Source organism: Mauremys mutica, chromosome 13, assembly GCF_020497125.1.
Source record: "Mauremys mutica isolate MM-2020 ecotype Southern chromosome 13, ASM2049712v1, whole genome shotgun sequence".
In the NCBI taxonomy this organism is placed as follows: Eukaryota; Metazoa; Chordata; order Testudines; family Geoemydidae; genus Mauremys; species Mauremys mutica.
The window spans coordinates 58,093,398-58,164,921 of NC_059084.1; the positions used below are offsets into that span (position 1 = coordinate 58,093,398).

A 71,524-nucleotide genomic window follows, 5' to 3' on the forward strand; every position below is an offset into this window, starting at 1 on the left:
ACTGTACTGTATCCCATTGTGCTGAACCCCACTTACTGTACCCCACTGTTAGAACTCCCTACACTGTTCAATAAGAAGAACCCCCCATCATTGTCTATTGTAAACACCCTATGCACCCCATCCCATCGTATTTCATTGTTAAATTCCCACCACTTCCTTTTTCCTTTAATAAAGAAATTAATTGGCACCCCACCTGTGTGGTAATTGCTCCCCAAGATCCCATATACCTGCGGGCAGGGACACAGACCAGATGCATTTCTAAGTTACATGAAGAGATAACAATGTGAAAAAATGTAACATAGATACACAGAGCGTTGTTTGATTTATTTTTAAATCACTCTTAGAGTGGCATACACCACTGTTGGGAGTGGCATAAAATTTAGAGAGAGAGATGAGTACAAATGGGAACTGAAAGTTTAGATAGATAGATAGATAGATAGATAGATAGATAGATAGAAATTTTGACTGTGACTGTACTGGTCTTACCAGAACCCAAGGATTATCTAGATTAATGTTCATTGAGAAGGTTCATTTTAAAAACACTGAGCTGATGATTCTTCCCAAAGCTTCTTTCACATCCTTGTTCCTCAGGCTGTAGATGAGGGGATTCAACATAGGGATGACCAGGGTATAAAACACAGACACCACTTTGTTCTGAGCTGGAGCAGATAGTGAACTGGGCTGAGCATACATGAACGTAAGAGTACCATAAAATAAACTCACAGACATCATGTGGGAGGTGCAGGTGGAGAAGGCTCTGTGTCTGCCCTCAGCAGAGCGAATCCTGAGAATGGCAGAGATGATGTAGGCATAGGAGATGAGAATGACCATGGAGGTGCTCACGATGATGAGGCTGGATAAACTGAACAGCACCAGTTCATTGATGTTTGTGTTGGTGCATGAGAGGCTTAGCAGGGGTGGAATGTCACAGAAGAAGTGATCAATCTCATTGGAACCACAGAAACACAGTGTAAAGGTGAAGACTGTTTGCACCATGGAATTTACACCACCACAAACATAGGAACCCACCAGTAGTTGAACGCAAACCTGTTTGGACATGGCGATGGGATACAGGAGTGGGTTGCAGATGGCGGTGTATCGATCATATGCCATGGCTGCCAGGATGAATGTCTCAGTGGTGACAAAGACAACAAAGAAGAAGAATTGGGTGGCACATCCAATGAAGGAAATGGTTTTGCCGCCTGCTAGGAAGCTCGCCATGGCTTTCGGGGCGATGGTCGAGGAGTAGCAGAGGTCTAAGAGTGACAGGTTCATGAGGAAGAAATACATGGGGGTGTGCAGGGCGGAGCTCGCTCTAATGAGGAAGACCATGATGGTGTTCCCCAGCACAGTTGTCATGTAAATTGCTAGAAACACCACAAAGGGGCCCACCTTGAGCCCCGGACCAGTTCCAAACCCCAGCAGGATGAATTCTGTCAGTGCTGTGTGGTTTCTCTCTTTCATTGTCTCCATTTCCTTCGGAAAAGGAATGAAATAAGCATTAAAAAAGAACCAGAGGGCTAAAGAGACTGCATCAGGCTACAGGCCCCATTTGTAGCTCACTCTCATTGAAAATAAAGTCACGTCTCCCGTTGGCTTTGATAAAAGTGGACTTAACCCGTAGAAATTTCATAGAGCATCAATTTGTTAACTTTCCCCTTGATAATTATTTACAAGAGAGGAATTTGCCCATAGAGGGCAAGATTCTGCTACTCTTACTCACTCACTCTTACTCTCAGCCCTTACTCACTGAGATCCACGGGACTCCCCGTAGAGTGAAGGAGTACTTGACATGAGCTAGTGTGGTGAAATGTGGCCCTCAGTCCACACAGTCCTTTATTTTAAGGCTAGAAGGGAGCAAGATGAGGACTTAGTATGCATCAAGCCCAAGAGTTTGTGACTGAACAAGAGCATAACTCTACGTCTCTCAAAGTTAGGAAATGCCAGGACTAAAGTTGCCCGTGCAACTTTCATTCACCTCCCTGTACTTGCACATTATGATTAGACGTGGACTGACTGGATTTTTAGAGGTACTTGACAGCAAACACACACATTGGTGAAAAAAACATTTCCATCAATAACCATTGAAATTTACAGACAGGCAAAGTTAGAAAAACGCTGCTTGAGAACTTACTAGAGTTTCATTTAAGGATATTTAATTTGTACATGATGACATGTGACACTCACAATTTGTATTTAGCAGTTATAAAGCTTTAACTTTTATATCTCAATGTGTACTGTCATTAAATAATTGGCATCTAACACCCTTTCTTTAAGCTCCCCGTAGTTTACCATAATTGTGAAAATTTCAATTGATAACAATTGAAAAAGGCTTAAAAATACACATTGATATTCTCTGTTGAAATTATATTAAAATATTGAATTATGCCAAGCTTAATTATGATAGAGTCTTTAATTACCTGATCACACATTATTATTTTCACAGTACTCCTGCCTCATCCAGTGCACAGGATAGATGGGACTCAAGTACTGAACATCTATTGAATATTTTGTTTTGTCTTCATTGTTCTATGGGTGACCCCAAGGCTTACATATTGCACACTATTCAAACCCAGCTCTGGAGAGATAATGATTAATTCCTCCAGGGGCTTTCCCATAGTATCTGAGTGCTTCATAAACATCAATGAATTTGTTTTCACAGCACTGGAGATGAGAGATTTTTATTCTGCCCCAACCTTTCCCTTTCCCAGTCCTGGCTCTTCCTCAAGCCTGGCTCCTTGTCTCATCCTAGTATCCTTACCGAGCTAATCCAAGTCCCCTCTCCTCAGGGTTCTCATATCAGTCACAGTCTCCTTCAACATCCAGAGTCACTGACCACTTTGTCTAAGTTCCTCTTTCCCACTGACTCCCAGACCCAGTTTCCCTCTCCAGGCTTCTCATCCAATCTCACAATCTTCCCCCTGTCCCCAACTCAGTTCCTTTTCCTAGTGTCTTTGTCCAGCCAGTGCTGGTTCTGCCCCTTCACCCTGGATCCTCACTGGATTTGTCTACCATACCTCCTCGCCTTCTCCACCCTGTTCTACTAGTTCTCAGCCCCTGCTCAGCCAGTCCCAATATCCCACCTCCACCCCCAGCTCATCATTTGATCTCAGCCTCCCCCTCACCTACTGGCTATCAACACTCCCCCCGTTCAATGTCCTTCCCTGGCCTCCAGTCCTTGGTTGGGTTTGTTTGCCCATATAGTCTCCCTCCCAACTCTCAGCACTAGTTTTATTGCCCAGTCAGTCCTAGCTTACCTCCCAGCTTCCAGTTTCATTATCCAATCTCCGCTCCATGCCAGCTTCCAGATTTTATCCCATCATCTTAGTTTAAAAAAAAAATCCCCCTAGACTTAATCTAGAGACCTTTCTTTCTCATTTTATGCAGAGTGTAGCACAATGTGACCCTGAGCCTTGGTTCCAGTGCTACTGTAACAATAGTAAGAATGATGGCCAGTCAAGATTTTCAGTGGAATAGTGGAGTTTCAATAGTGGAGTTTCAATTAAATGAAAATGTTTACATAAAGCATCCACTTTCCTCAAAACAATTCAGCTTTTTTTATTGGAAAATCATTCTCCCTTCCCCATTTTGCAATTAAGTTTTCAACTGAACATTTTCAATATTTCAGTGAAAACTGAAAACTTTCGGTTGGGGAAAAATGTTCAGAGCAGCTCTTATAATGACAAACACAATAAAAAATTAGGTTTAGTGATACTTCAGGTTGCATCAGGGCACTTTCCACCAACCAGAACCTAAAAGCATTGAAATCAGAATTGAAAGAAAAGTCTTCTGTATTCCTTGCCACCATCATATTATAGGCAACACGAGTGATAATTCACCATGACATTCCATAAGCCTTTCAGATTGATCTCCAACAGAAGCCTGAAATCAATACATACCCCAGCTTCATTCAACTTGCAGAAACTTAACAGTGACCTCATGCTCTCTTCTCTCAATGGATCGGCACATCTGCCTATCACACAGCTCAAGTAATTTCAGTGTCCGTCTGCTTTAACGTTCCTAAGAGCCGGAATTTGAAAATGTTGCCCCAGACTCAAGGTCAAGAATATTGCGGCTGTTAGGGTTCTATCAACAGCCTGAAAAGTCACTTTTATCACCAGCAATATCTCCTCCTCGCTGATGTCTCAGTAATCAGCACTGACCTCACTGATGAGTCTTTCTGCTTCGTTCAAGGACCCACTGGGACATGGTCCCCGGGTGCTTCATAAAGTTCAAACTTCACGCAAGATTAGGTTTTTTTAATGTTGCTTTGTTTTGGGACTAAAGTGATTTCCCAGACTAAAATATTTGGCTCACATGAACTAAGTGTGTTTTTAGTCTTCTTTCCATAAAGATGCTGGTTACCCTCCTCAAATTAACACGCCCAGTGAAAACAACTGTGTGACCAGTTCCACAACCCTTAGGGTATGTTTACACTACCCACCGTAGTGATTGATCTATCGGGGATCGATTTATTGTGTCTAGTGTAGATCGGATAAATCGATCCCCAATCGCTCTGCCGTCAACTCCGGAACTCCACCATGGTGAGAGGTGGAAACGGAGTCGACGGGGGAGCAGTGGCTGTTGATCCCGCACCACGAGGATGCAAAGTAAGTGAGTCTAAGATGATCTAAGATACGCTCTAGGGGTGATCCCGGCAATTACAGACCGGTAATTCTAACGTCGGTACCGGGCAAATTAGTTGAAACAATAGTAAAGAATAAAATTGTCAGACACATAGAAAAACATAAACTCTTGAGCAATAGTCAACATGGTTTCTGTAAAGGGAAATCATGTCTTACTAATCTATTAGAATTCTTTGAAGGGGTCAACAAACATGTGGACAAGGGAGATCCGGTGGACATAGTGTACTTGGATTTCCAGAAAGCCTTTGACAAGGTCCCTCACCAAAGGCTCTTACGTAAATTAAGCTGTCATGGGATAAAAGGGAAGGTCCTTTCATGGATTGAGAACTGGTTAAAGGACAGGGAACAAAGGGTAGGAATTAATGGTAAATTCTCAGAATGGAGAGGGGTAACTAGTGGTGTTCCCCAAGGGTCAGTCCTCGGACCAATCCTATTCAATTTATTCATAAATGATCTGGAGAAAGGGGTAAACAGTGAGATGGCCAAGTTTGCAGATGATACTAAACTTCTCAAGATAGTTAAGACCAAAGCAGATTGTGAAGAACTTCAAAAAGATCTCACAAAAGTAAGTGATTGGGCAACAAAATGGCAAATGAAATTTAATGTGGATAAATGTAAAGTAATGCACATTGGAAAAAATAACCCCAACTATACATACAACATGATGGGGGCTAACTTAGCTACAACGAGTCAGGAAAAAGATCTTGGCGTCATCATGGATAGTTCTCTGAAGATGTCCACGCAGTGTGCAGAGGCGGTCAAAAAAGCAAATAGGATGTTAGGAATCATTAAAAAGGGGATAGAGAATAAGACTGAGAATATATTATTGCCCTTATATAAATCCATGGTACGCCCACATCTCGAATACTGTGTACAGATGTGGTCTCCTCACCTCAAAAAAGATATTCTAGCACTAGAAAAGGTTCAGAAAAGGGCAACTAAAATGATTAGGGGTTTAGAGAGGGTCCCATACGAGGAAAGATTAAAGAAGCTAGGACTCTTCAGCTTGGAAAAGAGAAGACTAAGGGGGGACATGATAGAGGTTTATAAAATCATGAGTGATGTTGAGAAAGTGGATAAGGAAAAGTTATTTACTTATTCCCATAATACAAGAACTAGGGGTCACCAAATGAAATTAATAGGCAGCAGGTTTAAAACAAATAAAAGGAAGTTCTTCTTCACGCAGCGCACAGTCAACTTGTGGAACTCCTTACCTGAGGAGGTTGTGAAGGCTAGGACTATAACAATGTTTAAAAGGGGACTGGATAAATTCATGGTGGCTAAGTCCATAAATGGCTATTAGCCAGAATGGGTAAGAATGGTGTCCCTAGCCTCTGTTCGTCAGAGGATGGAGATGGATGGCAGGAGAGAGATCACTTGATCATTGCCTGTTAGATTCACTCCCTCTGGGGCACCTGGCATTGGCCACTGTTGGTAGACAGATACTGGGCTAGATGGACCTTTGGTCTGACCCGGTACGGCCTCTCTTATGTTCTTATGTTCTTATATGTTGACTTCAGCTATGCTAATCTCATAACTGAGGTTGTGTATCTTAGATCGATTCCCCCCCCCCAGTGTAGAGCAGGCCTTACTCTCATTGAGTAGCACTTACTGATGCAAGTACTTCTGCTGAATAAGGGGTGTGGAATTAGATCCAATCTGAATAACAATTCCTTTTTCTCTGTTCTTTTTTTTTTTTTTTTAATTTAAGAATTTCCCCTGGAATGGAAATTTGAGTTCTAAACCAGCTCTACCATGGACAAAACTAATTCAACAGAATGAATTCATATTCTGTGAACTGTAGTACTGCCTTGTATCCACACAGCACCAGGTTGTATCGGGAAGAGATGTGTTGTACTCTGGGTAGGAATTTCAGTGTCCAGTGGAACCTTCTAGCATGTTACCTAGTGGGAGATTTTCATAGTGAATTGTGGAATACCCTTATGTCTCTCAGAGACTTTAGGGAATCCAGGGGCAAATGTTAACAATTCCCTCCATGCCATCCAAAAGCCTGCTATTCTCATTCCTTGTGTATGAATTGTCCACTGCAAAGATGCATGCAGTGGTGAGAAACACAGCAATCTTCTCCGTTTTATGTATAGACCAAAGAATTCTGGTTTATTTCCAAGGCCCCAGTGTTCAGATAGAGTAACCTGAGGTTGAGCGAACTGAAACTCCTGCAGATACACCCGTACAACTTCCAAGACCAGGTGCACCCAGTGAGGTGGTTTAGGGCCCATTCAATGATCATCAAGTGGAGGGACTGGGTTACGATGCAAACCTGGGATGACCAGCAGTGGCTCCAGGACTTTCAGATGTAGAAAGCCACATTCCTGGAGTTGAGGGCCAAGCAGGGCCAGCTCTAGGCACCAGCGCTCCAAGCATGTGCTTGGGGCGGAACTTTCCAAGGGGCGGCACTCCCCCCCCCCTTTTTTTTTTTCCTTGGGGAGCAAAAAGATGGGAGCCGGCCCTGAACCAACATGTTCCCTGTCAACTGAGGCTTTCAGGCTGAGCTGGAACTGAGACTGCAGTTCTGGCTTCAGCGGCTAGATGGCGCTCATGGCAGCCTGAGTCGCACACGCTGGACTGCAGTTCAGGCTGCCCTCATGCTGGGGAGCCCCAGCATCGTCCCCCGGAGCAGAGCCCGGGCTGCTGTGCACCCGCCTCAGCCCCACGCTGCCTGCCCTGGGTGGGGAGAGGCAGAGCCCAGTTCCGAGTGGGGCAGCGGGGGGTACTGCCCTGCTGGGGGACCCCCACAGCTCGGGCACCTGGGGGGTCAGTGTCTGTCCTCTCGGCTTTGCCTGCACAGGGCTGGGGAAGCGGCTGTCAGCGCCTGCCCCTCTCAGCCCTTTCACCCCCCATCCCACTCGCAGCCCCTCCATTTGTACCTCCCCCCATCGCTCCTTCGCCGCACCCCTTCCCCTTGTACTCTCCCTTCACCCACACCTCTCCCCTTGTACCGTCCCCCAGCCCTCTCCTCCCGCACCTCCCCCCTTCCCCTGCACCTCTTCTCCCGCAACCCTCCTGATACCCCCTCTCCTCCTCCGCGAGCACATCACACCCCGCTTCTCTGCCAGTGTAGAGCCCCCAAGCGCCCCCACACCCGCTCCGCTGCCTGAACCCTCTTTACTAGATCCCCATCCCTTTTGGGGTACAAGGTTTGAGGGTTAGTCCCTATGCCTTCCATGTGCATTTGGAGCTCTAAAGATGGGGTTGCAGGGGATGGGGGGGTGAGATTTATACTAAAGTGAAATAAAAATAGGAGAAACAGTTTGATCCCCACTGCAAGTGTAAACGGGGATTGCTGTGGTGAACGAGGAGGTCACGTTTGTGGGGGGGAGCCCAGAGCTGGGGTGGCAGGGAGTGTGTGTGGGGGGAAGAGAGAGCCCATGGCTGGGGCGGCAGGGGGTGCGGGAGGGGGAGGGCACTGGTGGCGGGGAAGAGCCTAGGGCTGGGATGGGGAGCAGCCAAAAAACCTAGAGCCGGGCCTGGGGCCAAGCTCACCCAAACCCTGCAGTGCACAGACACCGAGATGAGCACTGTCTCGACAGTGAAGAAAGGAATTCCCATTGCCACATGGAATCATGCAACCTCATATCTCTATCGGTCAGTGAGGAATTAATTTGATGCCAGAAAATCAGTTTGGGGATGGGTCATCATGTAGGCATGCCAGGTGAGAAATAATATCTTGCTGTTCTGGTTAGAAAACCGGGGCAATGTGCAGGAAATAATAGATGAATTCAATCACTTCCCTAACAATGCTGAGTCCTTATTGTGTGCCCCTTTCCCCAGATAGGCTTTGAGTACATAAACCACAAGGGTTACTGCTCTATAGTACAGAGGCCTTGGTGAACCCTAGTGGGTGGTTTACTGACATGGATGTTGGCTGGTTGGGAAAAGTCCACACCTCTCAAAGTTTTAGGAATACAAGGCTTTTTGAAAGGTTGAAAGCTAGTGTGTTCTCCCCAGACTGTCCAGCTGACTTTAACAGGGTTTGTGTGTCAGCTCCGCCTCGCTTTTGGTGGCTCGGCCCACCCTTTCCTTCTCTGGAAGCCGTACGACAACAACCTGGAAAGAAGCAATGAGAGGTTTAGCGATCACCTGGGCAGGTTCAGGATGACTAGGAAGTGGACTTTGAAGGGCTATCCGAACAATACACAAAACACAAGCTGATAAAAGAGAGTGAGAGAGACCAATATTAGGGTAAGAAGTCCTGGGATATTAGCACCAAGACTGGGATTTTCAAAGGGGCCAAAGGGATTTTATCACCCATCTCCCATTGAATGACAGTGGGAACTGGGCACCAATAGCACATACTCCTGTCATCTGAACTGAAAGTAAAAGAGGCTGTTTTCAAAAATGCATGCACACACACAAACACACTCACACACACACAAACACACTCACACACAAACACACTCACACACACACTCTCTCACACACACACACACACACAGACACACACACACACACACTCTCACACACATATATTAAGCCACGGGACTATTCTTGAGTTCCAGTGTGCGGATCAGCATTGATAGAGCAGCGGTCAAATTCCAACACAGATCTCAAACACTCCCATAAAGTTCAGGTGTGTTTGAATCCATATTTCCAAATCAGATGCATTTCTAAGGTACATGAACAGATAACAATGTGAAAAAATGTAATATAAATACACAAAGGTTTGATAGATTTATTTTTAAATCACTCTTATAATGGCATACACCCGTGTTGGGAGTGACATACACATTTATAGAGAGAGACGAGTACAAATGGGAACTGCAAATTTAGATAGATCAATAGATAGATAGATAGATAGATAGATGGGTTGTATGGGGATAAACAGGTAGATCAATAGATAGATTGATACAGGGGTTGTAAGGAGAGAGAGAGAGAGAGAGAGATTTTGACTGTTACTGTCCTGAACCCAAAGGATTATTATCTCAATGTTCATAGAGAAGGTTCATTTTAGAAGCACTGAGCTGATGGTTCTTCCCAAAGCTTCTTTCACATCCTTGTTCCTCAGGCTATAGATGAGGGGATTCAACATAGGGATGACCAGGGTATAAAACACAGACACCATTTTGCTCTGAGCTGGAGCAGATAGAGAACTGGGCTGGGCATATATGAAGGTAATAGTGCCATAAAATAAACTCACGGACATCATGTGGGAGGTGCAAGTGGAGAAGGCTCTGCGTCTGCCCTCAGCAGAGCGAATCCTGAGGATGGCAGAGATGATGCAGGCATAGGATACAAGAATGACCATGGATGTGCTCACGATGATGAGGCTAGATAAAGTGAAGAGCACCACTTTATTGATGTCTGTGTTGGTGCATGAGAGGCTTAGTAGAGGTGGAATGTCACAGAAGAAGTGATCTATCTCACTGGACCCACAGAAACACAGTGTAAAGGTGAAGACTGTTTGCACCATTGCGTTTACACCACCACAAACATAGGAACCCACAAGCAGTTGAACATAAACTTGCTTGGACATGGCAATGGGATACAGGAGCGGGTTGCAGATGGCGGTGTATCGATCATATGCCATGGCTGCCAGGATGAACGCCTCAGTACTGGCAAAGAGACCAAAGAAGAATAATTGGGTGGCACATCCAATGAAGGAAATGGTTTTGCTGCCTGCTAGGAAGCTGATCATGGCTTTGGGAGCAATGGTGGAGGAGTAGAAGAGGTCTAAGAGTGACAGGTTCATGAGGAAGAAGTACATGGGGGTGTGCAGGGGAGAGTTGGCGCTAATGAGAAAGACCATGATGGTGTTTATCAGCACGGTTGTCATGTAAATCACCAGAAACACCACAAAGGGGGCCACCTTGAGCCCCAGACCACTTCCAAACCCCAGCAGGATGAATTCCGTCAGTGCTGTGTGGTTTCTCTCTTTCATTGTCTCTATTAACCTGGTAAAAGGAATGAGATAAACATTTTAAAAAAGAACAAAAGGGCTAAGGAGAATGCAGAGGGCTGCAGGTCCCTTTTGCATCTCACTCCCATTGAAAATAAAGGCACATCTCCTGTTCGCTCAGATAAAAGTGCACTCAACCCATAGAAATGTCATTACATTGCTTCTTAATAAATCTCCAGAAGTTCTGTTAGAAATTTTGACTTTTCTGCAGTAGAAAACCAGTTTATTAACTTTCCCATATAACTATTTACAAGAGGGAAATTTTCCCATAGAGGTCAAGATTCTGCTCCTTTTATCATGATCTTACTCAATGAGCTCCATGGGACTCCCCGTGGAGTGAAGGAGTACTTGACATGAGTTATTGTGGTGAAATGTGGCCATCAGTCCACACAGTCCTTTATTTAAAGGCTGGAAGGGAGCAAGATGAGGATTTAATATGCATCAAGCCCAAGAGTTTGTGACTGAACTAGAGCATAACTCTGTCTCTCTCAAAGTTAGGAAATGCCAGGACTAAAGTTGCCCGTGCAACTTTCATTCACTTCCCTGTACTTACACATTATGATTAGACGTGGACTGGCTGGATATTTAGAGGTACTTGACAGCAAACACACACGTTGATGAAAAAACATTTCCATCAATAACCACTAAAATCTACAGACAGGAAAAGCCATAAAAACTCGTCTTGAGAACTTACTAGAGTTTGATTTAAGGATGTTTATTTTGTACATGTTCACATGTGATACTCACAATTTGTGTTTTAGCAGTTATAAAGCTTTAACTTTTTATATCTCAATGTGTACTGTCATTAAATATTTAGCATCTAACTCCCTTTATTTGAGCCCCCCCATAATTTCCCATAATTGTGAAAATTTCAATTGATAACAATTGAAAAAAGGCTTAAAAATAAACATCGGTATGCTCTGTTGAAATTATATTAAAACACTGAATTATTCCAAGCTTAATTATGATAGAGTCCTTAATTACCTGATCACACATTATTATTTCCCCTTACTAAGCAGCTATTCAATATTTTGTTTTGTCTTCATCATTCTACGGGTGACCCTAAAGCTTAATTACTGCACACTATGCAAACCCAGCTCTGGAGAGAGAATTATTAATTCACGCAGGGGCTTTCCTATAGTGCCCCTCACTATAGTATCTGAGCGCTTCACAAACGTCAGTGAATTTGTTTCACAGCTCTGGAGATGAGGGATTATTATTCTGCCCTCAACCTTTCCCTGTCCCAGTCCTGGCTCTTTCCCAAGCCTTGCTCCTTGTCTCATTTTATTCTCCTCACCGAGTCAGTCCCCACTCCCCAGGCTTCTCATACCAGTCCCAGTATCCCCTTCCACAGCGAGTTTCACTCACCCCCTCCATCCAAAATCCCCCTTCCCACTTGCTGGCAGTCCCAATCTAACTCATAAAATCTCGCTATCTTCCCTCCGCCCCCATCTCACTTCCTTCTCCCAGTCTCTTTCCCCAGCCAGTGCTGGTTCTGCCCCTTCACCCAGATACTCATTGGATTTGTCCACCATGCCTTCTCATCTCCTCCACACTTTTCTACAGGTTCTCAGCCCCAGTCTTCCTGTTCTGATAATCCCAGTATCTCCCCCAGCTCCTCATCTGATCTCAGTCTCCCCGTCACCTCCTGGCTAGCAACACCTCTCCCCTTCATGTCCCTCTCTGACATCCAGTCCTACTCTCTTTGCCCATGTAGTCTCCCTCCCAACTCTCAGCACTAGTTTTATTGACCAGTTAGTCCCAGTCTACTTCCAAAGCTCCCAGTTTCCTTGTCCAGTCTCCTCTCCATGCCAGCTTCCAGTTTTTCTCCTTTCACCTTAGTAAAAAAAAATCCCCCTTGACTTAATCTGGAGAACTTCTTTCTATTTATATGCAGATCCTAGCACAATGTGACCCTGAGCCTTGATTCTGGTGCTACTGTAACAATTATAATAATTAAAGCCAGTCATACTATTTTTTCAGCAGAATAGCATAGTTTAAATTAAATGAAAATATTCACATAAAGTGTCTTCTTTCCTCAATTCATTTTTTCCTTGGAAAACCATTCTCCCGCCTCAGTTTGTAATTCATTTTCAACTGAACATTTTTACTATTTCAATTAAAACTGAAAACTTTCGGTAGGGGAAAAACGTTCAGAGCGGCTCTTATAATAACAAACACAATCAAAACTTAGGTTTAGTGACACTTAAGGTAGCATTGGGGCACTCCTCACCAACCAGAATCTAAAAGCATTGAAATCAGAATTGAAAGAAAAGTCTTCTGTATTCCTTGCCACCATCATATTAGAGACAACACTGTTGATAATTCATTCTGGCATTCCATAAGGCTATCAGATCGATCTCCAACAGTAGCCTGAAATCAATACATACCCGAGCTTCATTCATCTTGCAGAACCTTAACAGAGACCTCATGCTCTCTTCTGTCAAGGGATCAGCACATCTGCCTGTCACACAGCTCACATACTTGCAGTGTTCATCTGCTTTAACATTACTGAGTGATGGAATTTGAAAATGTCACCCCAAACTAAAGGACCACAAATATTGTGGCTGTTAGGTTCTATCAACAGCCAGAAAAGTCACTTTTACCCCTGGCAATATCGCCTCCTCACTGACCTCTGAACAATGAGCATTGACGTCATTGATGAGTCTTTCTGCTTCATTACAGAACCCTCTGGGACATGGTACTCAGGTTCTTCATAAGGTTCATAAATTCAAGCAAGATATTATTTTTAATGTTGCTTTGTTATGGGATTACAGTGATTTCCCAGACTGAAATGAACTGAGTGTGTTTTTAGTCTTTTTTCCATAAAGATGTTGGTTACCTTCCTCAAAATAACATGCCCAGTGAAGCCAACTGTGTGATCAGTTCCACAACCCTTACTCTCATTGAGTAGCACTTACTGATGCAAGTAGTTCTGCTGAGCAAGGGGTGTGGAATTGGCCCACAAGCGAGTAACAATTCTTTTTTTCTTTTTTCTTCTTTTTTTAAATATCAGAATTTCTTACAAAATGGGAATTTGAGTTCAAAGCCAGCTGTACCATAGACAAAACTAATTGAACAGAGTTCATTCATATTTGATCAATTGTGCTGGTGCCTTGTGTCCACACAGCATTAGGATGTTTTGGGAAAAGATGTGTTGTAATCTGGATAGGAACCCTATTGTCCCCTAACAACACCTTTTAGCATGTTACCTTGTGGGAGATTTTCCCAGTGCATTGTGGAATACCCTTATGTCTCTCAGAGACTAGAGGGAATACAGGGGGAAATGTTGACAATTCCCTCCGTTTCATCCAATAGCCTGCTGCTTTCATGCCCAGTGTATGAATTGTCCACTGCAAAGATGCATGCAGTGCAGAGGAACACAGCACTCTTACCCATTTTATGTATAGAGAAAATAATTCTGTTTTATTTGCAAGGCCCTTGTGCTCAGATAGAGTCACCTGAGGATGAGCGAACAGACAGTCCTGTGGATACACCCGTACAACTTTCCAAGATCAGGTGCACCCAGCAGAGAGGTTGTTTGGAGCCCATCCAGTGAGCACCAAGTGCAGGGACTGGGTTATGATGCACACCTGGGATGACCAGAAGTTGCTCCAGCACTTTCACTTGTAGAAAACCACATTCCTGGAGCTGAGGTCCAAGCTCACCAAAAATCTGCAGTGCACAGACACTGAGATGAGCACTATCCCAACAGTGAAGAAAGGAATTCCCATTGCCACATGGAATTGTGCAACCTCATATCTCTATCGGTCAGTGGGGAATCAATTTGATGCTAGAAAATCATTATGGGGTTGGTCATCATGCAGGTATGCAAGGTGTGAAATAATGTCTTGCTGTTCTGGGTACAAAACCGGGGCAATGTGCAGGAAATAATAGATGAATTCAATGACTTCCCTAACAATGCTGAGTCCTTATTGTGTGCCCCTTTCCCCAGTTAGACTTTGAGTACACAAACTACAAGGGTAACTGCTCCACAGTACAGAGGCTTTGATGAAACCTAGTGGATGATTTACTGACATGAATGGTGGCTTGTTGGGAAAAGTCCACACTCCTTAAAGTTTTAGAAATGCAGGGCTTTTTGAAAAGCTGAAAGCTAGGGTGTTCTCCCTAGATTGTCCAACTGACTTTAACAGGGTTTGTGTGTCAGCTCTGCCTCTCTCTTGGTGACTTGGCCCATCCTTTCCTTCTCTGGAAGCCATATGACAACAACCTAGAGAGAATCAAGGAGAGGTTTATCGATCACCTGGGCAGGTTCAGGATGACTAGGAAATGGACTTTGAAGGGCAGGTGAAAGTGTCTCATGAAAAGGATCAATCTCTGAGGAGGAAAACATTCCAGCAGCCATTGATTCATGCTGTGTGGTGCATAATATTGTGCGACCAATGGTGAGACCCAACTACTAGGCTGGATGAGTGAGGTGGACCGACTAGAACTGTACAAAATGTTTCTTCCCTGAGGCCTACAGTTGCAGTAGCATTCCCATTCTGTTCAGTGGCAAGAGAAGAGAGGGTAGAAGTTGATAAAGTACAGTCGGAGCTGAAGAGAAATGGTCAAATGAAAAAGAGCCCCATTCAATTACATCACATTAAGGCAGACAACTAAGGGTTTGGCTACACTTGCAGGTGTGCAGCGCTGGGAGTTAAAGCTGTCTTCGGACAGCTGTGTAGGGAAAGCGCTGGAGTGTGGCCACACAGACAGCTACCAGCGCTGCAGTGTGGCCACATTTTCAGCATTTGCAGCGGTGCTGGGAGTGGTGCATTATGGGCAGCTATCCCACAGAGCACCTCGTCCCATTTTGGCGCCGTGGGTTGTGGGAAGGGGGCAGAGGGGGCGGGTCATTCTGCTTCCTGTCCCAACACCCCGTGAAGCATCGCTTCACATCCCAGCAATCCCTGTTTTTCCATCCACATTTGGCACCATCTTGACTCTCTCAACGGTTTCTGTGCAGCGCGATTTCTGTGGGAAATGGAGTCTCGCCAGCAGATCAAGTTTGGCAGTTGAGCTATTCTTTAACATCCAAAGTGATGAGGAGTCCGACGATGATAGCGAGTCGCCTGACGCGTATGACACTAAATTGCTTCTGGCATTCACGGAAATGCTCAGCACCGTGGAACACCCTTTTGGGCTGGGGAAACAAGCACTAAGTGGTGGGATCACATCGTCATGGAAGTCTGGGATGACGAGCAGTGGCTGCAGAACTTTCGGATGAGAAAAGCCACTTTCATGGGACTGTGTGCTGAGCTCGCCCCCACCCTGCGGCGCAAGGACACGAGATTGAGAGCTGCCCTGCCGGTGGAGAAGCGGGTGGCTATTGCAATCTGGAAGCTGGCAACTCCAGACAGCTACCGATCGGTCGGGAACCAGTTTGGAGTGGGAAAGTCAACCATTGGAATCATGTTGATGCAAGTTTGCAGGGCCATCCTGCTAAGAAGAACCGTGACTCTGGGGAACGTGCAGGACATTGTGGATGGCTTTGCACAAATGGGTTTCCCTAACTGTGGAGGGGCGATAGATGGGACACATATACCTATTCTGGCACCACCCCACCTACCATCCAAGTACATTAATCGGAAGGGGTATTTCTCTATGGTTCTCCAGGCGCTTGTGGATCACCATGGGTGTTTCATTGACATTAACACAGGCTGGCCTGGAAAGGTGCATGATGTACGAATCTTTTGGAACACTGGCCTGTTCAGGAAGCTGCAGGCAGGGACATTTTTCCCTGACCGGAAGATCACAGTAGGGGACATCGAAATGCCCATTGTGATCCTTGGAGACCCCGCTTACCCGTTAATGCCTTGGCTCATGAAACCATATACAGGGAAGCTTGACAGGAGCAAGGACCGATTCAACTACAGGCTGAGCCGGTGCCGAATGACTGTGGAGTGTGCTTTTGGCCATTTAAAGGGGTGCTGGTGATCTCTGTATGAGAAGCTAGACTTGGGGGAAAGCAGCATCCCCACGGTTATATCCGCGTGCAGTACCCTCCATAATATTTGTGAAGGGAAGGGTGAAAGATTCAGTCAGGCATGGACCTCTGAGGTTCAACGCCTGGAGGCTGAATTTGCATAGCGAAAGAGCAGGGCTAGTAGAGAGGCCCAGCACAGGGCTGCAAGGATTAGGGATGCCTTGAGAGAGGAATTTGAGGCTGAAAACCAACAGTAATGTTTGGTGCCTTGCACGGGAGTGAAGTGCAGTGGTTACAATGTTAGTAGGAATCTGTGTTTCCTAAGCTGATTTGCAGTGCCTGTTTCTTTCCTGGGCTAAGGTATCTTTGACTTTCTGCAATAATAAAGACTGTTTTCAAAGCCAAGAATTCATTTATTGAAAAGAAAATAGCTTTATTGACAGACACACAAAATTTTGGGAACCTAAAAAGGCAGGGGGGTGGGTTGGTGAACTGTACAGTCACAGGTTTGAATATGTCCTCTCTGGAGTGCTGTGCAATGACTGCTGCACTTCAGGATGGCTATACTGCATGGTGATGGGGGTTGAGTGCAGAGGGTAAGGGTCGTAGTTCTCAGGGCTGGTTGGTGAACGTACAGGTGTTGGAGGCAGCTGGTGGAGGTAAGAACCTGGATGCTGGGGAAGGAGGTTTGGAGCTGATATTGGGGCACAAGGGAAAGAGCTTTGGGCCGGGGGGGAGGGAGGGCGGCACGGTAGTGCTCTGCCTGCATGGCTACAAGTGCCTGGATAGAGTCCGCATGGCGCACCAGGATGCTTATCAGCTGCTTTGTGTTTTTCTTCCTGGCTGCTGAGTTTTTCTGGCGGATCCTGCTTTCCCTTTCCCTCCAGTCCTGCACTTTTTGATTTTCTGTGACAGAATGATCCATAACTGCTTGCAGCAGATCTTCTTTGCTTTTTCGTGGCTTCTTCCGGAGGTTTTGGAGTCTTTGAGCTGTTGATAACACGGGCAGCCGAGATCTCAAGGTTGCTTGTGGAAAGGCAAAAAAGGCAACACTTAACAGAGGCAGCATTGTTTATGTCAGACAGTTATTCACACACAGTGAAGGAGTTTACAGTCTTCAAAATAGCATAATTTTCCCATACCAAAGAGAGCGCACATAACCCACAGGAGCCCCGAAATGGTGAGTAAGGGGGACTGATTGCTTCAGGGCTGTACTGTCCTCGGGGTTTCTGTGCATTGGGGAAAGCAAACAGCTGCAGGGGGCACCTACACTGAACACTCTCCCAACATTTTCCACAGGAGTTGATCCTGGAAGATATCTCACTGCTGCAGGTCACCTGGGAAGAGCGAGAGGGTCTTCTACATCAATGCGGATTCCTCCCTGGCCCCTATGCAGCTTGTCTGTGTGCAGCAATGGTCCCCCCCAACCCTCGCAGCACAGTGGCATGGACGCACTAGCCTGACTGGGACAAGGACCACAGTGGCTCTCCCAATAAACTTGCGCAAGCGCATTGCCCACGCTCTGGCTGAAACTTTTGAAGAGATTACCGAGGCGGATTACCGTGACGTGATAGACCACATCAATGCGCTATTCCACATCTAAGCATACATGCATGCAGCCCTAACCCTCCTTCCTCTCCCGAAAAATTTCCATCCTGAAAATAAAAGCCGCTTACCGGGAACCCGCTCCTCTGTTTGTCCTCCACCAAGTACCGGCTGCTGCAACTGGCTACCTTCCTCCTGGCTTGGGAAGAGCTCCTGGCTGCATGCCTCCAGGGACTCCGGGGTGTCTCCCCCCACCCCAGTACCCTCATTCTTGGTTTCCTCCTCTCCCTCCTCCCCCCCCACCCGCTCTGAAGTGTCCATCGTGGTCCTCGGATTGGTGGTGGGGTCACCCCCAAGTATCACGTCCAGCTCTTTGTAAAAACTGTCATGGGGGCAGCGCCGGAGTGGCGGTTTCCCTCGCGGGCTTTGCAATAGGCACTCCGCAGCTCCTTCACTTTAACCCTGCACTGCAGCGCGTCCCGGTCATGGCCCCTTTCCAGCATGGCCCTTGATAACTGCCCATAGGTATCGTAATTCCTATGGCTGGAGCGCAGCTGGGACTGCACAGCTTCCTCCCCTCAAACACTGATGAGGTCTAGCAACTCGCCATTGCTCCATGCTGGGGCTCGTTTGGCGCGTGGAGGCATGGTCACCTGGAAAGATTCACTGATTGCACTCCACACCTGGCTGAGCAAACAGGAAAGGGATTTTTAAAATTCCCAGGGCATTTAAAGGGCGGGTCACCTGAGGCCAGGGCAGTAGAGTTCGAACAGATGAGCAGAGTGGCTTAACAGGCATTCTGGGATACCTCCGAATACCTCTGGAGGCCAATAAAAGCGCTTTTGGTGGCCACACTGGCGGAGCAGCGCTGCATCACCAGCGCTGCAGTCATTATTCCCCAGGCCGAGGTGGAGTACAGCCAGTGCTGTAGCCAAGGAGATACAGCGCTGTATGTGCCTTGCAAGTGTGGACGGTGAGTGAGTTGCAGCGCTGTAAAGCCACCACCAGCGCTGCAACTCTCCAGTGTGGCCAAGGCCTAAATATTGACCCACTTTATAAGTGCTTGTACACAAATGCTAGAAGTCAAAATACTACAATGGGTGGGCTTGAGTGATTGATATTAAAGGAGCATATTGACATAATAAGCACCACAGAAACTTGGTGGAATGATGATAATTAATGTTAAGATTTAATCACGGGTATTTTTAATAAAAGTCATGTACAGGTCACGGGCAAGAAACAAAAAATCAGGGACCTGTGACCTTATCAAGATTTATATCATAAATACCCCTGTTTGAATCATGGCGGGGGGAGGTGCTGTGATGGGGGGCACTGTGGGGGGAAGGTCCTGGTACCAACTGCAGGGAGAAGCCTGGGGGGCCCGCTGCAGCTCCCACCACCACTGGGAAGGGGAGCTCTGGGGGGCTGCTGTCGCTCCAACCGCCACTGGGGGTGGAGGGGGGCAGGGAAGTCCTGGGGGACAATGGCTGTTCTGGCCATGGCTGGGGGGAAGCCCAGGGGATCAGGCACTGCTCCAACCACCCCAGGACCACTGTGCTGTGGCTGTTCCCACTGCCCCCACCACTCAGGCAGTCCCTGGGGCCCTCTGCATCGGCTGCTGCTTGGGCAGTCCTAGGGGCTAGTTGCCTGGGGATGCCAGAGCAAGGGCTGGTGTGGCTAGCTGTGGGGTCATCCGAGTTGCTAGCTGCAGAGGTGCTCTGACAGAGCCAGTGTGCCTCCCATCCAACTGTTAGCATGTCTCTTCGTCTGCAGGTGCAGACTTCAGTGAGAGCAAATGGTGTTCAGAACCACTGAGGGCGAGAAGAGAAGTTCACACTTGTACGATATCTCCTGTGTATGAAATACCCACGTATGTAGCTGTGAAAATAATCAGCTTTCCTAATCGCTGGCTTAATTAAAATGAATGTGGTTTGGGTTGACACAAAATTATGTTTTAGATGATGATGATGGCACTTTTTCTATAATAACTTTCGTTTGGCCATCCAAACAATACACACCACAAGCTGGGAAAGGAGAGAGAGAGAACAATATTAATGTAACAAGTATGGGTATTTCAGCACCAAGGTTGGGATTTTCAAAGGGACCAACAGTATTTTATCACCCATCTCCCGTTGAATGACAGTGAGAACTGGGCACCAATAGCACATACCCCTGTCATTTGAACTGAAAATAAAAGGGTGCAATTTAGAAGTGCTCATTGTTGGTTTAATACTGCCCCTTCTCCCACATTGAAACCAGAGATATAATGGCCATTGACTGCAACACTGAGTGCTTCTGAAAATACTACCTTACCTCCTTTCGGCGCGTGCGCGCACACACACACACACACACACACATTAAGCCAAGAGACTATTCTTGAGTTCCAGTGTGTGGATCAGTGCTGATAGACCAGTGGTGAAATTCCGACACAGATCTCAAACACTCCCCAAGGTTCAGGGGTGTTTGAATCTATATTTCCAAATCAGATGCATTTCTAAGGTACAGGAATAGATAACAGTGTGAAAAAATGTAACATAGAAACACAGAGGGTTGATAGATTTATTTTTTAAATCATTCTTATAATGGCATACACTAGTGTTGGGAGTGGTGTACAAATTTAGAGAGAGAGACAAATACAAATGGGAACTGCTAGTTTAGATCGATATATAGGTAAATTGATAGATAGCTAGAGGGGGTGTATGGGGCTACCTAGCTAGATAGCTAGCTAGATAGATAGATTATGACTATTACAGTACTCGTCTTTCCATAATCCAAAGGATTATTTAGCTCAGTGTTCATAGAGAAGGTTCATTTTAGAAACACTGAGCTGATGGTTCTTCCCAAAGCTTCTTTCACATCCTTGTTCCTAAGGCTGTAGATGAGAGGATTCAACATAGGGATGACCAGGGTATAAAACACAGACACCACTTTGCTCTGAGCTGGAGCAGATAGCGGACTGGGCTGGGTATACATAAAGGTAACAGTGCCATAAAATAAACTCACGGACATCATGTGGGAGGTGCAAGTGGAGAAGGCTCTGCGTCTGCCCTCAGCAGAGCGAATCCTGAGGATGGCAGAGATGATGTAGGCATAAGAGACAAGAATGACCATGGAGGTGCTCACGATGATGAGGCCAGATAAAGTGAACATCACCAGTTCATTGATGTCTGTGTTGGTGCATGAGAGGCTTAGCAGGGCTGGAATGTCACAGAAGAAGTGATTTATCTCATTGGACCCACAGAAACACAGTGTAAAGGTGAAGACTGTTTGCACCATGGAGTTTACACCACTGCAAACATAGGAACCCACAAGCAGCTGAATGCAAACCTGCTTGGACATGGCGATGGGATACAGGAGTGGGTTGCAGATGGCGGTGTATCGATCATATGCCATGGCTGCCAGGATGAAAGCCTCGGTAGCAGCAAAGAGACCGAAGAAGAAGAATTGGGTGGCACATCCAATGAAGGAAATGGTTTTGCTGCCTGCTAGGAAGCTGATCATGGCTTTGGGGGCGATGGTGGAGGAGTAGCAGAGGTCTAAGAGTGACAGATTCATGAGGAAGAAGTACATGGGGGTGTGAAGGCGAGAGTTGACTCTAATGAGGAAGACCATGATGGTGTTTATCAGCATGGTTGTCATGTAAAACACCAGAAACACCACAAAGGGGCCCACCTTGAGCCCCAGACCACTTCCAAACCCCAGCAGGATGAATTCCGTCAGTGCTGTGTGGTTTCTCTCTTTCATTGTCTCCATTTCCTTGGGGAAAGTAATGAGATACGCATTAAAATAAGAATAAAATTTCTAAGGAGTATACAACAGGCTACAAGCCCCATTTGTAGCTCACTTCCATTGAAAATGAATGCAAGTTTCCCCTTGCCTTAGACAAAAGTGGACTGAGCCACAGGAAATGTCATTAATTTCTGTTAGAAATGTTGACTTTTCTGCAATAGAACACCAATTTATTAACTTTATCATATATCAATTATTTACAAGAGGGGATTTTTCCCACAAAGGTCAAGATTCTGCTACTTTTATCATGATTTCAGTCACTGAGATCCCTGGGACTCCCCGTGGACTGAAGGGTTTTCTACCCAGAACAGTAAGACGTTAAAAGGGAGCAAGATTAGGATTTAGTATGCATCAAGCCCAAGAGTTTGTGACTGAACTAGAGCATAACTCTGTCTCATTCAACGTTACGAAATGCCAGGATTAAAGTTGCCCATGCAACTTTCATTCACCACCTTGTACTTACACATTATGATTAGACGTGGACTGACTGGATTTTTAGAGGTACTCGACAGCAAACACACACGTTGATGAAAAAACATTTCCATCAATAACCATTGCAATTTACAGACAGGAAAAGTCAGAAAAACACTGCTGGAGAACCTACTAGAGTTTGATTTAAGGATATATTTTTTGTACACGTTGACATGTGACACTCACTTTAGCGGTTATAAAGCATTAACTTTTTATATCTCAATGTGTTCTGTCATTAAATAATTAGTTTCTAATCCTCATTCTTTGAGCCTCTATAATTTCACTTAACTGTGAAAATTTAAATTGATAATTGAAAAAAGGCTTATAAATAAACATTGATAATATCCAATGAAATTATATTAAAAAAATATATTTTCTGCCAAGGCTAATTTTGATAGCGTCTTTAATAACCTGATTACATATTATTATTTCCATAGTACCTCTCCCTCATCCAGTGCACAGGATGGATGGGGCTCACTTACCGGACTGTTATTCAATATTTTATTTTGTCTTTATTGTTCAGTGAGTGGCCACAAGACTTGCTAACTGCACACGATTCTAACCTTGCTCTGGAGAGAGAATTAATTCCCCCAGGAGCTTTCCTGTAGTGCCCATCACTATAGTATCTGAGTGCTTCACAATCATCAGTGAATTTGTTTTCACAGCACTGGAGATGAGGGATTTTTATTCTGCCCCAACCTCTCACTGTCCCAATCCTGACGCTTCCCCAAGTCTGGCTCTTTGTCTCATCCTATTCTCCTCATCGAGCCAGTCTAAGTCCCCTCTCCTCAGGTTTCTCAGCCCAGTTCAGTCTCCTACCAAAACCAATTTCGCTCAACCCTTTGTCTAAGTTCCCCTTTCCCACTAGCTCCTAGTCCCAGTCTCCCTCTCCAGGCTCCTCATCCAATCTCACTATCTTCCCTCTGCCCCCCCATCTCATTTCTTCTGCCTGTCTCTTTGCCCAGCCAGTGCTGGTTCTGCCCTTTCACCCAGAATCCTCATTGGATTTCTCTACCCTGCCTCTTCCAGCCTGTTCTACTGGTTATCAGCCCCAGTCTTCCTGCTCTGCTAGTCCCAGTATCTCCCCAGCTCCTCATCTGATCCCCACACCTACCGGCTAGCAACACCTGCCCCACCCTTCCCTTCATGTCCCTCTCTGGCATCCAGTCCTACTCTCTTTGCCCATGTAGTCTCCCTCCCAACTCTCTACACTAGTTTTATTGCCCAGTTAGTCTCAGTTTACCTCTTAGCTCCCGGTTTCCTTGTCCAGTCTCCTCTCCATGCCAGCTTCCAGTTTTTCTCCTCTCACTTTAGTTAAAAAAAATCCCCCTTGAATTCATCAGGAGAATTCTTTCTTTCTTATTTTCACACAGAGCCTAGCACAATGTGACCCTGCGCCTTGATTCTGGTGCTATTGTAACAATTGTAATAATTAAGCCTAGTCATCATTTTTTATCAGCAGAATAGTGGACTTTCAATTAAATTAAAATATTCACATAAATGTCTGCTTTCCTCAAAACAATTCAATTTTTCTTTAGAAAACCATTCTCCCTTTCCCAGTTTGCAATTAAGTTTTCAACTGAACATTTTCAGTATTTCAATGAAAACTGTAAACTTTCAGTAGGTGAAAAAATTCAGAGTGGCTCTTATAATAACAAACACAATAAAAAATTAAGTTTGTGACACTTCAAGTTGTGCCAGGGCGCTCCCCACCAACCAGAACCTAAAAGCATTGAAATCAGAATTGAAAGAAAAGTCTTCTGTATTCCTTGCTATCATCACATTGCAGACAGCACTGTTGATAATTGACTATGACATTCCATAAGGCTTTTAGATTGATCTCCAACAGAAGCCTGAAATCAATACATACCCCAGCTTCATTCAACTTGCAGAACCTTAATAGTGACCTCATGCTCTCTTCTCTCAATGGATTAGCAGAGCTACATATAACACAGCTCAAGTATTTCCAAAGTTAATCTGCTTTAAAGTTGCTGAAAGCTGGAATTTAAAAATTTCACCTCAGACTCAAGGACCAAAACTATTGTGGCTGTTAGGGTTCTATCAAAACCCAGTAAAGTCACTTTTATCCCGGCAATATCTCCTCCTCACTAACCTCTGAACAATGAGCACTGACTTCAAAGATGAGTATTTCTGCTTGGTTCCTGGAACCTCTGGGACATGGTCCCCAGGTACTTCATTAGGTTCAAAACTTCAAGATAGATTTTTTTTATTGTTGCTTTGTTCTGGGATTACAATGATTCCCCAGACTGAAATATAGGGCTCATGTGAACTGAATGTGTGTTTAGTCTTCTTTCCATAAAGATGCTGGCTACTCTCCTCAAATGAACATGCCTGGTGAATCCAACTGTGTGACCAGTTCCACAACTCTTACTCCCATCGAGTAGGACTTATTGATGCAAGTAGTTCTGATGAGTAAGGGGTGTGGAATTGGCCCACAAGCAAGTAACAATTCCTTTTTTTCTTCTTTTTTTAAATTTCAGAATTTCTCACGGAATGGGAATTCAAGTTCTACACCAGATCTACCACGAACAAAACTAATTGAACGGAGTGTATTCATGTTTGGTCAATTGTGTTGATGCCTTGTGTCCACACAGCATTAGGGTGTATCGAGAAAAGATGTGCTGTACTCTGGGTAGGAACCCCAGTGTCTCCCATGCCACCTTCTAGCATGTTACCTTGTGGGAGATTTTCACAGTGAATTGTGGAATACCCTTATGTCTCTCAGAGACTTGAGTAGGGGCGTCTCCAGGCCCCAGCACGCCAAGCGCGTGCTTGGGGTGGCAAGCCAATGGGAGCGCTCTGCCGGTCGGAAGGCAGGCTGCCTTTGGCAGCTTGCCTGTGGAGGGTCCATTGGTCTCGCGGCTTCGGTGGACCTCCCCTGCAGGCAAGCCACCGAAGTCTGCCTGCCTGCCGTGCTTGGGGCGGCAAAATGCCTAGAGCTGTCCCTGGACTTGAGGAAATCCAGGGGAAATTATGACAATTCCCTCTGTGCCATAAAATAGCCTGCTGCTCTCATGCCCAGTGTATGAACTGTCCACTGCAAAGATGCAAGCAGTGCAGAGAAACACAGCACTCTTACCCATTTTATGTATAGAGAAAACAATTGTTTTATTTGCAAGGCCCTTGTGCTCAGATAGAGTCACCTGAGGATGAGCGGACAGTCCTGTGGATACACCCGTACAACTTTCCAAGACCAGGTGCACTCAGCAGAGAGTTGTTTTGGGGCCCATCCAGTGAGCACCAAGTGCAGGGACTGTGTTATGATGCACACCTGGGATGACCAGCAGTTGATCCAGGACTTTCAGATGTAGAAAGCCACATTCCTGGAGCTAAGGTCCAAGCTCACCAAAAATCTGCAGTGCACAGACATGAGATGAGCATTGTCCATACCGTGGAGAAAGGAATGCATGTTGCCACGTGAAATTGTGCAACCTCATATTTCTATCGGTCAGTGGGGAATCAGTTTGACACTGAAAAATCAGTTTTGGGTTCCATCATCATGCAGGTATGCAAGGTGAGAAATAACGTCTTACTGTTCTGGGTAGAAAACCTGGGCAATGTCCGGAAATAATAGATGAATTCTAAAACTCCATGTAGTGGAGTGGTCACCTGCACCTGCCCTGAAGGGCTTAAAACAGCCCTGGGAGAGCTGTGGCAGGGCATAGCAGCAAGCAAAGGCTGATTGAGGAAGCAGCACAGCTTGACACCACACCCCAAACAGACCACAGCTGGCCCTTATAAAAGGGCTCTAAGCCAGGCAGTCAGTTACAGTCTCCTCTAGCTGTGGAGGGAGATAGGCCTGGCTGATGGAGAGCTAAAGGAGGTACCTGGAGTGCAGCAGGGCTGAGGGAAGGTCACGGGAGCTGGGGAGCTCAGGCCTGGAATATCCCAGGCTGCGGCCTAGTGGAAGGCCAAACAGGTACTGGGGTTGCAGAGGACAACCCAAGGCTAGGCAGAGGCAGCATATCCAAACCCAACCTTGCCTGTGATGAGTGGATTATACTGCAGTCTGCCCCAGGGAGCGAGGGCTCGTTGGTGACTGGAAGTAGCCTACGACTGAGGCAAGATGGGTATAGGGGATGGGGGTGTTTCCTGGGGAGGGGAGACCCTGAAACTGAGGTCTGTGCTGCCAGGGGGCAGCACCCCAGATAACAGGGCACTGGAGTCCAGGGAGGGACACGCGGGCCAAGCAGCAGTGGGACACCGGCCAGCAGAGGGTGCTCCAAGGCTGTAAGAAGAACTAATTCCCAGGACACCAGCAGGAGGCGCCGCAGGGGTGAGCCCCCCACCCCACTACACTCCACTAAAAATGCTGAGTCGTTATTGTGTATCCCTTTCCCCAACTAGACTTTGAGTACATAAACGACAAGGGTTACTGCTCCATACTACAGAGGATGTGGTGAACCCTACTGGGTGATTTACTGACATGAACGTTAGCTGGTTGGGAAAAGTCCACACCCCTCAAAATTTTAGCAATTCAGGGCTTTTTGAGAGTCTGAAAGCTAGGGTGTTCTCCCCACATTGTCCAACTGACTTCAACAGGGTTTCTGTGCCAGCTCTGCCTCTCTGTTGATTGCTCGGCCCATCCTTTCCTTCTCTGGAAGCCGTACGACAGCAACCTGGAAAGAAGCAACAAGAGGTTTAGCGATCACCTGGGCAAGTTCAGGATGACTCGGGAGTGGACTTTGAAGAGCAAGTGAAAGTGTGTCATGAAAAGAATCAATCTCTGAGGAGGAAAACATTCCAGCAGCCACTGATGCATGCTGAGCAGTGCATAATATCGGTGAGACCCAACTACTAGGCTGGATGAGTGAGGTGGTCCAATTAGAGCTTTAAAAATGTTACTGCTCCTAAGCCTACAGTTGCCGTAGCATTCCCATTCTGTTCAGTGGCAAGAGAAGAGAGGGTAGAAGTTGATAAAGTACAGTTCAGAGCTGAAGAGAAATGGTCAAATGAAAAAAGTCCCATTCAATTACATCACATGAAGGCAGACAACTAAATATTGATCCATTTTATAAGTGCTTGTACAGAAATGCTAGAAGTCAAAATACTAAGATGTGTGAGCTTGAGCGGGTGGTATTAAAGGAGGATATTGACATAATAAGCATCACGGAAACTTGGTGGAATGATGATAATCAATGGGACATGGTAATACCAGGCACAGAATATATAGGATCGACAGAATAGGTCCTGCTGTTGGGTGAGAGGAAAGAAGGCTGTCATAAATATAAAGGGAAGGGTAACAACCTTTATGTATGCAGTAACATAAATCCCTCCTGGCCAGAGGTACAGAATCGCTTGCCTGTAAGGGGTTAATCAGTTCCAGTAACCTAGTTAGCACCTGATCAGAAGGACCAATGGGGAAAGAAGATACTTTAAAATTGGTGGGGGGGGAGGTTTTGTTTGTGCTCTTTGTTGGTTCCCTCTCGGGAAAAAGAGAGACCAAGTAGGTAACCCAGCTCCTAAAAAGATCCTGAACTAATGCATCTAAAATTTACAGAAATTGTAAGTAATGGCAAGGAAATGTGTTAGATTATCTTTTCTTTTATCTTGTGAATTTTCCCTATGCTAAGAGGGAGGTTTATTCCTGTTTTTGTAACTTTGAAGTTGAGCCTAGAGGAGAATCCTCTGTGTTTAAAATATTTTTATTTACCCTGTAAAGTTATCTTCCATCCTGATTTTACAGATTTAAGAACCTGATTGATTTCAGTGTCCTAAAAAACAGGGATTTGGTCTGTGATCACTTTGTTAACCTTTCAGTTGATATATTATTCTCAAGACCCCCTCCTCAAAAAAAGGGGTGAAGGGACTTGGGGGGATATTTGGGGGAGGGAGGGAATAGGGCTCCAAGTGGTCCCTCCCTGAATATTTGTTTAAATCACTTGGTGGTTGCAGCAATACCATCCAAGGACAAGGAAAGGAATTTGTGCCTTGGGGAAGTTTTTAACCTAAGCTGGTGGAATATAAGCTTGGGGGGGTCCTTCATGCAGGTCCCCACATCTCTACCCCAGAGTTCAGAGTGGGGAGGGAACCCTGACAAAGACATAGACTGAAATATATCTGGGAGTGGATAACAAAGAGGATGGATCACTCGATAATTGCTCTGTTCTGTTCATTTCCTCTGAAGATCTGGCACTGTCCACTGTCTGAAGACAGGACACGGGGCTACAGGGACCATTGATCTGATCCAGTATAGCCATTTTATATTCATATAGAAATGCAAATCATACTTTGAATGAAATTTGCCAAACAAGACAATCCTACACATCATATTCTCTGGACTATTAAAGCTGGACATAAAAGGTTTTCCCCTCACCCCTGAGAAAATTGGTGAATGTTCATTGAAAAACTGAGCGCCAAATTTTTCAGTTTAAGACTACTGAAAAGCAAAATGTATTTTTTAAAAAAACTTCAAATTTTCCATGAAAAATAATTATTTTTTTTAATTGTCCCCGGTTTTCAGTGAATATGTGATCATGCTCAATGGAGACAAGGAAGACAAGTTGTCAAACTCAACACCTAATTCTCAGAGTTAAATTAATCCATTCTGGGAATAGAAAAAATAATCCAATTAATCTAATTGGGCAAACACCCTCAAAGAATGTCTTAGGATTCAGACTGTGTGCCTGAGTTTCCTTTCATGGGTATAAACCACTCTACAACCCTCCTGATTTTGCTACAGATGTCTGGATCTAACCTTGTTGATTGCAAAGCCCAGTGACTCTGGGGGGAATGCTTAGTTTGGATTTGTCCTGAGGCTCCTGGGTGGAGACATGGGAGGGAGGGGAAAGCAAAGACAATGGACTTTAAGAAGCCTTGTTAGGGATGAGTCACTGCACTATGCTACTACACCTTTGTCTGCAGAAGCCACAGGACCGGATGAAAGAGCACTTCTCCTTCCCTGGCAGCCAGCCACCAATGAGACTGACAACCCAGAGACATCAGCAATAGCTAAGAATTGCCATAATCCAGCAGATCGTCACTCAGGAAATGAGCCAGCTAGTGAAAAAAGCAGCTATCGGAAACCAACACCAACATGGCAAACAATAACCATAAATACTGTAAGAGTCAAGAAGTTAGAAAGACCATCTTACATGTCAACCCTTTCTTTCATTTAGTTCTTAATTCTTCGCCCTTGGAATCTGTGAATCTAAGAAATTAAATAACCCTCCACTGTAACAAAACCACAGAGATTCACAAATTTCAAGGCCAGAATGGACCATTTGATCTTCTAACCTGATCTCCTGTATAATGACAGTCAGACAATTTCACCCCATTAACCCTGTTCTGTGCCCAAAAAGTTGTGTTTTATTAAAGTATTTTCAAGAAAGGCACTCTGTCTTTATTTAGACAGATGCCACCATTTCCCTGGGCACTTCATCCCAATGGTTAAGCACTCTCACTGTCAAAAGCATGTGCCTGATTTTTAATTTGAATTTGTCTGGTTTCTCTTCCAGACACTGGCTCTTGATATGCCTTTCTCTGCAAAAATAAAGATGCCTTTCATATCCAGAATATTCTCTGTGTTTATAGTCTGTGATCAAGTCACCCACCTCCCCTTCTCCCCATCCCCACATGATCTTCTTTTTGATAAAAAAAACAGATTGTGTTCTCTACGTCTGGCACACTCAGGCATTTTTTCCAGCTCCGACATGATTTTTGTAGCTCTTCTCTGCCATGTCTCCAGCTTTTTGACATGAGTTGAGGGTAACTGTGGGGTCACAAATTCTCAGTGTGATGTTGTCAAAAAAAAGACTAATGACCTCTGCTACCAGGCTTTTACAGACATGATTAAACCATCTCTTAACCCTCTGTCGAATAAACTAAATAAATGTACACTAAATAAACAAAATCTCCCTTATTTCACAGTGAAACATGAAATCAATCTTTTATCTCTTCTCTGCACCATTTTCTCCAGTTCCATATACAGAGATAATTAACTTCCCTATTCAGAGCTAGCCATTTAATACAACCTCGTATTTACTGTGTTCACAACAGCAAATTCATTAATAGCTCTGAGGTCTTTGAGGAGAGAGGTTGGACTGGGGAGCTTGGAGCTGAAATGGAGGAAAGACAGAATTCAAGGAGAAAACCGGAAGGTTTTGTCTCTCATAATACCTCCAGGACTCGGCAGAGTCTGCCAATTGCTAGCTCAGTCACTTCAATGGGATTTGGGCACCAGTGGAAGTCACAGCTCTGATAATATAGTCCGATACAGAATTAACTCTTATGCAGAACCAGAGAACTGCAGAAATTTCTGCCTCATCACAGAATTACCTGAATATCATTAGGTGTTGTCCGGGCTTCCAGTGACCAAACCCCATCTACCTTTCATCTGATGGAAGAGATTCGTATCTGTGGCGACAATCTGGAAATGCCCTTACAATTCTAAGCATAATACAGTCGAAACGAAAAAATCTACTGTTATCAGTGGATCCATGATGTAAGGGTGACAGAATCCGTTACTAAATGTGAATATCTAACTACTGTCAAAATAGCTTTTAGCTCAAAGAAAATACCTAGTCCTACATTTCTTATTAAGACTTTACTCCATTCTTATTCAGGCAAAAGTCCCTTTAATTTGACCTGCATTAAGACAGATAATATTCTGTATAAAGGTAAAAGCTCTCAAATGTAACCCCTGCAATCTTCCAAGAAAAGAAATTATGAAGAAATAATTCATATATATTCATCCATAGACTGATATAATTTATATTTAAGGCACTAATTCTTCCACCCTTTTTATAAATCAGTGGGATTACTCATGGAAAGAGAGATTCTGTCATTCCTGCCTTTTATTACAACCATACAAAAATTGACTAGGATCTCAAAAAATCACCTCCCAAAATAAATACATAAAACAGCTTCAATTTTATTATGAATGGGTTGAACATGGATTACGAGGAATTAATCTGCTTACAGTGAAGCCAAAGTCTGTTTTGCCATCAAGTTCATCTCTCAAGGCTGGGATTTCCACAGAACTTCAGTGAATTAAGGAGTCATCTGATTAATTCTGAAAATCTCTCCAAATGTACTTTCCTATTCCTCCCCACGAGATTTGAGCACTTCCAAAACATTCATGGATTTATCTTCTCAACCTCCTCTGGGATAGGGAAACAATGACAACTTAATTTTCAGGCAGGAGAGACAGAAATATTATAGCTGGGAGTTTTCCCAAGATCATGAGGGTTAAGTGACCAAAACCTTTCAAAATTCAATGAGAGATCCTTTGACTGCTTCAAAAATCCTCACTCAAGAGATTTGCTGCAGATCACAGCAGGAGTATATAGAAAAGCACTAAAATGACCATTGATTTGCCAGCTTTTAGGCCAGTGTCTTTTCCACAAGAGTTCAAATCTCTTTTTTTTTATAAAACCTGAAATTCACCTTGTCCATTTGGTTCTTTATAACCTTTATTTTGCTCCCTTTCCCAAAGGAAACATGAAGTGATGGAGACAACAAGAGAGGACAACTGCACAGCATTGACAGAATTCATCCTGCTGGGGCTTGGAAGTGGTCCGGCACCTCACATAGTTCCCTTTTTGGTGTTTCTGGTGATTTACATGACCACTGTGCTTGGGAACACCAGCATGATCCTCCTCATTAGAGCTAACTCTCACCTGCACACCCGCATGTACCTCTTCCTAATTAACCTGTCAATCTTAGACCTCTGCTTCACCTCCATCGTTGCCCCCAAAGCCATGGCGAGCCTCCTAGCAGGGAGCAAAGCCATTTCCTACAATGGATGTGCCACCCTATTATTCTTCTTTTCTGTCTTCCTCACTGCTGAAGGGTTCCTGCTGGCAGCCATGGCGTGGGATCGGTACATCATCATCTGCAACCCACTCTTGTACCCCATCACCATGTCCAAGTGGGTTTGTGTTCAGCTGGTGGCAGGGTCGTATTTTGGTGGCTGTGTGAACTCCATGGTGCAGACTGGCTTCATCTTTACACTACACTATTGTGGGTTGAACGAGATCGATCGTTTCTTCTGTGATGGCCCTCCCCTGGTTAGTGTCACCACCAGTGATACATATGTCAATAACCTGGTGATGTTTACCTTATGCAGCCTTATCATAGGGAGCACCTCCCTGTTTGTGCTTATCTCCTATGCTTATATCATCTCCACTATCCTCAGGATTCGCTCTGCTGAGGGCAGACACAAAGCTTTCTCCACATGCACCTCCCATATAATAGCACTGAGTTTATTTTATGGGTCCACAGCTTTCATGTATTCACAGCCCACCAGGTTAACGTCTCTGTACCCAAGGAAAGAGGTGTCTGTGTTTTACACATTGTCATCCCCATGATGAATCCCCTCATCTACAGTGTAAGGAACAAAGAGGTGAAAGAAGCTTGGGGAAGAACTATGGGGAAGAAATCTTTGAAAAGTTGAACCTTGGTTATGAACATAGAGACCAAATCTGCCTGCTTTTGTGAACTTATGAAATGGGGCAGGGGGGAGTAAGAAATACAAATTTCTGACAAAATATGTCATTGTTTTTCGTTGTCATTTTTCTCCAGCTATAAACTAATGAATATTTGGGATCAGTGTATGAATGGTTGGGGGGATGACACGGGAGAGCAGGGGACTAGCTCAACATATCTATCTAGCCATCTAAGCTGCAGAACTCATTACATATTATCCAATGGCACTCAAATAAATTTACAGAATTCTAAAATGGCTTCATTGTTTATAGGGACCTCCTGCTTTGGGCTATGATCCAACTGTTACTCTCTGGTTTAGGAAATTTTTTCTCCATAATTCAGATTACAATACAGTTGTCTTTGAAACAGCTGACACTGGGCACTACTGGAGATAGGATGATGATGCATGGCAATTCTGCTCTTATAACATTCCAGAGTACTGACTGTACAATATATTTGTGACAATAAAGTATTTCCATTTTATTGGCATATTTCCATATATTGATAATAGGAATTGCCTCAGTCCAAATCATCGGCTAATATAAATTTGGTTTACTCTATTTGACTTCAGTGAAGCTACATGGATTTAAGTATGCTCAGAATCTGGCCCTTAAAGTGTCTCTGATGTAATGGTGAGGTAGCTGTTGGAAAATGGTGAAAAATGTGACATCTGTGTCAGGTAATGGAAACAGATAGAGTCTATGTTAGACTGGTTCATATACGTGCAATACTCCTGTGTTGTGTCTGCAACACACCTCAATAAAGTCAGTGGTTTTGATTCAAATTTTATTCCTATTGATGTAAATTAGGAGCATTTACTCATCCTGGTATAAATCACTAGCTATGTTTATACCAGTGGGCTTGGTTCCACTATCACATACCCTGGTGTAAATCGTTAGTAACTCCGTTGCAGCCAGTGGTGCTCATTCTCTTCTCACTCACCCAAATGTAAGTCTGGAGGAAATCTGCTGGTGCCAAGGGTTTGGATTTTCCTTTCATCTGCTCATTGTAAAACCGTAATACCTCCACTGATACCAGTGTAGTTGCACTGTTGTAAAACTTGCATACATGAAGGAAAGGTCAAGACCATTCTCTCCACATTTAAAGTTTCATTAACTTAGTAAAAGAATCACAACAAAATCATTTTCCTGTTTCTTCTGGAAGTGAAATGGATACAACAGTGGCCCGATTCTGCAGGTGTTTTATAGGATAAAATCTCCTTGATCTCAGATGAGATTTAGGTGGACTATAGGTCGCTGTATCAGACTCACTCTGATCATTTACCATGGAAATCCCAGGATGTTAATCACTGAATATCAGTCTCCTGTAAATATGGTGAATGAGTCGTCTCAGAATGTAACAATTTTTAAAAATAAAAATCAAATTATAAAGAGACATACATTCTGTCTGTTTTCAGTGTGTGAATGCCAGCCTCTCTTCATTGCTGTGTGGACAAGCTGAAACTCTTTCTTTCTTTCTTTCTTTCTTTCTTTCTTTCTTTCTTTCTTTCTTTCTTTCTTTCTTTCTTTCTCACCACTCCTACAAAATATTTCAAGCCCTAAAGTGGAACTCCTACTCTTATACAGGAGCACATAGGGACATATTTTAAAGTTATTTTAAATTCCAATGGGAGTTAGGCACTTGAATATATTTAAAATCTAGCCCTTATTCATTTGAGTAGTCTTCTTGAGCCAGATTTATTCAGACACCTAATGAGATTCTCAAAAGCATCTCGGCACCTAACACCCATTGTAATCATTGGGTGTTAGGTGCCTATGGAATAGATGCACAAGGGGACTTTGACACCCAATTGCCAATTTAGGGGCCTAAATCCCAATCACTGGGATTCACAAAATCCCTGCTCAGCTGCTACCGAACCCCATAGCTGCCTAAATTAACTTGGCACCTACGTTTTTTGCAGAAAAAGCTCCCTGGGCACCTATGTTTCTGCTTTTAGGCATGACACCAGCACTGGACTTTCTTTTTTCCCGGTGGGTGCTCCACTGATGCTCCACCCAAGGCCCTGCCCCTGCTCCGCCTCTTCCCCCAAGACCCTGCCTTCACTCTGCCTCTTCCGGCCCCCACTCTGCCATCTCCCCCGAGACTTCCCTCCCCTGCCCTGTGAGCCCACAGCTCATGACTCTCTGCCTTCCCTGAGCACATCTCACCACCCCCTCACTGCTCCACTGGCCACCCCAGGACCTGCTGAACAGCTGATCGGAGGCCAGCCCTGGGGCCCAGAAGCATTGTGGCCAGTGGGTGCTGAGCACCCCCTATTTTTTTCTGTGGGTGCTTGAGCCCCGGAGTACCCATGAAGTCGGCACCTAAGTGGCAAGTGCACTACTGCTTCCCTCTAGATGTCTGGACACTTAAGCCCAGAGTGATGCACGAAACAAGGGAACACAGACTGAAAGTCCCCACGTGGTAAATGTGCTCAGAGGGGGAGAAGTAATTTGAACAGGGATCTGCCACCTCTCAGGTGAGTGCCCTCGCCCCTGGGTTATGGGATATTCAGATATGGGGCTCTCTCAGTCCCAGAGTTAGTCAGTGAACTCCCTGAACATCAGCATCTCCTATTGGCTGGTTTAGCAGGGAGCCACCTAGCATGCAGACTTTTGTCAGTCCCATTCTGAGGCACCTAGCTCTCCCTGTTTATTGCACAGGAAGCCTGGGCACCTAACTCAGGCTTTGTGAATCCCAATGGTTTTCTAGGCACCTAAAACTGAGCTGTGATGACACTGAGCTGTGCAAAGCCTAAATTCCTTTGTGAATATGACCCATGGTGCCATTGAAAATCCCTCTGCATGCTGTATACCTGTAAATATCTGGCCCATTGCTTCAGCGGGATTGTGAAAGTCAGTAACTGTTAAACAATGACACAGAGATATTTTTCAGGGGTATGATGTTAGGGGGTATGATGTTAAGGGGATAACAATTGGTCTCTTACTTTATGGAGGGGAATTACATGCATGTGACTTTACATTTGCTAATCAGTTTGCTGACTGTGCACAATCATGGTGCCACTGAAGTCAACGGGAGTCCTACTGCTGATTCCAATGGGAAGAAGAAGAGAACTTATTCCTGACCAAATGTTGACACTGGCTATTGTGCTCACATGTGCCAACTCCATGTCCTACTCTCTGAGTCAAGAGATAGCGGGACAGATTCTGATCTCATGGCCTGATCCAAAGGCAATTGAAATCAATGGACATCCTTCCATTGACTTCAAAGGACATGAGATCAGGCCCTCACTCTCACACAAAGGGCCCGGCTGGCGGAAACCAGAAGAGGTCAACTGACGTCAATGACTCAAAGGAGGTATGATGATCTACACTAGCTTCATATCTGGCCCACTGATGGCAAAGGGGCTGCAATGATTTACACCAGCTGGGTAGCTGGCCCCATTGACTGCAGTGGCACTACGGCTGCTTCATACCAACTGGGGTTTCAGTGAGTTGAGCTCAATTGAGCTTTGCCAATTGACACCAGCTGGGGATCTGGGCTTTTGACTGAAGTTAATGGAATGACTATCAGCTTTGCATGGAGTTGAACTGGGCTTCTTAATGAGAGGCATTTTGTGGATCTTTTCACTTAAGCATCATAATCTATTCTGTCCCATTTGATTTGATTTGGTTCTGTTTAGGTGCTTACTAAAATCACTCCAGATGCCTATCTGCCTTTTTAGGTGTCTAAATGCCTTTGAAAATATGGCTCTAAGTGATTTAGGAGCCCAAGTCCCATAGTTTATTTCTGTGAGACTTTTACATCAGCGTCCATTGAAAGGAGTATGTACAGTTTGACAATGTTCAGAGGAAAGGGTGTATGCAACCATGTAAAGTAGAATCAAGAGGCTGGTTTTCTTCACATAGGGGTGGCTGTCAGCTGTCCCTGCCAATGCATCTCCAGGGTTTAAAGTTATTGTATTAGCAATAACTACAGATTCCACTTACATTCAGTGTCCCATTTTACCAGATATTGCACAACACATGGTCAGAAAAAGTCTGTGCTCCCCCAAAAGTCACCATGTAAACAGATTGAGCTGGAAAAAGGAAGCATCAAAATCCACATTTTACAGATGGGGACCTGAGAAACAGTGGGATTAAGGTTGAGATTCTCAAAGCTGTCTAAGACTTTGGACACTAAAGTCCTATTAAAGTTAATGAGAATCGAGCACTCAAATCTTTTAGCATCTCAGCGTAAGTAGCCTGTCCAAGTTCACACGGGGAGCTAGAAATAGAGCCCAGATTTCCCAAGTCACAGTCCAACATCTTCATCATAAAACCATCCTCCACCATTTTTCCTCTTCCAAGGCACTTAGACTTAGCCTCTGATTCATCACTCTTCTATTTTGTCTGGGATTTTAAAATGAGCCAAAGGGAGTTAGATGTTAATTCCCTTAGATCACTGAAAGTCCCTGCCTTTCCCTATAATATTCACCAGCTGAGACCATTGTTCCATGGAAGCGCCTTGTAGTAATTCCGCTGTCTTTGGCACCTATTGTTGTCCATCCCAGTTACCTGCCCACTGTTGAATTGCCTTGCTGCTTCAGGGAGCTCAGTGGAAAAAGCCTTTCTTTTTTAGTTGTCTTCTCAGGGCCGCTTTCACTTCCTTGTTCCTCAGGCTGTAGATCAAAGGGTTCAGCATGGGGATGACAATGGTGTAGAACACAGAGACAACTTTGCTTTGACCTGGAGAGGTTATGGCCCCAGGCTGAGCATACATAAAGAAGACTGTTCCAAAGAACAAGCTCACAGCCACCAGGTGGGAAGTGCAGGTGGAGAAGGCTCTGCGTCTTCCCTCAGCAGAGGGTATCCGCATGACAGTGGTGATAATGTAGCTGTAGGAGATAAGGACGACCAGGCCAGTGCTCACTATGATGAACCCGCACAAGGCCAGCATCACCATTTCATTGGCAAAGGTGTCAGAGCAGGAGGCTTGCATCACTGCAGGGACGTCACAGAAGAAGTGGTCAATTTTCCCCGGCCTGCAGAAGGACAAGGTGAATGTAAAGCCTGTTTGGATACTGCAGTTGAGGCAGCCTGAGAGATAGGAGCCTGCCACCAGGCAAACACAAGTCCTCTTGGACATTGTGATTGGATAGTGCAGTGGGTTGCAGATGGCGACAAAGCGGTCATAAGCCATCACGGCTAGGAAGAATGCCTCGGTGGTCCCAAAGAGAGAGAAGAAGAACATTTGGGCAGCACAGCCATTGTAAGAGATGGTTCTGCGCCCTGTTGAGAAGCACAGCAGGGCTTTGGGGGCAATGACGGAGGAGTAGCAGAGGTCCAGGAAGGACAGGTTCTTTAGGAAGAAGTACATGGGGGTGTGGAGCCTGGAGTCAGCGCTGATGATGGTGATCATGCCAACATTCCCCACCAGGGTGACAGTGTACAGAACCAAGAAGAGGACAGAGAGGAAGACTTGCAGTTCAGGATGGCCTCCGAACCCCACCAGGTTGAACTCAGTCACCGTTGTGTGGTTTTCCATGGATCTTTTTGTATATGGAGGAAAGAAGAGACAGTTTGGGGAGAATGTTGTTTCCTCAATGAGCTCCAATCACCATGTTGATATACACTAGCTGTCAGCAGACACATGTAGTGGAATGATCCATTGCAACTCTCGGCATGGGACAGAGAAGACAATACATAAAAATCACGCTTTCTTGCAACAGGTATTGTGCTTCTTCATCATAAGCAAACATCCACATGTGTAGTTTATCATGTTGGACGTAAACTGGTCCTGAAAGTTGAAAGAAGGTTGAGAATGAGTGAGAGAACTTTTACAAGCCAGGAAAACTGTAATAAAAATGTAGACCTAAATACATATATTTCATTAAAAAATCTAGAAAAAAAGAAAGAAGTGAGGGGAAGTAGAGAAAGAGATTAGAAAGGAAAAACAGAGGGAAAATGTGTGAGATAGCTAGCTAGCTAGCTAGATAGATGTGAAACCTTAAGTATGGAAATTTTGGGGGGAAGTTAGATGGGAATCTGTTAGATAAGAACCAACCCCTACATTTTTACAAAAGCCAATCTCATGACAGTTTCTTCATTCATAGTGGCAGAAAACTCAGGCTTTCACCTCACAAGAGTTCAGCTCAATCCAATCCAAGCCAATTTGTCTTCTAGCTAGAAAACCGTTTGCCTGATTCATGTGCAAACATCACTTCCTTACTCCTCATTTGAAAGAGGAGAAAAGAGGTCCAAATTTTACTTTTGCTGAGACTGGTGTAAATCAGAAACAGATGTGAAGCCACATTGCTTTATGCTGTACTAGAAAGTGCTTGGATACTAGCATGAGAAGTGCAGTTTAAAAACCTATTTAGAATAGAATAGAATATGAAAATATATGTTAAGCTCAACGGTTTTCTCCTCTCCCCCACCCTGATGTAAATCAGGAGTACCTCCATTGGCATCAGCAGGACTGATTCTGCTCTCACTCACTCCAATGTTATTCTAGTGTATCCCCAGAATGGTCAATGTAGAGCTTTGTTGTAAAGTTGGCTTAAGAGACAACAGAATCAGATATCATGTGTCCTTATGTTTAATCGTCTGACTGCACCACAGAGCCAGTTTCTCTGTCTCCCCCACCCCCACCATTATAAACTAGTAATTATTTTAAATTAACTCTCTGCCTTTTCTAACTTAGTTGTCTTCCCACCCAAGAAGGACTAATATTTTGTCACTGAAAACAAATAAGGGTATCTACTGGAAACATGACACAGTCAAATGATACTAAAATTACTTACTTTTCAGGTATATACACTACCACAGTGATTCACAGATAATCCACTGGGTTTATTTCATTCAAAAAAAAGTGGATCTTAAGAAATATGATAAAGAAAAAAATAAAAAAATAAAAACAAAACCCTGAGCTCTGAAACATCCAGAAGTCATATGACAGGAAAGCAATGACAAAAGTGCTTCCTTGATTTCACTGATTTCTTACAGAAGAGAACAAAAATATGAGTTTTCCATCTGCATACATTTGTGATTATATTTCTGAATGTAGCTCAGCATTATATATTGTGCTCTATGGTACCTTAGGAAGCAGCAGCACCTTTCTTGGCTGACTCAGAACAAGTAACTCTGAGTGTTTCATTAACTCACCCTTGATCTGCTTTTAAAAGTGACTTTCCTTTTCCCATAGGGCACATTCTTTAAGCAGTCAATTAACTTTGTTTTCCACCTGTGGATAAGGATGTGATCTTTTTAAGAACTAAGAAACTAAGAATTGCTGGTGCTGTAGAAAGAGTAGATCCCACTGGAGAATTTGCTCACTGACTGCTAAATTTCAGAATGTTTTGTAAACAACTATTTGAGTGGCAGGATGGGTCCATGGTTAGGTCTCTTGACTTGGACTTTAGACACCTAGATTTGGGTCCCTACTCTGTCATAGACTTCCCGTGTCACTTAGGTCAGATTTTAAAAGGGATTAAAATGCCTACCAATGCAGAGAGGTGCCTTATGCACATTAAAATCAGTTTGAAGTCACCAGGAGTTAGGTATGTAAGTGCTTCTGAAAATCTCTCTAGGTTCTTGTCAGCATCTTTAGACACCTAAATACCTTTACAAATCTGACCCTACGTAACACAGGAAGCCTGTAGCAGAAGAGGGCCTTGAACCAGCCCCAGCACACACACTAACCACTGGATCATCCTTCCTTTCTTTAGTTCCAGCTCACATACGTGATCCAACAGGTTTCTTGACCATCCCCAGTCTTATCTCTTATGTTTGACTTCTCCCAAGGAGAGGCGCAGGCTTCAGTATTTTTGGTGGATGAAAAGTCCCATAACTTTGTTGATTGACTAGGGCTACAACCCACTCCCATTGTTAAAGCTTCCATTGATTGCAACAGGAATCGGACAAGGCCTATTGCTATGGAGCCTGGGGCTGGAGATGTCCCACTGTGCAATACTGTGTTGGGTGTAGTCCCCACCTCCCTGGAAAATTTTTACAAACATGATTTTTTGGTGAAATATCAAAAAAGCAAAATATTCAAAATGGGGCCATGGAGCATCATGAGCATCACAGTAGGTTCAATGCCTTATGCACCCCTCCTTCTCTTGGGGCTGCAATCTTCTGCTGAACTACATCTCCAATGATACACCAGTTCATGGAGGGGGCAGGGGGGCTAAGCTTTATTAACTAGCAGAATTGCTTGAGAAAATTTTGTTTGGTTGAAAACCCAATTTTCCATTTGCAAACAATTTAAATGGAAAATGCTTGACCAGATATTTTTCTCTAGTCTAAGTCTGAAGACTTAGGAGAAAAGAGCATGAGCTCAGATACAATGTAATAACTCCCCCTCCCTCATTATCATCAGTAAAGTTGGAACTTTGGATCATCAGACCTAAATCACAGCCATTTGACACTTGAGGAGGAAATCTATCTTGTGGCAGAGTAGTGGGCTCTTATCTTCTCTGTGGGCCAGCCCCTACAGGGGGATCCAGCAAACATTGTGCAAGTATTTTATGGGAAGTGTTTAAGCACTGATTTTAATTGTTTGTTGCATATTGATAACTGTAATTGCTGTTATAGGTCATGACAAAGGCATTTTTATTAAGTTGACAAAGAAAGATTTCTTTATTATTACAGTACCGCAACGCCAATAGGCTCAACTTGAGATTAGAGCCCCATTGCACTGGGCACTGCACAGCCACAGTGATAGGCTGTCCGTACCTCAAAGAGTTTTCATTTCTAATAAACAAAGTAGGTGAAGGAATTGTTATTATGCCTATTTGACAGATAGAGAACTGGGACAAAGAGACTTTTAGTTGGGCTCTGCGAAGGACTTGGGTGTAGATTTTAAATGAAAAAGGAAGAATTAGGTACCCAAATACTGTTGAAAACCAATGGAAATTGGGGTGAGACTTTTTTTTTTTAATGCCTAAGTGACTTAGGAGCACAAGTTCCATTGGCATTTGAAAAATCCCTCTCTGGATCCCTAATTTCCGTGAGCAATTTTGAAAAATCCCTGTTCCAGTGCATTGCCCAAGGTCACCCAGAGCTGAAAATTGACCTCCAGTATTCGGAGATCTGTTCCAGTAAATCAAGACCATCTTTCTTCTCCTAGAAAACAATATACTGGGCGTGTTACACTTGTTCATTAAATTTCTGCTCATCCTTAAGACCAACTTCCCTCATTAGCTAAGCATCCTCTGAGCATGGACTCCAAAGAAAGTAATTTAATTTATTTTCCAATAATTAATGCATAATTAAGTCATGCTTCAAAGGCTGTTTCAACAATGGAAGAACCTGCTGTCCCAACAGTGTTCAGCCATCCTGCATCTTATGGCTGGTCCTTTCTTTGATGCCATAGCTAACTGTGGGATCTTTGCCATTCTACAGATGTGAATCTGAAGAACAGAGGGGGTTAGATCAACATGTTCATAATTTGTTGGTTCCTTAGGTTGTGAGAGGATGACTTTAGACACCTTGGGCCTGATTTTTCAGAAGTTTTTGGATATTGAGTAGAACTCATCAGAAAATGGGAAATTTTCAATGACAACAATTTATTTCATCTAAGTTTTCCACAGGAAAGTTTGCCTTTTTGGCAAATATTTGAAAATCAATTTCAGTTTTGAAATGCAACCATAGTGCCACATTGCAGTTGCAGTTCAATTGCCTCATACATTCAACGCCTCTATAACCTGAGCTCCCTGATTGGACTACACCTACCATGGTATCCTGTCATGGACATGGGAGGCAGTTGCATCATGTGAGTCCCCACCTGTGCTGCATTATAGGAGATGTAGTTTGGTTGGTGAGAGCAACCTAAAGAGGACAATGAGGATGTGAGAAAACTGAACCAAACTCCTATGAGGCATTGCCAAAATATTTTCAAGAAGTTGTTTTTTCAAGCATTTGTTGTTGTTGTTTAATGAAAAACTGAAATTTTCCACAGAATGTAAGCACTTGTGAAAAAAAAATTGTTTAGTCGAAATGCCAATTTTCTGTCAGAACACACTTTCATGGAAAATCTCTGACCAGCCCGAGTGCTGAGAAGCCACAACACCCATTGATTTCAGATGATTGGGGGGGATAAGTGAGAATGAGAGGAGCAAAGGACTGGTGAACAGAGACAGCACAGGGGGTTAGAAAGAGGACAAGAATTGATGTGTATTCCAATGGGATAGGCATTTTTTGAATGGGGGAACCCAGAATAGGGATACAAAGGTGGAAAAGTCAGCAGAGGGAGGAGCAGAGAGAGACAGAACAGGTAGGATGTGTGTAAAGGTAGTAAAGCCCAGAGACAATAGGTTGGTATATATGTAGACAAGAGAGACATGGCAGTGTATTAATGATTGGTTTTCTCTCCATGCAGTACCAACATCAATATGCTTCCAACACAAATCGGGGATGGGGGGATGGTCTTGTGGTCCCAAACACCGCCCCAACACGTCCACAAACTTTTGGTAAACTTTTAAGTAAACTTGGGCTGAGATTTCCAAAGGTGACCAAAGAAGCTAGCTACCCATTGATATTCAGACGGAGCTGGGAACCTAGGTTCGGATTTTTGAGAGAGCCTGCCAGATCTCGGGACCCAAATGTCACTGAAATTCAAGGTGTGAGGCAAAGAGACGAACTGAACAGAGACCTTCTCGGCTACAGCCCACTGTCTTAACCACAAACCCATCCTTCCCCAGCAGTGTGGCTTGCTGAATTTGACCTAGATATAGGATAACACAGATTTGCTTGTTCCTAGTGTAGTATGACATCCATCCGAGACTCATCAGTAACCCCCTTCTCCAGCAGTCTTTAACTATGTTCTCCTTGTGCCAAGCTTTGCCTTCCTCAGGGCAACCTTGACTTCCTTGTTCCTGAGGCAGTAGATGAGGGGGTTCAGGAGGGGCACCACCACAGTATAGAGCACTGACACCAGCTTGTTGGAGTTGTAAGCGTACATGGCCTTGGGCCGGGCGTAGGTGAAGAGAGTGGTGGAGTAGAACAAGACTACCACGGCCAAGTGGGAGCTGCAGGTAGAGAAGGCCTTTTGTCTGCCCTGGGACGAGGGGATCCTGAGCACAGTGAACAGGATACAGCTGTACGAGGTGACTACGATGCACAGAGGCACCATGATGACCATCAGGGCCAGGATGAAGTCCACCAGCTCGGCCAGGGATGAATCAGTGCAGGAGACATTCAACAGAGGTGAGATGTCGCAGAAGTAGTGGTTGATGGTGTCAATGCTGCAGAACCTGAGCTGGGCAATGAAGCTCAGCTTGATTGCAGCGGTGATCAAGCCACAAACCCAGCAGCTTGCAGCCAGCTGGGCGCAGAACCTATTGCTCATGATGGATGGGTACCGCAAAGGGTTGCATATGGCTAAGTAACGGTCATATGCCATGGCAGCCAAAAGGATGTACTCAGTGCACACAAAGGTCACAAAGAAATACAGCTGCGCCATGCATCCTTGGAAGGAAATGCGCTTATCCTGGGTCATGAAATCTGCCAGCATCTTGGGCACAATGACTGTCACATACCAGATCTCCAGGAATGACAGGTTGCCCAGGAAGAAATACATGGGCTTGTGCAGCTGGTGGTTGGCCCGGATGACAAGGATGATGATGATGTTTTCCATCAGCGTCAGCAAATAGGCCAGGAGGAAGACAGAGAAGAGGAGCAGCTGCAGCTCAGCAGAAGTGGGGAATCCTAGTAGGATGAAGTGGCTGACATTGGTTTGGTTTCCTTCGTCCATTCCTTATATGCAGTACATTCCTCCTCCACCTGTGATGAATTTAATCATGATTAGCAAGATTCCGACCAGTCTAGATTCATGACTGCTCATTATTTGCTGGATAGTAGCAACTGGCAGCCCAACCCAAGAGCAGGGCCCCTTGTGCGTGTCTCTGTATAGATATATTGTACAAGAACAGTCCCTGCACCAAATATCTTTAGAACCTGAATAGACAAGAAGGACTCATATTGTAGATTCTTCACGCCGGAGACCATCTTTTTGTTCTGTGTTTGTACAACACCTAACACAGTGGGATTTCAATGGAAGTTAGGCACCAATGTGCTTTTGAAAACACCGCTAAGCATCTATCTGCTTCTTTAGGTACTTAAAGATCTTTGAGAAACTGTCCTATAGGACCAAAGTTTCATTGAAAGTCAAGCACCCATGGCCTAGAGTAACAAATGAATTAAGCACCTAAAGTGCATATTTAGGTGCCTAAATCTGGGTTTGGGTGCCTAAATCCCAGTTTTAGGCTCCACTGCAGTTCACAAAACTCCCACTGAACTCCGTAGGTGCCTAAATGCACTCAGCACCTAGGTTTTTGCAGTACAAGTTCCTTGGGTGCCTATGTATCTACCTTTGGCCGTGCACACTGCTGCATCATTCTAGGTGTCCAGGCACCCATAGCCCACCAAAGCCCTAAAGCGATTCACAAACCTGGGGAAGACAGGTGTTCAACTGCCTAACTCCCATGCGGGGCCCTAACCAGTAGGTATGTGCTCAGAGGCTGCCTATCAAATTGGGCCGCTCAGGCAAAGTCACACAAAACGATACGATGCAAAGAGGAGAAATCAAGCCTGACTTTCAGCTCAGTGGCTAGGGTACACACCTGGGACAGCCCCCCAGTTCATGTCCCCTCCCACCTGGTGCGGGGAAGGGATTTGAACAAGGATCTGCAAGCTCATAGTGAGTGCTCTCACCACTGGACGAAGGGATAATCTCTGTGCGACTGCCTCAATCTCTCCTGCTGAAGCGTGGATAAATAATTAAAGAGTCACTAGGCCAGATAAAGCCTATGCCTAGAGTATGCTCCTCCCCCCTCAGGCTGAGGGAGACCCAGGCTCCAATCCCTCCACTCCAATGACTCATTAATTAGTTATCCAGAGTCGAACCACTTCAATAGGTAGATCCCTGTGCAGATATAAAATGTCTATCCATGGATGCGGATATCTGCAGATATAAACCGGTATCCACAAAGCTGCAGGGCTCTATCAGGAACCACAGCAGCAAAAGCAGAAGCCTGGTGGGCCACAGCACCAGAAGCCAGTGCCCAGTAGCGGCAGCTTTTCTGGTATGGCTGTACCAGCGCCAGCCCCAACCCCAGCCCTGCCCACTGCACTAGCGTAACCAGGGACAGCTGCCGGTGAGCCTGGTGCCCACCCCGTGGGCATGGCTAGGGGTGGCACAGCCATACCAGAGGAGCTGCTGGCATGGGGTGCTGGCTCCTGGGATTGGTGGCCCACCAGGCTGCTGCTTTCACCGCTGCAGTTCCCAGTAGAGCCCTGCAGCTCTGCAGATACCGATTTATAGCCACAGATATCCACATCTACGGATAGACATTTTTTATCTGCACAGGGCTCTATCAACAGGAGAGACTGAGGGAGCTCTATATCAGAACATCCAAAGCCTGGGGATTAGGGAACTTGCCTGAGAGGCAGCAGCTTATGCTTCAAATCCCTTTGCCTAACCACTGGGCTAACAGTTATGAAGAAGGTGATTCTTCCCGCATCCTCTGGCTTCTTGCAAAAAATGCCTTAGGCACTGTGATAGATTCAGGCCAGTTGGCTACAGCAGAATAGCTGCAGGCAGATATACTGGCCACTGGATTAACAGTTTTCTGTTCCCTGACTGACCAGAGCAGGGGCTGCTCCAGGCTAATGAGAACATCTGAGTCTAATTAACCTGTAAAGAGTCAGGTGAGGCCATTCAGTTAATGTGACCACCTGACTCTAATTAAGGCCCTGCTGTTACTATAAAAAGGGCTCACTCCAGTCAGGCAGAGGAGCCAGAGGACAGGAAGTGCAGCTGAAGGGCTGGTTACTGAAGACACCCTAAAACATCGTTAAAGGAGCCCTAAGGTAAGGGTGAAGAAGGGAGAAGCAGGAGAGCTGTGGGGAAGTGGCCCAGGGAAATGTAGCAACTCTGGCAGTGAAAGGTTGGCTGTCAACAACTGCTACCATTAGGGTCCCTGGGCTGGAACCCAGAGTAGAGGGCGGGCCCGGGTTCCCCCAACCCACCACTACAGAAACAGCTCCTGGAAGGGGAAGTCAGGTCCCTGTCAGGACAGAAGGCTGAACAGAGACTGTGGGAGTTCTCTCACCAACCTCCTTGCAGCCTATGATGAAAAGGGCTCAGTAGACTGTAACCCTGGCCCTAGAGAGAGAAGGGCTACGTGGAGGGTCACAGTGAGCCACTGAGGCTAAGCATAAACCGCCTAGAAGCGCAGGACCCACAGGAGCAAGGTCAGAGCTCTGCAACAGCACCTAACTCCAGAGAGGGATCACAGCTGAGAATTGCTAAGCAGAAACAGGTGCTTCCCTGTGGCCTAGATTTAGTAACCTAGCTCAGAGAGAGGGGTGGGACTAGTATACACCCCTCTCATCAGCATCTCCCATTGGCTAGCTTAGGCTCTTCTCTGGCTAGTATGGTGGCTTTGGGAATCATAGCCTAAGACATCTGATTCTCCCCTTTCATTGCATAGGGAGCCTGGGTGCCAACCGCAGGCTTTCTGACTTGCAGTGTGTGATTTCCTAGGCACCTACCAACTAGGTGTTCATTGTCATGGTGTCTAAGTACCTTTGTCAATATACTCCTCAATGACCTTTGCTATAGGATGGTTCCTAAATCACCTAGGTTCCTAAATCACCTAGGTGGTTTTGAAGACATTCAAGTACCTAAGTCCATAAGACCCCTTTGAAAATCCCAGCGTATTGCACAAATTGCAAATAAAATAACCTTTTAGGATGAAGATCAAACAAAGTGACAAAGCGAATACAACTGTGTGTGGTGGAGTTGCAATAAAAGACTGGTATTGTTATAGGAACCTAAGGGAGTTAGGCACACAACTCCCATTGAATTGGCATCTAATCCCTATAGGCTCTCTTTATATATATAAACTTTATATATACAACGCCTTTGGGCTCCTTTCATTATCTATCTATCTATCTATCTATCTCAGAGGATCCTAAAGGAGTTAGAAAGGCTTCTCAAGGAGTTATATATAATTGATTTTTTTTCTTTGAAAAATAATGGGTGAAAAAAAGACAAAAGAACAAAAATGTAAAGAAATGGAAAGGGAGGGAAATGCTGGCCATGTTGCTAGGATGCACAGAGACCTCAGCATGCAGCACTCTCAAATTTTCCATTGATGTGCAATGGGGTGCATGCTCTGACCCTGCCTGGTACCACCCTCAGTTCTGCCCCAGAGATTCAAAAATTCATAGTATCTGGAAACTTCCCTACATGACTGCAGATAGCATGCCATCACCCCTGGTCACCTTGGTGGGTTCAGTGTGTGTGTGTGTGACAGGAGAGGAACATCTCAGTTTCCATCCACTAGGGATTAAACAAAAGTTTCTAGAAAGTTGGGCCAGTTTTTCTCAATTTTTGCTGAGGTCACTCGTTTCCAATATGTTACCCGCTCTTTAGGTTCCAGGTCAGCCAAGTCACTGGACCAGACTTCTATGCCTGGAGTGAGTCTGCTCTCCCACCTAAGCAATGTGAGTCATTTGGTTAGGTAGGACGATTGCCATGATAATGGATACCTCCTCCTTTAGATTCCTTTGAAAATTCCAGACACCCATAAGGACTGCACATACATTTCAATGAGGTGTCAATATGCAGCAAGGTGAGACATTTCTTTCAGTGGAGTTGTATCCAAAACTTGAATCTGTGAATATTTAAAGGAGAGGATTCATTAACAGAATACTTGCATATGGGAAACTGGATGGATGCACCATCCCGTGCACTAGAATCTAATCAATAAGCTAAAGATATCTGTAACCAAGTCCTTATTATAGAAAAGACCAGAGGCAATAAGTAATTCCTAATGAGCTAAAATCATCTCTTAATGGGTCATTATCTCATCGATCACTGAAGACATTTGCAATACCAAGTGTCCCTCATCAATCACAAGTAATCCCTTCCTGGACATCTGGACACATTCTCCACTGGTCAATCAGGTCAGAGAAAAATCTTATGTACATTCCATCATTTGATCACATGCTAAATTCAACCTAAGTACAGAGTGCCTAGAATTAGAGAAACAAAAACTAGAATGATAGAGACAAAATACTTTGGGCACAGAATTTCATGGGGTCTTATATACAAACAGTCATGGGGAGATTGGTTCACTTACTAACAAACTAAGCCCTCATACATCAATCTGCCCAGTCATTGTTTTCTTTTAGATACCACAGTTTAGATAGATAGATAGATCGATCTCCACATTCTTTTTTTAAAAAACAAAACACAACACTGCTTTTCTTATCTTCAGTGCTGTTCCATCTCTCTACTTGTCTATGATTTGCATCCAGTGATGTGCGAGAAATAGCTTGGTGAGCTTCCTTCTTGTTGCTAGAGGCCAGGTCTCCACATTACAAACTCAAGTTGCAAAAGTGCAATGAGTAGATTTTGGAATGGGGACCAATGGCAACTCAACTCATTTTAAACACAATTAACGACTTCTACTATGCACAGTCAGCTACTGCTAATCTTGGCCACCACTAATTGCAATAGATTTACTTCTGATTTACTTTGGGGTGAATGAGAGGCAAATAGGACACAGTAGATTTACACTCCTGATTTACACTTTGGTGGCTGAAAGGAGAATCTGGTCATTAACTACTAATTGCTGCTGCTATTAGAAACATTGGATAATATAAAAATAATTCCCTTGGGTTCCTTTAAAGATTGCAGACAAAGCCTGACACTCTTCCTCTCTTTCTCCATTTCATAGATAAGGTGGGTGAGATAATATCTTTTATTGGACCAACTTCTGTTGGTGAGAGACAGACAAGCTTTTGAGCCACACAGAGCTTTTCTTCAGGTCTGGGAAAGATACTCCCAGTATCACAGCAAAATGCAACGTGGAACAGATTGTTCTGCATAAGTAGTTAGCACAGATGGTAAGGGGCCATTCAACATTAGTGGTTTACAGATTGTTGTAATAAGCCATAAATTCCAGTGTCTCTGTCTTCAATTTTTATTTTTTTATCACATTGAGAAATAATGTCAATGTTTATTTTAAGTATTTTTCCAATGTTTATCCATTTAAATTTTATCAATTTAAATGTTCACTGTTGCACAAAATTATGGATGTTAAGCATTTCTTTATTTTATATCTATCAATTAAACTTTTCACAGTTGCAGGAAATTATGAGTGAGGTCAGACAAAAAGTGTCAGGCAATAATTATTTAATCGCAGAAGACACTGAGATTCAAAAAGTTTTATAACCATTGAAACACAAGTAGTCGACATCATATGTCAAAATATACAAAGTAAATATCTTTAAGTCACACTCTCATAAGATCGCAAGTAGCTTTTTTTTATTACTTTGCTTATCTGTAAATTTCAATTACTATCAATGGAAATATTTTTTTCGTTGTGTGTGATGGAATCTTTATTTTCCAATATTAAACAATAAAAATCTAATCCTTCCAAGTCTAAATATATATGGACTATAATCTAAAGATATCTTAATTAAGGGCATGTATAGAGATGAACATATATACATTATGTCTCTGACTTTCAAAGGAGTATGAGTGAGTTAGAAAGACAAGGTAGGTTAGGTAATATCTTTTACTGGACCAGCTTCTGTTGGTAAGAGAGACAAGCTTTTGAACTTACAGGGAGCTCGTCTTCAGGTCTGGGAAAAACAGCTAAACGCAAAGTGGAACAGGTTGTTTAGCATAAGTAGTTAACATGTATTTCAAGAGACCAGTCAAGGTGAAGTGGCCTGTGAACACCCCTCCAGTCATTGGGGGGAAGTAAGGAGGGACAAGGCAGCTGGAAAGGGGATTAGTGGGTTATAGATTGATGTAATAAGCCATAAATTTAGTGTCTTTATTCAGTCTTTTCAAAAGACAAGCCGGGAGCTTAAATTCATAACTTTGCTAGACACTAAAAATCATTGCCCGAATACAGGTACTGGATTGACAACAATCTATAACCCACTAGCAACCACCCCCAGGCGGCCTTTCCTGCTTCCACTTTCTTCTCCTCCTATGACTTGAAGGTGTTAATGGGCCACTTCACCTTGAAGGGTCCCTTGAAATACGTGTTAACTACTTATGCCCAACAATCTGTTCCACTTTGAATTTCACTGTGATGTTCAGCATACCTTTCCCAGACCTGCAGAAGAGCTCTGTGTGAACTCAAAAGCTTGTCTCTCTTCCCAATAGAAGCTGGCCTAATACAAATATTACCTCACCCACCTTGTCTCTCTAATATCCTGTGACTGACACGGCTACAACAACACTGCATGTAAGTGAGTTAAGCATCAAACTTCCATAGGCTTTCCAAGGATTGCAGACCTCTAATTCCCTAGGTCCTTTCGAGAATCCCAGCCTATTTAAAGTTCTGTATGGATAAATAGATCGGTACATAATTTCAATATAGGTCTAATCCAGATTTACATTTCAGAAACAAAATGGGGAACACTTCAGAAATACCCCTTTGCAATAGAAGGAAAACTTGCCTTAACCTTGTCTATTATCAGAGCAAAGTTCAAGCCACTTCTGTGTACGCAGCCCTAATCAAACTTGGAGTAGCTGGATAGCAGATAAGATCTGAAGAGCAGAGTTTAGTTCCGGCTACATGAAATATGCTGGTACAGGTATTTATGTGCCTCTTTATTTACCTTCAGTGTCCCTTGAGAACTGATCTGAAAATTACACCTGTGTCCCAATAGAAGCAATCACACAAAGAACAAACACATTTTTTCCATGAGTTTTCTCAGTGAGCTCAAGAATAGGGACCACTGAAGGCTTCTGAGATAAGCTAAAAATCAAATTATCAAGATCAGATTTTCCTCAAACGTTTGCAGTGTTGCTGTAACCATGTCCCAGGATATGAGAAAGACAAGGTGGGTGAGGTAATAGATTTGTTGGACCAACTTCTGTTGGTGAAAGAGACAAGAGCTTGTCTCTTTCGCCTACAGAAGTTGGTCCTATAAAACAGTGGTCTCCAAAGTGGGGTGCGCAAGACGATCCATTTGGGGGCACAGCAGGAGGAGCGCCGCCGTGGGGGTGGGGGAAGGGCGCCTGGAGGAGGGAGGGAATGAGTGAGCAGGGAAGCTGCCTCCCCCTCCCCCACAGGCAGGGACACCCGGAACGCAGGGGCTTTAGGGGCTGCAGTGATCTGGGCTAAAGGGGCCCTGGGGTCCTGGCCTGCAGCTCTAAAGCCCCTTTTGGAATGTGGCCCTGAGTCCTCTGGCCCATGGAGGAGCAGGGGCAGCTGCACAGCCAGCAGCCGGAGAGAAGCGGCGCTTTGAAGGGGAAAGTGGCGCTTCTCTCTGGCTGCTGGCTGTGAGGCTGCCCCTGCTCCTCCTGAGTCCTTTGGCCCGTGCTCGCGGGGCCACATTCCAAAAGGGGCTTTAGAGCTGCAGGCCAGGACCCTGCAGCCCCTAAAGCCCCTGCGTTCTGGGTGGCCCTGCCTGCTGGGGGGGGGGCTCCCAGAATCGTGGCCATGGGGGTGGTGCCGTGCTGCACAGAGCCACCTGCACACCCCCTGCACCAAACAGGAGCTGCCCCAGGTAAGTGTTCTGCACCTCCTGCCTGCCCCTGCCCTGAGCCTCCTCCTGCACGCCCACCCTGAGCCCCCTCCCGCACCCTAACCCTAATCCAGACCTTCGAATCGCTGCATCACAAAGTGTTAAACCAAGATTTTCAGAAATAATGAAGCATATTCAATCACATTGCTCTCACTAAAAATATTATTAATAATAATTTTCTTTGTGAAAGCAAAAAGGTTTTTTGTACTGTTAATAAATAAAATACAATAAAAATTATTTTTAAAAATATTGTTTATTTCATCTCCATCTCATCCTTTTTAATGTATATTTCTGTATGTTTTATAATGTACATAATATATTAGTATCGTAGTACATGTATATAATTTATACATAAATAAATATATTTATAGTGGGGGTGCATGCTCAAAATTTTTTTACTGATAGTGTTGCGCAATCAAAAAAGTTTGGAGACCACTGCTATAAAAGATATTACCTCACCCACCTTGTCTCTCTCCTCACTCAGTTTCACAATGCTGTACTACCCTGACTTCAAAATTTCCTCAGCTTTGCAAAAGTTACAAAGTGGTGGTGTTATCCAGTTTCAGTGTTCCTATTGCTGCTCAGTAACTTTTCCAATGTTGCAGAAGTTTTGATAAGTTACAAAGCGGAAAAAGAGAAGAAAAATAAAAGGAAAAATTAGCAAACAAACAAAACCTAAAAATGGATTTAGTACTTAAAAAATGAAAAAGGTGGGCTTTAAAAAATCCAAAATGTACAAAAAGTGAAACAAAATGAAAATGTTCAGCTCATAATTAAATGGAACAAATATTGTTACATATAGGAATATCCTGTAGAAAAACTTTTTTTTAAATATTCAGAAATGACATTTTCATTTGAAAAAGTTTATTTTTGATGAAACCCCATTTCTTGGTGGAAAAAAAATATGAAAAATGTTCAGCCAGCTCTAAGTCCACTACAGTTACTCCTGATTTACACAGAGGTGAGTGAGAGGAAAAGCAGCCCTAGTTATTTCAAAGAAGTTACTCCTGCTTTACTCTGAGGTGAGCGAGGGAAGTTTCAAACTCATTGACTCATATGGAGTTATTCCTGATTTATACCAGGGTAAGTGAGAAGGGAATCAGTGCCTAAAAAACAGGGTGACTGGGCACATTACAAATGCATACCTTGACCGATATATTGATGCTAACTAGAGATTATTAGACAGTGGACAGAAGGAGGAGCAGAAAAATGAATGGCATGGTTAGACAAATGAATAAGTAATGATATATGCAGATATACCTATTGCATAGAACTGGAGAGGACCCTGAAAAGTCATTGAGTTCAGCCCCCTGCCTTCACTAGCAGGACCAACTACTGATTTTGCCCCACATCCCTAAGTAGCCTCTTCAAGGATTGAAGTCATAGCTGTGGGTTTAGCAGGCCAATGCTCAAACCACTGAGCTATCCCTCCCCACTAAAGAATTGCTGATAGACTTCATAGATACATTAAGGAGAAGATTTTCAATCCATCATGGGCATTTAGGCACCCAATTCTTATTTAAATGAGTGAGAATAGACCAATCTAATACCTTCAGTAGCACTGAAATCTCAGCCTACATGAATAGACAGAGGGGTATATATGACAATAAGCAGCTAGACAAGCAGAGAGACAGAGTCCTGCAACTCTACATTTCCCGTTGCACTACTGGTTATGTCCTGCCCTGGTGAATAAATTCAACTGGGTATCACTGAGCTCCTCTGCTCCTATAACTGCCACAGTGCTACAGTGCGTGACACACTCACATCAAAACCCACAGAGGGCATTGAAATTCCATGCCTAAAGATGGCATTTCAAATTGCCCAACTCAGCTCCCATCAAGGCCTATGAAGGCTTTAACACTGAAACAATGTTAGGCCACCACTGAACACCTTCATAAATCCCTTCCTGATGTGGTCCAGGGAAGAAAATTGAGGCTGAATGATCTCTATCATTCCCTCAGGTACCATAGATGAAATATTGTTGCCTATCTGGTCCCAACTGAAGTAACCTGGTTCTGAAATCCACCTGTGTCTGCTTAAAGGCCCAGCCAAAATATTCTGACTGGGATTTTCTAAAAAGAGCCCAAGAGGAATAAGGTGGGTGAGGTAATATATTTTATTGCACCAACTTCTGTTGGAGATAGAAACAAGGAGTTGGTCCATTAAAAGCTATTACCTCACTCACCTTTTCTCTCTAATATCCTGGGACTGACATGGCTATAGCAAGCCTGCATCCCCAGGAGGAATAGACACTCAACTCTCATTGACTTTCCTACTCTTAGTTCAGTGCCTTATCCTGAAAACCATAATACCTCCATGAAACCTGTCATCTAGACTGATCACAGAGTCTCTCATGTGTCCAGATGGGACTTTTAAATAAATGGAATGATAAGTCCTAATATTAATTAGAGATTGTGATGAAGTGGGGGGGGGTTCTTAATGATTTGTATGAATATTGTGTGCATGCCTCAGTTTCCCTTGAGTGTTGCATGATTAACCAGGCAGTGGGATAACGGTGTTTAATCTTTGCAGAGACCCTTAGAAGATTGGGTCTGACTGTGGTCTAGCTGCCAGAACCCTAGACAATGGCCTCATATTTTGTAATTTAGCAACTGATGGCCGGGGAGAGAGGGACAACTTCTACAAGAAGCCAGCCAGGTACGACATATTGGAGAAGAAAAAAAGAGAGAGAGAGAGAGGTGGAGGCCAGGTGACAAGTTTTGCCTGGGAAACTGAACAAAGGATGGAGGAACAACTGGACATGACTGGGGATGGGCTGTTGAAAGTGAATCCATGGTTTTGGGGGCTGTAAGGGGGAGCAAGGGAGCTCTGGGTCTACCCAAGATGGGTTTTACTGTAACTTTCTGGCTTTTGTGCTAACAAAGAACTTTCCTACACTGTTTTCCAGACAACTAATAAACCTTCTGTTTTACAGCGCTGGCTGGGAGTCACTGCTGACTGCGGAAGTTGGGATGCATGGCCCCTTTGCGGGGGTGTAAGGCTTCCCCAAATGTCCTATCCAGGTGGACTGCCTGGAGGGAGCCCTCAGTATGGAACAGGGGTGCTGAACGCTCCGAGGTCTGTCCCAGGAGGCACTGAAGCCAAGGAGGCTTACCCTAGTGAAAGTGCACCTTGTGGGGTTGTCACACTGAAAAGGGTACTGACTGGAACTGATTGAGAGCTGTTCCAGAGCACCAAACCTGTGCACCCATGACAAAGATTAACATTTTTAAAAAAAAAAGTTTACTTAATATATGTTGTCAAAGAAAAACTCAGTTCTCGCTTTTTGTTTGGGTGCAGCAAAATCAAATACTTTATTATTTCTCCAGTAATTACAATGGAGGGAGAGAGTGCCATAGGACACAGGGTCGCCCCAGTCCTGGACAGGTCTCTCAACTGGTAAACAATCACAGCAAGCCTTTATACCTTTGTTACAGACAATTTCTAGCAATAATACAGACAGTAAAAAGCAACAAATACATTTTGTTTATACATAGCAGAAAGGCTTATCTTATTTGTCTCACTCCTAAGAAAAGCAAGCCTGCATTTTGGTTAGTGATTGCAAGGTCGTAATAACTTTGTACACAGTTCTTGTCCTGTCGCCTCGCACTATCTTTGCTCCTACAAGTCTCACGTCATTAGGGTTACAGTATGGCCTGACTCTTGCTAACTGACTGACACGCATTAAAATCCCCTTCAAATCCTTATTGAAGCTTTCCCTGCTTCCACACTCCCCCCTTTTGTACTTCTAGTACAACAAATATTTTCAAATCTCCATTTGCATTAATTCGTGGAGTTCAGATTCTACATCAGATGTTTCAACCTTAGGGGTTTTGATTGGATGTAATGACAAAGCATGATTAGCATGAACATGAAAGGTAGTGCTATTCTTACGTTTTTTACAACAACAACAATAATATAATCCTAAGCTAACTAACAACACTACAAACAATAACATTCCCAAAGGAATAATATAATGGGGCTGTTGTACAATTTTGGTTACAAAGCACAAAACATCATACTTAGTACATAAAGTAAACACTCTGTAAGCTGTATGAAAGGCATTCTTTTCAGCTTGATATATATTCTAAAGCATGTGAATTTGCCCTTGCAATTCAGAGATTCTTTGAACCGCTGGTAACAATGAAAGCAAATTTTGAAACCGATCAGGCACTACTCTAGTCCAATTAAAATATACCTGAAATCTAAAAGCTACTTGCAACATTCTATCTGCAGGCCATGAAATGATATAATTGCCTGCAGCAGTGGTAAGATTAATATGTATATCTTGCAATGTGGTGGCTTTAACGTACACACAGCTATCATTAGCTTGAAAAAGTGGGTGTCCCATCAGGGTAGTTCCTTGACCTCCACCCTCTCAACAAATATTGTCATAAACAGTGACAACTTCCCCTGGCTTCAGTTTATAGATACACTGAGCTGTGGTGGTTCTAATGGCCAAAATGTCCATTGACTCTCTATTCTTATCCAAAATGTCAGGTGTTATTCTAGGGGTACTGTCTAGAAAGCAGTTGGATATACCAGGTGGTCTAATTTCCCAGATGTTTCGGTAAACAATTACAGTCCCACAGGCATCCTCCCCATGGACCCAGCAGGATTCGGTATGTGGGAGCCCACACCCACCCTAACCGGTCCATATGCTTGGAAGGAGCACCGTGAATGTCCACACTTCCATTCAGAAAGTGTCCAAGTATGTCTCCATGACCACAGATCAGATGGTACTCCTGATGCGTCTGTAAGGGCAGTGGGCCAAGTCTGGTCTAGATCCCACTGCAATGCCTTCCCAGGCTCAGTGATATTCAATACCATCTCTGTCAGTAACTTCTGGGTCATAGAACTAAGGGTGGAAATGACATGTAACTCACCAACTCCAGCCTGTACTTAAGATAGCTGAGTTTCAAGAATAAGGCTAGTAGCCTTTTCCAGTTGGCCCAATTTCTTATCATGTTCTTGGCTTTTAAGATATTGGCCCTAGCCCACAGGGATCTGCTCAATTCTCTTTCTTTCCAGAGGAAATAACCCAGGCCCTCTGTTGTGCTAATCTAACGGCAGCCCCTTGTGAGCAATCTGGGTATGTAGAAGTGATTTGAAAACCTGATAAGGGCAATGTCATTTAAAATCCAATTAGGGAGGGCAATACATCCTGAAGGATTTATCCAATACACAGGGCGCAGCCTGTAGATCAAACCCCAAAATCCAATTAATACCACATCCCCAAGCATGGGTCCCATAAATTTCTTCCTGCCAGTGTACAATTCTTTGTTTCTTCACCAGGGTCAGTTCTCAATGTCCTTTTTAGTCAGGAATTCCTGGACTTTGGCAATGTCAGTGGAGTGAGTGTTTCTTCTTCTTTCCCAAAACAATTGTGGTTTAGCATCCTACAGGGGAGAGGTTGCCAGCACATATCACCCTGTAATGGCTTTGCTTCTTCTTGAAAAGTCTAAAGGCACAGTTGGTCTGTCAGTGGACAAGGGAGAGGTTGCCAGTACGTCACCTTGTCCTTTTTCCCTGCTGTCCAGAAGCACAGTAGAGCTAGAAGAAGAATAGGCTAATCATCAGTAGGAAAATTCTTCTGATGTGGAGGGGTCTTTTTGCAATGAGAATCCTGGGTCCAGGCAGTCAGTCCTTGGCACTTCACAGCGGTGTTGGTAGACAGCAGGACTTGGAAAGGGCCTTTCCAGCGTGGAGCCAAGGCAGTCTTTCGTTGATGGATCTTTATGTAGAGCCAGTCTCCTGGTTTCAAGGAGTGGCAAGGTTGCACAGGATCCTTCGGTAGTGCTTCCTTCACCTGTGTATAAAAAGACTTAACACATTTCATTAGTGCCTGACAATACTTAAGCATTATGTTATCCATCAAATGAATGTTAGTGGGGGTGCAGCTGGTAGTCACATTGGGCGTCCTGTCAAAATTGCATGAGGGCTGAGTCCAGTCTTTCGATTGGGAATGGCTCTCATACTCATCAGTGCCAAAGGAAGGGCATCTGGCCACTTTAAGTTTGTCTCAACACAAATCTTGGCCAGTTTATTTTTTTTTAAATCCCGTTCTGGCGTTCCACTGTCCCAGCAGACTGTGGGTGGTGAGGGCAGTGAGCTGCACATAACTCCTTTACAATCTGTCCAGTAAAATGAGTTCCACGATCACTGTTGATACTCACAGGGATGCCAAAACGTGGTACAAAATCTTTAAGCAAAATTTCACAACAGTCCTGACACCTGCTTTCCTGCAGGGAAAAGCTTCAACCCAATTGGTAAATACATCAACTAAAACTAATACATATTCATAACCACAACATTTAGACATTTAAATAAAATCAATCTGAATATTTACAAAAGGTCCCCAAGGAGGAGGGTGGGCTGCCCGCTGCACACCAACCTCGTTTAACTGCAGCAACCATCCCCCCTTTCCTAGACTGAGCATGTTAGCTATTCTCTTTTTTCTCCCTTCTTGGCTTTTTTTTTTTTTTCGTTAACATACAAAGGAAACTTTTACTCTTTACTTATACACCTTCTTTTATACCATGAACACATAAACATTACTGTTATACAGTACATTAGTCTTATTATTCAATGTATGCCACATATACCCTTTCACTAAAATAACCTTATTACAGAACTTTGGAATAACAAGCCAGGACAAGCACACCCACTTTGAGAAGTTCACTTAATATAACCTCTAGTCCAATAGCTATCCACCATCCCTAGCCCTCTGGCTAAAAGTCTGAGGTAGCCAGAAGGATCCCTTGTACAATATGGGGAGTGGGTTAACTTTTCATGTCCTTGCTTCCAAAGACTGTTGGTATGCAAATTTTAACAACAATTCTTAATTAAAAGATTTGGCCAATGTAGTTTATTTCTTTTACTTAAGAAAATGTATTAGACTTTAGTATATCCCATTTTTCTGATGTAACCAAACACTTTGTATTCTAAGTTGAACAAAACAAGTATCTGCATTTCAATCCAACATTTCCGCTTGATTTCAAATTAGACCATCTCATGAAAATATTAAACACAACAATTCTGGCCACGAGACAAACACCACAAGACAGAACATAGAACACACAACATAATTTTGACTGTGCCAGTAAATCATGGTACGTTGAATGCTGTGCAGCTGGCATTAGTTTTCTTTGATTATCTGAAAGACAAAAACAGGTCTACCCCTTCTGGGCAGTCAATCATTACTTAAAATATACAAATACTCTCGTTGATTTCAGGCAAAATAGAGGAATTACCCCATATTTCTCGTATGTGTTTCTTAGACAGCCCTGGTTTCAGCGGCCTCTACCTTATCAGATAGTTAATTTGCATTAACACAGATGCTTTCTGGCTTGCTTTTTCTACTTTTAACTCCTGCTTTTAAACACTGAAAGAAAACATCACCACTTATAGTGCTTGTAGAGCCTAATAAAATTTTTATTACTTAGCACTGTATACATTCTTCAACTGATTTAACAAAACTGTTCATAGCCAAGTGATTGCAATCTAATAATTTCTTTGCCCGAATTTATTTACAAACATTTCAAAGACACCAAAAAACTGTTCTCTTTAGCATTTTTACAAAGTTCAACTGCTGTTCCCTCCAGCAACTACAGAGTCAATTTTTTCACTTTCCCTTAAAAATCACTTGCTTTTCCCTTCCAACAGCCACTTTACCAATTCAAATCACCATTCCAAATATCCTTCTGAGTATTTGAAATTCTCATGCTTATATTCACTTACTCCTTCTTTCCACTACACCCTCAAAAGTTTCCAACCTGTTTTCCAATCTCTCTGTCTGTTGCCTGCCCGCCTGGGCCCGATCCTGCTTTTCTCGCTGAATCGTCCCTATCCTAGGCACAACTTGTTCCACTACCAGTTTAGCTAGGAGGGTGGGCTTCACAACTAGCCCCCACCCTTCTGGTCTTTTCCCTAAAACATTTTTACTTACAAGACTACCCGAGTCCTCCCTAGTAAGGCTTGCCACCTGGGCAAAAATACATGGCCATTGGGTAAAGGCCATTTACTTAACACATAATCCAAACCCCTTTGGGGGTCTACCCAGAGACCCACCCATTTGTCTGCTGACACTTAAACAGAAAAGAAAATTACACAGAGAGCAGAGAAAATTACAGTCTAAGCCAGATTTTTCCACTTCTATTACATTGTCCGTCACAGGGGGCGGGACAGTAGGATCTCAATACAACCTCAGAGCTTCATCGCACACATGGCTTCCACCCTGAGGAATTACGAACGAGAAGTTCAGTTCCGCCCACACACCTAACGCCCAAATGAACAGAGCAGAAAAACAACAGTAACCGGTTAAACAAAACAGAACAAAACCAGATAGCGTTTCCTTATTCTATTAGGGCTCACCTTTAATCACTCTATTCTTAACATATAACACCAACAGCACCAAACAAAAGAAACATAAAATAACAAGGGTAAAACAGATAGATGGTGTAAATTCTGCAGGGCTCCCCCATTCTGAAATGCTCACCAAACTGTGACAAATTCCTGTTACCAATTTTTTCCCTCATGTCAGGTGATCAAACTGACACTGCAGGACGGTGGGGGAAGAAAACACACCATATAACCAAATTTTAAAGCTTCATTAAAAATAATAAAACAACAATGGAGAGTGTTGGGAATGCTCCCACATCACTCAGGAAAAATATGAATGCCCCAAGCCTTAAGCCACTTTAATACTTACACACATCCAGACTGGCCACGTCTGTGTATAACGTTCAGAGAAGGGAAATAGGTGGACGGGAGATTATCCTGTATACAGCTTGTCCAGAATTTCCAACATGCTTCTGCTCTTGGGATGGCTGTTCTTTTACACCCTGGAGTCTCCTGCGGCGTCTCTTTCAGAGATTCCAGTTCAGGTCAGCTGCCTGTCCGGCTTCGGGGTTGCAAAAACTGTTGGATCTCACTGAACCGTTAAGCTTTGCAAATGCAATCTCAGTTCTGTAACTTGTATTCCCTTTGGTTTGCCTCTGTCTCTATTTTCCCACAACCAGCTGGGGCTGAAAGCAGTATTTCTTTGCACTTAGCATAGTCCGTGCTGATTCTTGACCTTGAACACAAAACAACTTCTCCTTTATCTCTGGGCTAAGATGAATTTCAAATTAACCCGTTCCTAGACAAATTGCTCACACTGTGTCAGAGGCTTTTCTTTGGTGATTAAAAGCTCCTCTGAGATATATGATCTTATCTAGATTGAAGATACCTTCTAATGGGCACTGTTTAGATGGATTTTCACGCGTGTGAAGATTCCAATTCTCTAAATACCTGCAGGTTTTAGGACCATAATGTACGTACATGTAATATGCTGGGGTACCCTTAGGGGGTGAGGAGGAATGTTTAGACTGTCCCTTACCCATTTTCCACTTACACACAGAGAGAGGGTGCCCTGTCCGCGCTAGCAGCTCAGAAACTAAGGATTCTTTCCCTACAGGGCACTCACACAGGAGAGACTCACAAGGAATACTACGACTCTCCTACACCTCCCTTCAGCAAAGAGCGTCGGCTAGTCCCTGGGAGACGGCGCCGCTTACTCTGATTGCATCCAGTGAGATGATCAGACTGTCAGTAGCCCACACGGAAGGGAAAGGGGAGGGAAGATGGGTTCACACACCCCTAGACCCAGGCAGCTTCCTCGCCGGTCTATGCCAGGCCGAGTAGCCCACCGTGGGTCGGATCTCCTAAAGATCCACTAGTTACCGGGCTAGCCCAGTAACAGCCACTCACACTGGTGTACACACACACACACACACCAAGGCCTCTTTTTTTTTTCTCTTTCCTTTTTTATCTCTTTTTTTTTTTTTCAACCACGATGCATCTTTACCTGGTCCAGACCAATACCATGAGGCGGTATTACAACCCCTCTTGAGGCGGTAAAAACCCCTCAGCACCGGTGCATTCTAATGCATTTACCTATGCATTACCTTATGCATTACCTTATGCATTACCTTGTTGGCCAACTCAGCAGTTCCCAATACTGCTATAAACTAACCTTGTTGGGGCCTTTCCCCAATACCACTCTGCATCTGATCTTCCTGCACAGTCAATAAGTTCAGATGGCGTGAGCCCAACAGAGACAGACGTCCTCACGGACAGTCCTCCTCCGATACCCCAATAGAGATTTCAAAAGGTCTCATACCTCTCATGTGGCGCCATGGGGTTCGAAGGGGAATGATCCGTAGTAGCCGTCTGTGGGTCCGTGGGCGTTGCCATCCCGGACGAGCCCCCAAATTGTCGAAGAAAAACTCAGTTCTCGCTTTTTGTTTGGGTGCAGCAAAATCAAATACTTTATTATTTCTCCAGTAATTACAATGGAGGGAGAGAGTGCCATAGGACACAGGGTTGCCCCAGTCCTGGACAGGTCTCTCAACTGGTAAACAATCACAGCAAGCCTTTATACCTTTGTTACAGACAATTTCTAGCAATAATACAGACAGTAAAAAGCAACAAATACATTTTGTTTATACATAGCAGAAAGGCTTATCTTATTTGTCTCACTCCTAAGAAAAGCAAGCCTGCATTTTGGTTAGTGATTGCAAGGTCGTAATAACTTTGTACATAGTTCTTGTCCTGTCGCCTCGCACTATCTTTGCTCCTACAAGTCTCACGTCATTAGGGTTACAGTATGGCCTGACTCTTGCTAACTGACTGACACACATTAAAATCCCCTTCAAATCCTTATTGAAGCTTTCCCTGCTTCCACAATGTATATATGGTTACAGCTTGCCATTTGCTTGTACTTATTCATGTTTCACAAAATAATTCCCATGGGTAATTTGTGGTCTGTAGACAATGTGAGAATTTTATATTGACGTACGAGATATCATTGGTAGCTTTGACTGATAGTACAGGCCACATGATGTTGCTTGCTACAGCTGGTAGAAAAATGCCAATTATTTTTCACTGGAAATTTTTTTTAACACTTTCCAGTGAAATTTTGGGGGATTTTGCTCAAGAAGAAAGACCAAAAGCAGGAAATGTTCAATTTTCTAAAATTATTTGCAGTAAAATAACTTATCGGGTAAAATTTTCAATTTTTTTGGAAAAACCTTATTTTTAATTGAAAAATTAGTTTTTTATATTGAAAAAAATTCCAGTTTCAGATTTTTTGGTTGAAAAAACAGAACATTTAGATCAAAATACAAAAAAAAACCCTTTGTTTTGTTATTTATCATTAATCATGTTTATTATGGTAGCATACACAGATCAACCAAGATCAGAACCCCGTTGTGTTCAGTTCTGCATAAACACAGATTAGCAGACACTCCCTCACAATCTAAAGAACACACAAGCAAATCAATCAATAGGATGGCAGCAAACGTCATGTGAGTGCCACCATTTCTTTCTCCCTTGGGTGAGTTTAATTAGGAGGGTATTAGGGAAATGGAAAGGCAAGGGAAGGGAGAAGGAACACGTGGACAGAACAGGGAAAATGTCTGGGAGGAAAATATGAGGAGCAGGTGCAGAATGAAGCTGAGGTTAAGAGACTGTGAGATGGTGGGAAGGAAAGAGGGTGTTGGAACAAACTATGTCGGAATTGTAGGCTAGGCACATGGGAACAATGCATGGGTTGCTGTGTCCCCAGAGAACACAAGGACTTGATGGTGCTACTGCATGTTCAAGTTGAAGTTCTGCTCATATTGATAGGCTTTAATAGATTCTGAGATTTTAAGGCCAGAAGGGACCATCATGATCATCTAGTTTGACCTGTGACATAACACAGACCAGAGGTTTTTACCCAGCGATCACTGTGTCAAGTTCAATTTTGTTTTTTTCCATTTTCTTCCTTCCCACGCCCTCCATTTCTAACTAAGTGTACTGATGTTTCTGCAGCTGAACTCCTTTGCTGATTAAAGTCTTCTTCAGGGCCTCTTTGACCTCCTTGTTCCTCAGACAGTAGATGATGGGGTTGAAAAGTGGAACAACAATGGCGTAGAGAGCAGAAACAATTTTGTTGGTGTTGTGGGATGGAAGGCCCTGGGGCCGGATGTAGATGAAAATGCTGGCAGCATAGAAGATAACGACCACAATAAGGTGTGACGCGCAAGTGGAGAATGCTTTCTGGCGGCCCCGTGTGGAGGGGATGTGGAGAATGGTGGAGATGATACAAGCATAAGAAAGGATTATTACAGAGAGGGGAATCAGCAAGATAAACAGGGCAGCAACAAAATCTGCCAATGCTGCCCGGGTCATGTCTGTGCAGGCTAAGTTCAAGAGGGGGGACACGTCGCAGAAGAAATGGTTGATGACATTGGGACCACAGTACGTCAGTTGAGATATAAGAAACACCTTCCATGCAGAGATGAAGAAGCCACAGAGCCAGGACCCAGCTGCCATGCGGATACATAGAGCCTGGCTAACAATGGCCGGGTAACGGAGTGGGTTGCAGATGGCAACATACCGGTCATAGGCCATGACGGCTAGAAGGATGCACTCAGTGTTTCCCAAGCCGAGGAAGAAATAGAGCTGCGTCATACAGCCTATGAAGGAAATACGTTTGCTCCCCGACACGAAGTTGACCATAGTCTTGGGCACAGTGACTGTGACGTACCAGATTTCCAGGAAGGACAGGTTACTCAGGAAGAAGTACATGGGGCAGTGGAGGTGACAGTTCACCCGGATTGTCATGATGATGATGACATTTTCCAGCACTACTAAGGTGTAGGCAATGAGAAAGCTCATGAAGAAGAGGAGCTGCAGATGAGGAGCTACGGGGAACCCTAGGAGAATGAATTCTGTGTCACTGGTTTGATTTCTCATCTCCATGTCTAACAGCCAGCTCTGTAATAAATAAATATATAATCAGAACAACAACATATTTACTACTAGTGGTTATCAGTATGTTATCTATCGATCAATTGATTTACCCCCTTATAAAAACATCAACCTATCAACCTATCTGCTGATCTAATTCCATATTTCTTTCTCTGTCCCAATGTCTTTTTACACTTTATTGGCAATCTTTTTCACACTACAGATAATTCTAATGCTAATCAGTGAGATTTTCAAAAGTGGTTAGGTGACTTACTATTAAAAATTTCATTGAAATTCAATAGCATTTGTGCTCCTAAATTACCTACGTGAGTTTGACACCTAACCTGCTTAAAACCCCACTCGGTGCCTAGCTGCATCTTTAGGTCCCTAAATACCTTTGAGAATCTGGCCCTTATGCATATTTGAAAAGCAAAACTACTAATAATACTGGGTGTCCTTCGTGCTTATGTCAACACTGGTGAAGAATATGATGAATGATGATGAAACCAGTACACAGGTCATTACTTAAAGATTTGGACTGAAGAAAAGGGATCGTCTCTAGGCACTATTGTAGCATAAATATTGTAGCATAAAAACAACATTGATAATTGTCTATATGTTTGTACAGATCCTATTACAATGGAGACCAGAACAAGCTGTACTCTAGTAGTTACTAAAATTAATATAAAAGACAGATTTGCATCCAGGGAGTGAGGGAGTAAAGGAATGCAAGTAGCCAAAATATTACCTTGCACTGGATACCTGTACCAACCTTCTACTCAGTCATTACTCAGTCAATCAAGTTGCTAGTTGGATTCAATAAGTATGTTTACGTGGCGAAAAAAACCCAGACAAACCCAAACCTGCAGCAGCAAGTTTCAGAGTTTGGATCTGCAGACACAGGCTCATGCGATGGTGCAAAAAAACAGCCGTGCAGGCATTTGGGCTTGGGCTGGACCTCCATTATGTGACATGTACTAAAGAGAGTGGATTGTCTTGCTGTGATCTGTATGACACTTCTTAAATAAATAATCAAAATTCATTTGATTTCATTTGAAGAATCTGAGCTAATTATATTTTGACTGATCTTTTAATTGCATCTCTTAACCAATTTGTACAAAATAAGAAATTTCAGAAAGACCTCTATAAGATATGTGGTGAGGGACAAGTAAGCAACTAGATAGATAGATAGATAGATAAATCTACAGACTGTACAGTCATCATCATCAAAATCTCTATCTCTCCCCTCATTATTCCTTGCACTGTCTAATCTCTATTTTAATGCACTCAGCATCCTAGTAATTAGACATTCTCCATGTATACATGTCATCTATGTATACATTTCTAAAATGCTTCCCTTACACCTCCCGGAATGTGATACCTTTTGGAAGGTTTTGTAAGAAGGCTATCAAAGTTGCCAACTTTCCCATAAAGAGTTCCCTTAAACAGGGAAGTATCGAGAAAGAAGACACATTTTAATGAAATACTTTTCATCAGCTCCACGACTCATTCTTTAAAACACTACTCAGTATTCTATGGGAAAACACCATCTGGTTTATAAAGATAACAATGAGAGTAAAAATCGACTTGCCCTTAACAGATATGACTCTTCCCAACGGCTTTATGTAGCTTGGAGAGTTTAAAGTGCAGAGAAAATGTAAAGAACTGGCAGTGTTCTTTGCCTCATGCTGATGCAGGTGTAGCTAGCACATTATCAGCCCTTCTCTGTCCCGTGAGATTTGGTCTGTAAATTATCATTACTCTCCCAACGGAAGCAATCACACAAGATAAACAAATATCATCCCACCCTCCTAGCCATAATGTTCATCAGTCCAGAGAAATCAGCCTCTGATGGCTAGTGTGATCTAGTGGATGAGGTCATGTATTTGAAGACTTATGTCCTATCCTATGTTCTCTCACTGACCTTCTGTGCTACCTTCAGCAGGTTGTTTTCCGTCTGATCCTTTGTCTGCCTTGTCTATTTAGGTTATATACTCTCCACGACCTCTTGTCCTGTATATACAGCACCTGGCAAATTGTGAGTTGATCTTGCGTGGAGCCTCTAGGTGCTACTTTAGTAATAATGAGGGGGAAAACAGCTTCTGAGAGAAGCAACAAGCATCAGTTTAAATGAATCCAAGAAAAAATATTGTGATTGAGGGAAGGTGTGTAAGGCTTAGATAGACGGACACTGGGAAGACAAATGGATGCCAGCTGGATAACAGAAGTGCAGATAGACAAATAGATGAGAGAAGTATAGAAAAAGATAAACCAAGGAGGAAGGGTAGATAAATGCTGTAGTTGAAAGGATGGCTCAATGATTAGGTCTGGTATTTTCAGAGGTGATTAAGGGATTTAGGTGCCCAACTCCCACTGAAATTTATGTTCCTTGAAAATCTGACTGTACACAAAGAGATAAGGGAGAGAAAGAGAGAGAGAGAGAGAGTGTATCTTGTAGACTTAAGGCAAAATTTTAAAAAATGCCTAATGGCCAGATTTTCAAAGGATTTAGATCCCAAAAGCTGGAGATAGGAACCTGTGGCTAGATTCACAAAGGAACTTAGGTGCCTCAAAAATCACTGGGATTCACAAAGACTGAGCTGGATACCCAGGTTCCCTCTACAATGAATGGAGAGAGAGAAGCATCTCAGAATGGGATCCACAAAAGCCAGTATGCTAGGCAGGGAGCTGTCTAAGCTAGCCAAAGGGAGATGCCAAAGAGAGGGGTGGGTGCTAAACCCTGCACCACTTGGAGAGTGTGGTATCTTAATCCAGGCTGCAGGGAGGCATCTATCCCTGTTTGGGATTCTCAGCCATGAACCGTCTCCTGGAGTTAGGCACCTGTGCCATTTTTGCAAGAAGTCAGGATGAGACCAACTCCTGAACAGGGATCTGCTAATTCTCACATGAGGGCCCTAACCTCTGAGCTAGGGGCTATTTTGACATGGGGACCCCAGTCCCTCCCATGAAAGCTGTTCCACTGTGGATAATTAAAGCATCCTCAGAGAAGGTCTCCCACAGCCCAGGTCTCCTTAGTCTCCCACAGCCCAGGAGAATACTCCAAACACCAGGCTACAGAGTTGGTCTCATGCTCGCAGTCTCTCTCTCGCTTGCTCGCTGGCCCATTGATGAATTATTTAGTCAAAGTGGAACAGTTTCAACAATAGCAATTGGGGAGATTGCACATCAGATTGTCCCTTAGCCCAGTGGTTGGCACACTCATCTGGCAGGTGGCTGAACCACCAACAAATCCCTTCTCTCCATCAGGAAGAGGTGGGCCTTGAAACAGTGGTCTCCCAGATAAGTGTCAGTTTCAGGGGAACAGCAACTGTAATGTCTCCCCACAAGTGCCCAGTCAGGCCCCACCTGCCACCTGTCTCTGGTCAGGATCCTTGTCCCACTACCTTCTGACCAGAAGACTTTAAGGCTGAACAGCTCCCTGTCTTCCCCTGTGATATCCCCAGTCTATAGAACTGCCACAGCCGGCGCTTTGCTTTCTCTCCGAGGGCTCTGAATGATGTATTGGCAGTTACCACCCATCTCTTTCTAAGCAAGTACCTTTCATCTGAAGGCGAAAGCATTATGGAGAAACTACAATAAAAACAATAAATAGATTGAAACCCACACAAAACATACCAGGAGTCATCCATCACCCTTATCGGCTCCTAGCAGACCAAAGTCTTTCCAACCCTTCTGCAACTGCTGGGGACCTTGTAGGACAGAAGGTCCTGTCCATTTTCTGGACCAGAAAGAAGGCCCTGAATCAGTTTAAATGCAGCCTTGTTAAGCTAATAGCTTTTTTAGGTTTCCTCGTCTCTGGAAATCCAGCTCAAACCATATATGCAATCACCTCTGGTTGTGGCATCTCTCTGGAGGTGTTTACAATGTGCATGATTCTCCCTTACCCAGGCCCCACTCACCGAAGGACCTTTGGTAATCCATGGAATAGAACTCAATGTCCATACAATCCCTGCCCCGCTGTGAAACATAAACGTAATGACATATGTTCCCTCAGAGACATTGCATGTGATTGTAATATCTGTCATGGTGAGCACCTTGGCCACTGGGCTAACATTTATGAGGTGAGGCTGCTGCTAGGTGTAGACTTAGGTGTCCTCAGAGCACACCTAGAATGTCAGGGCAAGATAGCGGTGGAGGAAACCTATGTTCTCCCCAGGCCATGTAACACACTGGGCCTCTAGACTCTTGGACATCTACCATGCAGCAATGAGCATGTCCAGATGCAGAAACATAGATGCCTGGGAAACTTTTACTGCAAACATTTAGGTATTGAGTGATGTTAGGCACTTACTGGGTTCAGTGGCAGCGGAGCAGGGGTTTTGTGAATACCAGTGATGCCTAAAACTGGGAATTAGGCACCTAAAGTGGCTGTTAAGAGACTACGTCCCTTTGTGAGTCTAGCCCAAGTGCCTAACTCCCATGATGTTGGGATTAGGCAGCTAAAAACCTTTATATATCTGGCCCTAGGTGCCTAAATCTATTTCAGTGTTGATTTGGGCCCTCCCTCCCTTTCACTCCTTGAAAATCGCAGCCTTAAGACCTTCGGATGGTGGATTGAGAGATGGATATCCTTCCCAAGACATCACAGCACCAAGGTCATCTACTGATGGATTGTTTTCTGTTTTCTCATTGTGTTTAAATGGCAACATAATGTAGGTGTATGAGGCTCACTTTGGGTCTTAAGGAGTCTGTTGTATTAATTAAAATGGAATAAATGGGCCGAAGGTGTTAACATAACCCAGTCACTGTCCAACATTAAACATGTTAAACAAGGTTTGATATACAGAGACCTCAGCCTGCTCAGTGCCATGGCAAACACACCATTAAAAACCCCTTTGACCTTTTATGAAAGGTACAGGAAAGGAGGAGAAACAGTTAAAGTATTTGAAATATAATGTATTAAATAAACTTTTCATTGAAACATCATCCCTTGTTCCCTTTCCCTTGAGCTGGAGAGAGCTTTTAGAAGGAAAAAAAAAACCCTTGTTTGACAGTCTCCGAGGTGGTATCAAAGATGGCAATAACTGTCCATGGGCTTGCAGCCATGATGGAAAAGCTCATTCTAGTAGCCATTTCCCCCCAAAGTTTCTTTTTGAAGCACCCCTAAAGGGAGTGATGGGTGGAATACCCCATCCCTTCATTGTTTTTTCTACCAGTCAGGCCTCACTTCTGACATACTAATTTTGTTTCACAGATTTCCACACTTTTTTTGTTTACCGGGGATAGTCTTAAAACAGTTGCTGAGTTTTAACAGGAGGCCTTTTTGTTTGGGCTAATTCAGTTTTTTGATTCCTTATTATACCTTTTCCCATCAACCTTTCCCCATTGTTGTTAGAGGTTATTGTGATATCTTATGATTTTTCACATACTTTTTACAGTTGAGCTCACAATTAGGGTAAATTTGTAGGCCTAATTATTACAACAGGTCCCATGTTCAACTCTGAAATGAGCCCAACTTTAAAAGGCTGGGATTTTCAAAGGCACTTAAGGGAGTTAGGCACCCAGATGGAATTGGGCACCTAATTTCCTTAAATTTCTTTGCAAATCCCTAGGCAATTGTTATTCTTATGTTTTCTCCAGAGCATCTGGCAAAGGTGACATTTCCAATTTCCCGTAGAGAAAGACAGCACTAGAAACGACTATAAATATTTATGCTGGAACTTTTAAAGTAGTCTATGGAAGACAGGTATCCCACTACCACTGAATTTCAAAGGGTTTCAGCACCTAACTCCCATAGGTACCTTTGAAAATCCCAGTCTTATGTTATGGTAACATCCAAAATTATTCATTGTCCAAACACAGAAGGATGTGCAATGTACAAAACCAAGGCAGACCAAGAGGGACAGTCAGGGATGTAAACAACAAGTAGTGGGCTTGAGTCAGCTTTCACACACCATGGTGTAAACAAGCAGAAGTGCAGTATGGCCAATGGACTTGATTCTCCTCTCCTTTAAAGAGTTTTAAATCCAGAGTAACACACCTTTAGTCAAAAGTCCTGATTTCTCCTCTTCTTTACCTGGAGTAACTTAACTGAAGTCAATGGGCCTAATTTTCATTTACTTTTCCAGGCAGGACAACACAACCACAACTTGTAGGTTTGTAGTTTGACATGTGGTGATATTAGTGCTTTTCCATGTCTGTGATATGTAGGTATATTTGTGTTTTGACTTTTGTGGATATTGTTTACTGTTTGTGGTTGGTGGGCATGTGTTTGGGTTGTCTGTATTTCTGCTTGCGCTTTTGCGCATATGTGTGCGCGTTTGCTGGGTTTTGTGAGCTTGCTTTTCATTTTGTTTTTGTTTGTTTGATCTGTATGTGTGTTTAGAGTTTGTATTTGGTGTGTGCCCGAGATTTCTGTGTAGCTCAAAAGCTTGTTTCTTTCACCAGCAGAACTTGGTCCAATAAAAGATATGATCCCACCTACCTTGTTTCTTTGCATTTAGCTGTGTGTTTTGTTTTTTCTTTTGTTTTG

General features: G+C 43.8%; 7 protein-coding genes across 7 annotated transcripts; 1 reads left to right on the forward strand and 6 right to left on the reverse strand.

Annotated features, from left to right (window-relative positions):
* Positions 1–528: 528 nt before the first annotated feature.
* Positions 529–1,473, reverse strand: LOC123348520 (olfactory receptor 12-like). The gene has a single exon (XM_044986016.1). It carries the CDS (start codon positions 1,471–1,473, stop codon positions 529–531), a length of 945 nt encoding a protein of 314 aa, XP_044841951.1.
* Positions 1,474–9,609: 8,136 nt separating this feature from the next.
* Positions 9,610–10,548, reverse strand: LOC123348805 (olfactory receptor 12-like). Its single transcript, XM_044986444.1, has one exon. It carries the CDS (start codon positions 10,543–10,545, stop codon positions 9,610–9,612), a length of 936 nt encoding a protein of 311 aa, XP_044842379.1. The 5' UTR covers positions 10,546–10,548.
* Positions 10,549–20,845: 10,297 nt separating this feature from the next.
* LOC123348680 (olfactory receptor 1009-like) lies at positions 20,846–21,790 on the reverse strand. The gene has a single exon (XM_044986280.1). It carries the CDS (start codon positions 21,788–21,790, stop codon positions 20,846–20,848), a length of 945 nt encoding a protein of 314 aa, XP_044842215.1.
* A 9,977-nt stretch (positions 21,791–31,767) lies between these two features.
* LOC123347227 (olfactory receptor 12-like) lies at positions 31,768–32,628 on the forward strand. Its single transcript, XM_044984620.1, has one exon. The coding sequence runs from the start codon at positions 31,768–31,770 to the stop codon at positions 32,626–32,628; it is 861 nt and encodes a 286-aa protein (XP_044840555.1).
* A 4,672-nt stretch (positions 32,629–37,300) lies between these two features.
* On the reverse strand, positions 37,301–38,233 carry LOC123348775 (olfactory receptor 12-like). Its single transcript, XM_044986411.1, has one exon. It carries the CDS (start codon positions 38,231–38,233, stop codon positions 37,301–37,303), a length of 933 nt encoding a protein of 310 aa, XP_044842346.1.
* Positions 38,234–43,507: 5,274 nt separating this feature from the next.
* On the reverse strand, positions 43,508–44,443 carry LOC123347860 (olfactory receptor 6Y1-like). The gene has a single exon (XM_044985048.1). The coding sequence runs from the start codon at positions 44,441–44,443 to the stop codon at positions 43,508–43,510; it is 936 nt and encodes a 311-aa protein (XP_044840983.1).
* Positions 44,444–64,086: 19,643 nt separating this feature from the next.
* Positions 64,087–65,046, reverse strand: LOC123347861 (olfactory receptor 6A2-like). The gene has a single exon (XM_044985050.1). The coding sequence runs from the start codon at positions 65,041–65,043 to the stop codon at positions 64,087–64,089; it is 957 nt and encodes a 318-aa protein (XP_044840985.1). The 5' UTR covers positions 65,044–65,046.
* Positions 65,047–71,524: the final 6,478 nt, after the last annotated feature.

What these genes read in the sequence shown, in the direction of transcription:
- LOC123348680 (XM_044986280.1), bottom strand. Translation starts at nt 21,790, where the DNA reads ATGGAGACAATGAAAGAGAGAAACCACACAGCACTGACGGAATTCATC.
- LOC123348805 (XM_044986444.1), bottom strand. Translation starts at nt 10,545, where the DNA reads ATGAAAGAGAGAAACCACACAGCACTGACGGAATTCATCCTGCTGGGG.
- LOC123347861 (XM_044985050.1), bottom strand. Translation starts at nt 65,043, where the DNA reads ATGGAGATGAGAAATCAAACCAGTGACACAGAATTCATTCTCCTAGGG.
- LOC123347227 (XM_044984620.1), top strand. Translation starts at nt 31,768, where the DNA reads ATGGAGACAACAAGAGAGGACAACTGCACAGCATTGACAGAATTCATC.
- LOC123348520 (XM_044986016.1), bottom strand. Translation starts at nt 1,473, where the DNA reads ATGGAGACAATGAAAGAGAGAAACCACACAGCACTGACAGAATTCATC.
- LOC123348775 (XM_044986411.1), bottom strand. Translation starts at nt 38,233, where the DNA reads ATGGAAAACCACACAACGGTGACTGAGTTCAACCTGGTGGGGTTCGGA.
- LOC123347860 (XM_044985048.1), bottom strand. Translation starts at nt 44,443, where the DNA reads ATGGACGAAGGAAACCAAACCAATGTCAGCCACTTCATCCTACTAGGA.